Here is a 72,089-nt window from a genome sequence, read left to right as displayed (position 1 = left end):
ACCAGAGGTGTGTGACTGACGCAGGGAAACGCAGACTTCAGATATGTTATAAACAATGTAATTTATTAACACTAACAATACAAACATAAACGCAGTGCAATACTAAAACATAACACAGTGCAAACAAACCAACCAACCACCCACAGATAACAGTACATACAATGCAAGCATTGTCAGGCAGGCCGGGTCAATATCAGTCGGGCAGGTAGGTACAGGGGGGGCAAGCGGAGAATGGTCGGGGTCACAGGCCAGGTTCAGCAGGTAGCGGGCAGCGTGGTACAGAGGGTCAGGCAGAGGAGAATGGTCAGACAAGCCAGGGATCAGAGCAGGGTCAGCAGAGAATCAGACAGGAACAGGGAACAGGGAGCAGGAACAGGATACAGGGCCCAGGAGAAACACAACACCAAGGCAGAGTCTGCAGGTCTGAATGTCCCTTAAATACACCAGTATAATTAGTTCCAGGTGTTTGACTGGCTGCAAGGTTGAGTCTCTGATTGCTGGGAGCACCCGCTGGCCAGCCCTGGTACTGCAGCTCATAAGGCAGCTGAGTCCCACTATTGCTGGCCAGTCCATTCCTGACACGCGCTGTCACGTGCGTTACAATGCCATGCCCAGCTGCACCCTGCACAAAGATTTTCCAGCTAATGGACCACAATCTGTGTACCTGCAGCCTGGCAGCAATTGTTACTGGGTCAGGTTAATTACGCAATTAACCCTTCACACTGCCACCACCGCCTTTTTGTACAGAGAAAGAGGAAACTCAGCAATATTAGCAATAACACTATGATGTTTGAATAATCGTTTGTATACACAGTGTTACCATGAACAGACAGATGTATGCAGATGTTTTAAAACACACAGTAGCGCTCTTCAGAGACAGGGGTGCTTTAGTTTGCATTAAAGAGCTTTAGAAACAGTTCAACACTTTCAGAAAGTAAGGTTTATTGCTAAAAGGTCAAAAGGGTGCAATAAAAATATTTACAGAAACCGATGTAGCCAATATATATATATGTAAATATACAGAGAGCAATAACACAGCAAAGAGATAACAGAAAGAAGTTTAGAGAGATAAAGTACTTGCCAAAAGTCCTGGGTTAAGCAGATCAAGTTTCCTGAGCCAAAAGGGTGCCTTATCTCCCAATGTTGGTTACGATGTTAAAAGGGAGGATTCTTCAACTTCAACACGACCTACTCAACTTAACCTAACTCTCTGCTCCAAGCATAACAGCCTTTCTAGGAACTCAGCAGGGTGTCTCCTTGAAGCAGAGAAGCAATCGCCTGATTTGGGGAGGGTGTTGCAAGCGGAGACCCAAGCTAGAACCAAACTCCCTCCCAGTTTATATCATGATCCATAACTTACCCTCGGTGCATGTAGCAGCCTTGCCACTAGTAAATTAATATGCAGAAGCATCTGCTGAACGTCTGGATATTAAACATGACATACCTGCTTGGAACGGTTAAGGTGATATTATTTTCTGCTCTCCTGTAGATTTCAGCTAGGTGGTGTAATATATCAGCCGACTTGTATTGAAGCGACCGATTTGAATATATTCCTGGTTTCCTTGTAAGTCTTCCATATCTCCAGATATAAAATTATATGGAAAAAGGGATTTTTAAATGTGAGTCTGTTTTACAGCTAGCTGGAATGTCTTTGAAGCTCAGTGAAGGACTGGTTTATGGTTTTACGATATCTCAGCTTGAGAAGCTAACAGACACCCGGGCACCAGCTAGTGTGGGATTTATAACCATGGAGCTCTCCCACTGTGCCTGTGATCTCTGGCATCATACAGACCACATTCCTGAGGGAGGGGGGAAATTGGAGGGAAGCTGATTTGGGAGTAGAAATGATACAAGATGGAGGATCCTTAGCAAGATGGATGACCGCGTCCATCTCTGTATGCACAATTGCTACAGGATGTTCTTAAGTTGAAGTTTGACTCAATAATGTGGGTGCAAAACAATGACATTCCTTTACCTGGATATTTGGCTTTGTCAAGGAATTGGAGCACTTGAGAAGGTAGAGTGACAGAGCAGGGAATATTTTTAGCTTTAAGACAGTGGGCAATTCTGAGATAGTTGAATCTTTCATTAGGTGGTAGGGAGAATTTGCTTTGCAGAAGTTGAAAGGAGGCCAGGTCTTGGTCTATATATAGGTTGGATAAGGAAGAGATACCATTGGTTTCTCATCGAGTTATGTTAATGTGTGAGAATAGAGTGTGAAGGACATTAAGGGGTGTGGATATCATTTTGGAAGTTGGGAAATAATGCAATAAGAGGGTGGCCAAGCTTCTAAGGAGGCCCTGATACAAGGGTGTGTGAGTGGGAGGCATTGGTTGTCGATGGAGTGCAGGATGAGATAATTCTGTGGTATAGTTGCGTGGAACCGTTGGACTTCCATGTTGCTCCAAGTCTTTTCCTGGTTGGGTGACACCAGTAGTAAATCTGGTCAAGCAATGCAGCTATAAAAAAGTATGTAAGTGTGGAAGGCTTGTACACCCCTATACTACTAACTTGACAATTCAACTTTATAAGAATCCCTCTCATAAATGCTTTGTAGGTGGCCCACAAAACATTTATCAAGACATCTGGCGTGCTATTGGTTTCAAAAAAGAGAGCGTGAGCTTCCATAATAGCTTTTCTGTGAGCAGGGTCTGTCAATAGTGTAGAATTCAACCTCCAGGGTTTAGGATTGGACGGTCTGCCAGAGGAGCCTATTGACACGGTAATTGGTGCATGGTCTTACCACATTATAGTTCCTATTGTTGAGGAGGAAATGTGCTGTAATGTCCATTTATCCATGAGGAAGAGGTCTATTCTGGAGTACGGACGTTGTACTGGAGAGAAGTTTGAATAGTCTCTTTCTTGTTCAAACACTTTATTAGTTTTCAAAGGGTGGAAACATAGGCATGGGACAATCCATAGACATTTGAACAGAACAATTTGTGAAAACAGGTATGGTGTCCATATGAGGGTGGGGAGAAAATGAATAGTCTCTTTCTGATCCGTGTTGACACCTCCAGACATCGTAAACGTCATTGGCATGTTGAAATTGGTTCAGACTATGTCTCGGAGGCTGCTAGAGGATGAATCTATATTGAAGTCCCCACCTACAATCAGGTGACCCTTCCTGAGAGGGGTAAGCTTAGTGAGCAGATGTTTGCAGAATTGGATTTGATTGGAGTTCGGACAATATACATTGACAAGCGTATAGGGCAGTGGTCGGCAAGCCGCGGCTCGTGAGCCACATGCGGCTCTTTACACACATTAATGCGGCTCTTCTGTGTGCCGGGCGCCCACTCCCCTCCCTCCTCTCGGGCGGCCGCCCCCCTCCCTCCTCTCGGGCGGCCGCCCCAAAAGTCAGGACTCTGCAGCTAGCCCAGCAATGGGCAAACTACGTCCCGGCAGACCTTTTAATCCGGCCCGCGGAGCGTGGCAAACATTGGCTGTCAGGATGTAGGCGGGGCAGCGTGACAAACTCCTCTCACAGTCCGCCCTGAAGACCGGAACGGCGCGGGAACACGGCGAGAGGAACGCGCGGAGCAAAGGTAAGTGAATTAACACAATATGGGGAATGAATTACTATATGGGGGATGAATTACTATATGGGGGATGAATTACTATATGGGGGATGAATTACTATATAGGGGATGAATTATTATGGGGGATGAATTACTATGGGGGATGAATTACTATATGGGGGATGAATTACTATGGGGGATGAATTACTATATGGGGGATGAATTACTATATGGGGGATGAATTACTATATGGGGGATTAATTACTATGGGGGATGAATTACTATATGGGGGATGAATTACTATGGGGGATGAATTACTATATGGGGGATGAATTACTATATGGGGGATGAATTACTATGGGGGATGTATTACTATATGGGGGATGAATTACTATATGGGGGATGAATTACTATATGGGGAATGAATTACTATATGGGGGATGAATTACTATGGGGGATGAATTACTATATGGGGGATGAATTACTATAGGGGATGAATTACTATATGGGGGATGAATTACTATGGGGGATGAATTACTATGGGGGATGAATTACTATATGGGGGATGAATTACTATGGGGGATGAATTACTATATGGGGAATGAATTACTATGGGGGATGAATTACTATATGGGGGATGTATTACTATGGGGGATGAATTACTATATGGGGGATGAATTACTATGGGGGATGAATTACTATATGGGGGATGAATTACTATACGGGGGATGAATTACTATGGGAGATGAATTACTATATGGGGGATGAATTACTATGGGGGATGAATTACTATATGGGGGATGTATTACTATGGGGGATGAATTACTATGGGAGATGAATTACTATATGGGGGATGAATTACTATGGGAGATGAATTACTATATGGGGGATGAATTACTATGGGGGATGAATTACTATATGGGGGATGAATTACTATGGGGGATGAATTACTATATGGGGGATGAATTACTATGTGGGGGATGAATTACTATATGAGGGATGAATTACTATATGGGGGATGAATTACTATATGGGGGATGAATTACTATATGGGGGATGTATTACTATGGGGGATGAATTACTATATGGGGGATGAATTACTATGGGGGATGAATTACTATATGAGGGATGAATTACTATGGGGGATGAATTACTATGGGGGATGAATTACTATATGGGGGATGTATTTTCAGTTTTAAAAATGTCGCTCTCAAAATAAATTTCAATCGTGGTTTTGGCGAGATTTGGCTCAGTTGAAAAAAAAGGTTGCCCACCACTGGTATAGGGGATATTGTTGACAAGGCAAACTAAAATGTGAAAATGACCTTGGGGTTCAGCAAAGTCTGAGGTGAAGTAGAAGTTAACCGAGTCTTTGATTGTTGTCATGACTCCATTTGTCTTTTTGTGATGAGAAGCTAGATACTTTGTAGATAAATTCTTCAGTTGGAAGATAGGCATCTTACAAGAGGCAAAATGAGTCTCTTGGATAAAGATGATATCTGCATGGAGAGCATGGATTTCCTTGGTTAGCGATGATCTTTTATAGGGAGAGTTCAGGCCTCTGGCATTGAGTGATACTATGTTAAGCATCATTTAGGTATATAGAGTTGCGGAGAGGTTGGTACTGATTGGACTGTGGAGGGAGATTAGGATTTCTTGTCATATGCGTGGAATGTAGTATTTCAACATATTAGATGAGCAGAAGGTATAATCTGGAATAGCAGGGGAAAGCAGTGTAGAGGATGAGGTCACTTATAGGCGGGTATTGCAAAGAAGATTGCCAGACGTTTAGCATCCAGATGTGGAGTATTGTCGACTTGTAGAAACAAACCGTAACAAAGGGGAAAAACATGTAAAAAAATCTTGCGAAAAATACAAGAATCATAGGTAGCCTGGGTGGTTACTGTCATATGGGGGCAGTATAGTAACCATGACAACAGTAAGTTGTCACTATAATGAGTTGAACTGAGGTTCATTAGAGGTAGGCCAAGGCCATACAGCAACATGTATAGGTTGATTTCAGTAGGGAGACCGACTAATAATAGATCTGTAATTAGGTCCAGTCACCCTCCACTTGGTGAGGTTGGTGTGGGGTATGATGGCGGTCATCAGCAGGTAGAATATTCCATTCTTTAAGAAGCTCAATGCCATCCTCCAAATTCCTGATTGTAAAGGATTTGCTCAGGTTTTTTATAAGGAATTTGGTGGAAATTCCCCATTGATATCCTATACCAGTGGTCGGCAAGCCGCGGCTCACGAGCCACATGCGGCTCTTTACAAACTTCAATGCGGCTCTTCTGTGTGCCGGGTGCCCGCTCCCCTCCCTCCTCTCGGGCGGCCGCCCCCTCCCCTCCCCTCCCTCCCCTCCCTCCTCTTGGGCGGCTGCCCCCTCCCCTCCCTCCTCTCGGGCGGCCGCCCCAAAAGTCAGGACTCTGCAGCTGTCAGGATGTAGGCGGGGCAGCCAGGATGTAGGCGGGGCAGTGTGACGAACTCCTCTCCTCTCACAGTCCGCCCTGAAGACCAGAACGGCGCGGGAACACGGCGAGAGGAATGCGCGGAGCAAAGGTAAGTGAATTGACACAGGGGGGACTTACTATATGGGGGATGAAGTACTATAGGGGGAATGAATTACTATATGGGGGATGAATTACTATATGGGGGATGAATTACTATGGGGGATGAATTACTATATGGGGAATGAATTAATATGGGGAATGAATTACTATATGGGGGATGAATTACTATATGGGGGATGAATTACTATGGGGGATGAACTACTATATGGGGAATGAATTAATATGGGGAATGAATTACTATATGGGGGATGAATTACTATATGGGGGATGAATTACTATATGGGGATGAATTACTATAGGGGGGATGAATTACTATGGGGGATGAATTACTATGGGGGATGAATTACTATATGGGGGATGAATTACTATGGGGGATGAATTACTATATGGGGGATGAATTACTATGGGGGATGAATTACTATATGGGGGATGAATTACTATATAGGGGATGAATTACTCTATGGGGGATTAATTACTATGGGGGATGAATTACTATGGGGGATGAATTACTATATGGGGGATGAATTACTATATGGGGGATGAATTACTATATGGGGGATGAATTACTATGGGGGATGAATTACTATATGGGGGATGAATTACTATATAGGGGATGAATTACTCTATGGGGGATTAATTACTATGGGGGATGAATTACTATGGGGGATGAATTACTATATGGGGGATGAATTACTATATGGGGGATGAATTACTATGGGGGATGAATTACTATATGGGGGATGAATTACTATGGGGGATGAATTACTATATGGGGGATGAATTACTATGGGGGATAAATTACTATGGGGGATGAATTACTATATGGGAGATGTATTTTCAGTTTTAAAAATGTGGCTCTCAAAATAAATTTCAATTGTGGTTTTGGCGAGATTTGGCTCAGTTGAAAAAAAAGGTTGCCCACCACTGTCCTGTACCATTGTTTCGTAAGGCCTTGGTGGTAGAGATTCGTTTTTTTTTCCTGTTAAAGGATGTGGCCTTGGATAAGTCCACATATAGTTTGACACTTGTATGAGAAGTGGGAAAAGCTGACAGTTCCTTGCAGCTGCCATTAGCATTTCTTGATAAAAATGAACCCTCACCAGCACATCTCTGGGAACTGAAGCTGGCAAACATGAAGGTTTGTGAATTCTATGAGCTCTGTCAAGAGCTGCTTCTATTGCACTGAGTATATGTTGTAGGTGTTTGGTGTGGTCAGAGATCGCGTTTGATAATGGGGTTATCACATTAGTAATATCATTATGCAGGGTCGGCCTTAATGAGAGAAGCATATTTTTCATGGCCAATTCAGATACAGGTTGATCAGAAGCTGGGAACTCTTCAATGGCAGGTTGTAGTAGTATTGGAGTAGGGGTATAGGAGATATCTGAGGAGTGTGTAGTGGTATTTACAGGGCCTTCAATCCTGGGCCTAGATTTAGCAGGGCAGTGGGATGTAGGTGATAGTGGAAGAGAGGACTCCCCCGGATCACAATCATATAAGGGAACCAGGAGTCCGGGGTTCGGTCTGTATGTGGCCTGCTCAGCCGCAGGGATGATCGTCCGCTCTGCAAGGTGCCGACGCCTCTGGAGTCCCAGGCCGGGTAGAAGTCGGCGAGTCAATGAAGCAGCTGAAAGCCACAGGAGGGAGAGGAGGAGAAACAGCTTCCAGCTGCTTTGTTGAAAGCCATACAGGAGATCTTTGCTTGTCACCGCCACCACCGCCACCCCTCTCACACACCCCTGGCTCCAGCACTGCTTGTTGCCCCAACGCTGCATCAGTTTTCTTTCTGCCCCCCCCCCCACCGCTACTGTGTTCCCGTCACTGTGTTCTTTTCATTGCCCAGTCCCTCCCTCCATCCCTTTCTTCTACCCACCCCTTCCCTTCCCTTCCTTCCTTCCTTTCTTCCTTCCTCCCACATCTCCCTTCCTTCATTCCTTCAAAGGGGATAGGTTGGGGGGGGGGTAAAAATGCAGCTCAGCTGCAAGCTGAACCCCCCCAGAGAAAAAATATATCTACAGCCCTGATCTAGAGAATTACATTTTTGGCCATTCTTCTTTGCAGAATCGCTCAAGCTCTGTCATATTGGATGGAGGGCATCTGGGAACAGCAATTTTCAGGTCTGGCCACAGATTCTCCATTGGATTTCGGTCTGGACTGTGACTGGGCCATTCTAACACATGAAAATGCTTTGATCGGAACCATTCCAGTGTAGCTCTGGCTGGATGTTTCGGGTCGTTGTCCTACTGGAAGGGGAACCTCCACCCCGGTCTCAAGTCTTCTGCAGACTCTAACAGGTTTTCTTCTAAGATTGCCCTGTATTTGGCTCCATCCATCTTCCCATCAACTCTGACCAGCTTCCCTGTCCCTGCTGAAGAAAAGCATCCCCACCACATGATGCTGCCACCACCATGTTTCATGGTGGGGATGGTGTGTTCAGGGTGATGTGCAATATTATAGTTATTATAGTTTTCGCCACACATTGTGTTTTGCTTTTAGGCCGAAAACTTCAGTTTTGGTCTCCTCTGACCAGAGCACCTTTTTTCACATGTTGCTGTGTCCCCCACATGGCTTCTTGCAAACATGACTTCTTAGTTTAGCATGGCTTTCTGTTGACAATGGCTTTCTTGCCACTCTTCTATAAAGGCCAGATTTGTGGAGTGCACGATTGTTAGTTGCCTTGTGGACAGATTCTCCCACCTGAGCTGTGGATCTCTGCAGCTCCTCCAGAGTTCCCATGAGCCTCTTGGCTGCTTCTCTGATGAATGCTCTCCTTGCCCGGCATGTCAGTTTAGGTGGACGGCCATGTCTTGTTAGGTTTGGAGTTGTGTCATACTTTTTCCGTTTTCGGATGATGGATTGAACAGTGCCCCGTGAGATGATCAAAGCTTGGGATATTTTTTTCATAACCTAACCCTGCTTTAAACTTCTCCACAACTTTATCCCTGATCTGTCTGGTGTGTTCCTTGGCCTTCATGATGCTGTTTGTTCCCTAATGTTCTCTAACAAACCGCTGAGGGCTTCACAGAACAGCTGGATTTATAATGGGATTACATTGCACATACAGTAGGTGGACTCTCTTTACTAATTAGGTGGCTTTTGAAGGTAATTGGTTCCCCTAGATTTTAGTTAGGGGTATCAGAGTAAAGAACACAAATGCTGCCACACTTTTTACAGATTTATTCATCATAAATGTTGAAAACTCTTTCTCATTCTCCTTCCACTTCACAATTATGTGCCACTTTGTGTTGGTCTATCACATCCAATCCCAATAAAATAAATGTACGTATTTGGTTGTAACATGACAACGTGGGGAAAATTTCACAGGGGAGGAAGACTTTTTCAAGGCACTGTATGCAGCTATGCACACTGTCACAGTCCACCCCCTCCCCCCTTGCCTGCTGTCCCTCTGCTCCCTCTCCCTTTGATCAATCCCTCCCTCTCTCCCCCTTGCAGATTCCTACATCCTGCACAAGTCTACATCAAAGGCTGTGCAGAACAGCAGGAAACGCCCCCTGTGGTGCGGTTAGCAACCTCTCCTCAGGGAGGCCACCAGGGTGTCTCTGCATTCCCCCCTCATTGTCCCGGCAGGCACAGTGCAGCCCCGAGGCTTCCCATGCTCTGTGCCCGCCAGGGACAAAGGCCGCACTCCTTGAGCATGGCCCGTGTGAGGGGGCATGCCTCGTTGCCCCGGCAACCCGATGCTGGTCCAGCCATTGCCGGGGCAACCGGGAAGCATCCTGCTCTGGCTTAAGAAGGCCGGAGCAGGACCCATCCCGCTGTTCATCCCCCGCTTGGGACAGGCTGATGTGTGGGGTCTGAGCTGAGGCCAGACCCCACAGCCAAGACCCTGCCGAGTCCCTGCAAACCTGTTGGTCCCCTGCACGAGAGAGAGAGAACGGCTGTGTGGGGTCTGAGCTGAGGCCAGACCCCACAGCCCAGACCCCGCTGAGTGTCCACTGATCGCTGTGTCCCTGGGGAGCTGCCTCTGCCTGCTGTGTCCCTAGAAAGCTGAGTACGGTGAGGGTCCCTGTCTGCTGATCGCTGTGTCCCTGGGCAGCTGTCCCTGTCTGCTGATCGCTGTGTCCCTAAAAGGGTGAGCACCGTGAGGGTCCCTGTCTGCTGGTCGCTGTGTCCCTGGGGAGCTGCTCCTGCCTGCTGACCGCTGTGTCCCTAGAAGGGTGAGCACTGTGAGGGTCCCTGTCTGCTGATTGCTGTGTCCCTGGGAAGCTGCCCCCTGTCTGCTGACCGCTGTGTCCCTAGAAGTGTGAGCACTGTGAGGGTCCCTGTTGTTTGTCCCTTGTAACGCTGTGAGTCTCTGCTGGGAGGTCTGTGCTGACCAGACTCCCACAGCCAGACCACGCTGAGCACTCTGCTGATCCCTGGGGCTAGGGTTACCTGCCGTCACTGCTGCCTGCTGTGTGCACCCAGGAATACTCTGTCTGTTACCCGCTGTGTGCCAAGGAGTATCGTTACCTGTTACCCGCTGTGTACCAAGGAGTACCGCTACCTGCTGCCTGCTGTGTGCACCCAGGAATACTCGTCCTGTCACCCGCTGTGTGCCAAGGAGTACCGCTACCTCCTGCCTGCTGTGTGCACCCAGGAATACTCGTCCTGTCACCCGCTGTGTGCCAAGGAGTACCGCTACCTCCTGCCTGCTGTGTGCACCCAGGAATACTCGTCCTGTCACCCGCTGTGTGGCAAGGAGTATCGTTACCTGTTACCCGCTGTGTGCCAAGGAGTATCGTTACCTGTTACCCGCTGTGTGCCAAGGAGTACCGCTACCTCCTGCCTGCTGTGTGCACCCAGGAATACTTTGCCTGTTACCCGCTGTGTGCCAAGGAGTACCGCTACCTACTGCCTGCTGTGTGTGCCAGAGCTGACTCCTGCCTAAACTGTGAGTGCCTATACCCTCTGGTCTGAACCACCCCCGTGACTCTCCCTATTTGCCCTGCCTGGACTGGCCCCACTGAATACCCCTAATTCCCTGTCCTAGTGGCCCCATGGAACACTCATACCTTTGATGCCTGGATTGCCCCTGGAACCCCCCTCCCTATTACCTTTGCTGGAACTGCCTGCTTGGATTAATACCTGCTCGGGTCATTGCTACCTAGATTGCCCTATCGTGGGCCAGATTACAATTATTTTGGGCTCCTCCCCTCTCTTCCCCTTTTTGGGTACCTGGACGCTACCTTCCTACCCTGGTTGAGTGCCTTCCATAGTTCAATAAAGCTTTGTGTGTTTATCATCCTCCGTGTGTTCTGTCCTGCCTACGCCTCTGTCACACGCACTATATTAGTAATGGCAGTGATCAGTGACTTATAGTGGGACTGTGATAGCGTGGCGGACAATCTGGAGCTAACAGACCCTTGTTGAGAGTTACACTAACTGACACTGACATTAAAAGTGACACTAATACAGTGATTATACTGTACACTGTACTAATGGCACTGGCTGGGAAGGGGTTAGCTGTGTGCCTACAATGTGTAAAGTGTGGCATATGTGTTGCTTTTAGTAAGACATCTGGTTGTCTTTCCTCCCAGCTTTGCAGGGAGAAGAAACATCCAGGTCGCTTCTCTGTGTACAGAGTGCTGTTTGTTGACACAGCTGATCAGTAGGTCTTAGCCATCAATCATTGGCTGAAACCTGCTGACAAAATCCTGCTGTGTCCAACCACAGTACAGGTCAGGGGGGGGGTGCATGCATGCGCACCCCAAACCCAGAAGAAACCCAGTAACGTATTTTTACTCTGCTGAGCCTGCAGCTACCGTTCGGTCACACTGGATGTACAGTGGATGTACAGTGGATGTATAGTGGATGTACAGTTGATGTACAGTGGATGTACAGTGGATGTACAGTGGATGTACAGTGGATGTATAGTGGATGTACAGTTGATGTACAGTGGATGTACAGTGGATGTACAGTGGATCAACAGTGGATGTACAGTGGATGTACAGTGGATCAACAGTGGATGTACAGTGGATGTACAGTTGATGTACAGTGGATGTACAGTGCATATACAGTGGATGTACAGTGGATCAACAGTGGATGTACAGTGGATGTACAGTGGATCAACAGTGCATGTACAGTGGATGTACAGTGGATGTACAGTGGATCAACAGTGCATGTACAGTGGATGTACAGTGGATGTACAGTGGATCAACAGTGACTGAGCTGCAAGGAGATAAAGAAGATGTTCTCCTAAATTTGGCTCCAAAGGTGGAAATACGTCTTAAACCTTTTTGGATTGGCTGCTATTTCTGAGGGAGAGAGCAGGCAGATCTCATCAATAAATACAGATTTAGATGGAATCTTTGCATAGATGTCATATATCAAAGATATTCCTCACATCAAATACAGTTGCAAGAAAAAGTATGTGAACCCCTTGGGATTCCGTGGAGTTTTGCATGAATTGGGCATAAAATGTGCTCTGAACGTCATCTAAGTCACAACAATAGAAGAACACAGTCTGCTGAACATAATACTACACAAACATTAGATGTTGCCATGGTTTCATTGCACATAACATGTAAACATTCACAGTGCAGGGAGGAAAAAGTATGTGAACCTTTGGACTTAATAACAGGTTGAGCCTCCTTTGGCAGCAATAACCTCAACCAAACATTTCCTGTAGTTGCAGATCAGACCTGCACAATGATCTGGAGTCATTTTGGACCACTCCTCTTCACAAAACTGTTTCAGTGTAGCAATATTCTTGGGATGTCTGGTGTGAATCGCTCTCTTAAGGTCATGCCACAGCATTTCAATGGGGTTGAGGTTAGGACTCTGACTGGGCCACTCCAGAAGGCGTATTCTGTGCTGTTGCAGCCATTGTTTTGTTGAATGACTTGTATGCTTTGGGTCATTGTCCTGTTGCATCACCCATCCTCTGCGGAGCTTCAGTTGGCGGACAGATGGTCGTACGTTTTCCTGCAAAATGTCTTGATAAACTCTGGAATTCATTTTCCCATCAATGACAACAATCCGTCCAGGCCCTGAGGCAGCAAAGCAGCCCCAAACCATGATGCTCCCTCCGCCATGTTTCACAGTGGGGATGAGGTTTTGATGTCGGTGTGCTGGGCCTTTTTTTCTCCACACATAGTGTTGTGTGTTCTTCCCAAACAACTCAATCTTGGTGTCATCTGTCTGCAGTATATTCTGCCAGTAGTGCTGTGGAACATCCAGGTGCTCTTTTGCAAACTTCAAACGTGCTGCAATCTTCTTTTTGGACAGCAATGGCTTCCTCCGTGGTGTCCTCCCATGTACTCCATTCTTGTTTAATGTTTTCCTAATTGTAGATGTGTCAAAAAAAATGTTAGCATGTGCCAGAGATTTCTGTAGGTCTTTAGCTGACACTCTGGGATTCTTCTTTACCTCATGCAGCATTCTGCGCTGTGCTCTTGCAGTCATTTTTACAGGACGACAACGCCTAGGGAGAGTAGCAACAGTGCTAAACTTTCTCCATTTGTAGACAGTCTGTCTTACCGTGGACACATGAACATCAAGGCTCAAGGAGATACTTTTGTAACCCTTTCCAGCTTCATGCAAGTCAACAATTCTTGATCATAGGTCTTCTGAGAGCTCTTTTCTGCGAGGCATGGTTCACATCAGACAGTGCTTCTTGAAACCAGTAAACCCAAAACAGGTGTCAGCAACACATCCAATATCATCACACTGATTGGAGTCAAGGTTGGCTCGCTCCTGGCTCCAATTAGGTTTGAGAGAAGTCATTAAGCTAGGGCCTCACTTTTTCCTCCCTGCACTGTGAATGTTTACATGTTATGTGCAATTAAACCATGGCAACATCTAATGTTTGTGTAGTATTATGTTCAGCAGACTGTGTTCTTCTATTGTTGTGACTTAGATGATGTTCAGAGCACATTTTATGCCCAATTCATGCAAAACTCCACATAATCCCAAGGGGTTCACATACTTTTTCTTGCAACTGTATGTATATATATATATATTCCAGTATATACTGTAAATGTATAAACATTATAATTAAGTTTTTTCTTTTTTTTATTGGTAGATCACAGGATCCCTGTTATCAGCTGCATAATGGGCTTAGAGAGGTGGGGGTGGAGACTCCTTGTAATGATGGTGGGACGTGGTAAATGCAGCTGGAATGGAGCACAGGGGCCCAGTGCAGGGTAAGATGCAGAGACAGAAATACATTGTGATGAGCTGGGCAGAGGGGGGGGGGGGGGTGTCAGCAGGAGTGTCAAGGTCCTACCTTTTCCCTGAGGTTATGTTACTCCATGTGCTGGCGTCCATCTTGGATTCTGCTGTGCATGATGGGAATCCTTTTATGCCTTCAGGTCTCTGTGGTCCATCCCCCAGAGGGGTGTGGCTGATGACATATAAGCCTGTGGCCCGCACATGCTCTTTGCACTTGTGTCTTGTGTCTTTGTGTTGCTATTACTCTGTTCTGACTCTCGTGACTCTCCTGGTATCTGATTCGGCTTGTGACTCGACTATTCTTTGTATTCCCCTTTGATCTGACCCTCTGTTGCTGAACCCGGCTCGTGACCTGTGATTCTCGTCTGCTGTCCTGTACTGTTTTGTCCTGTTGGTGTTGACCCGGCTTGTCTGACTACTCTTTTGTCTCTTCCACCAGCTACACGCCATTGGCGGCGGCCATTACCGCAGCTAAGGTGTCTCGGGGGCCGCGACCTGGTTCCTGGCTGCGTCAAGTCCATCCCCACCATCAGGGGCCCTGGTGAAGGGCAGCCTGGGACTTAGACTCCGCGCCCTGAGGGACTTCAGTCTGTGGGTAGAGGTTGTTGTCAGCCAGTGCGATACATTGTTAGGCCTGCCTGTCCGTTCCTCGGCCCCTGCCCTGACAAGGAGGCAGAGGAAAGGAAGTACACTGATTTCTATAATGAAGAGCTGGGCAGAGGGGGGTGTCAGTAGGAGGCAGAGAGACAGCAGGAACCTGATGTTCATAGTGAAAGGCTTGGCGGGAAGGGGGGGGGGGTCAGCACAAGTTTGACCACTGGAATAAAGGAAAGTTGTGCTCCCAAGTACAATGCAAAGAAGAAAACTGCACCCCCCTTCCCCTGAGTGGTCAGTTTGAAATAGGAAAGCAAGGGAACTGGTGGGATCCCCAGATATTTCACATAATGGAAGTGATGCAAAGAGAACAGGATACTGTGTAATATAAGTACATTGTAACAAAGACACAAATCAGGAATGAAATGTCGGGGTAACAGGGGAGACCATTTGGAAGGCAATGAGTTGGGATATTTCCGCCATAATTATTAAATGAAAAGGTTTACAAAAGTATTTGTTTGTATGCATGTATTGTATGTATGCATTGCATGTATGTATGTATGTTTTTTTTATCTGAACAGAATCCCGCCCTTTATGAGGTGAGGATGTTGTGGATTCAGAGAGAAGGCATTTTTCCAGAAAGAATTACTAAGTGAATTATTTTCCCAGAGTAAACATGGCACACTATTGAGGCACAGAATCGTATCCTGTTTAATAGGAGGCAATTTGCGAGGCAGGGAGAAGGCATTTACCAGGCAGAAATATGAAATGAAAGTATGATATAAAAACTGAACAGATTTGCTGCCTGAAATGACATCTTTTTTAATCCCAGGAAATGTGAGAAGCACGGAGAAGTGGATTGTCAGCCAGAAGTAAGTAATGAGACCGGTTTATACCAAAGACACTCATTTCTAATGGTACTGATGTGCTATACTTAATCTCTTTTTTAATAGGAAGGAATATTCCTAACATCACCATGACAATAAAATGACACTTATTTATTTCAAGAGTATAAAAAGTAAATAAAATAAACTCTACACTCATGTAAATACCCAAGAAAAGCAGCACTCACAACATCGGAGTACAAGATGAACAAAATAGTAAATGAAATGAGGTCTTCTTTCATCTCTGTAATGCCTATACAGCAATGGTGACTAATAAACAATAGTGAATAATAAAACCATATATTTGACAAAATTGTTTGTTGCAAACTAATCAGCGCCCAATTATGAAACAGTCCAGTGTAGCAACTAATAGTCCATTCCTTATAATGTGATGTGAAAAAATCCACTTCAGTCAAATGACCTCTTCAGGGGTCCTGCACCACCAAGTGCACCGGCTTCTTACCAAAAGAAATGAGCTCTCAGTTATAGGAGGTCTTCAGTACATATGGTAGTACATGTCTCCGCCCCCCAGTATAATGCGAATGCACCATTCCAAAGGAAAGCACGCAATGGACCACAAATCCTGCCACAATGAAACCAGCATGTAGAGGGAAACACACAGGCTACCATGTGTAATACGGCCAGATAAACCCGCCATTTATTAGTAAAACAGGAACTACAATGGAATCTTAGGAAACAGACATAATAGCATTGCTGAATTTGCACTGGTGGGCATGATGACGTCACTGCTAGGCTCCACTCAATGAGTTTCATCACAAGTGGATGTTGTCAGGGGACGGAATCTCATAAAAAACTATTTTGCTGGGATGGGGGATTTTGGGGGGTAGACAATCTATGCTGGGAGAAGGAATCTGGGGGGGGGGGGGGAAGATTTGTGCTGGGCAAGTGATTTGGGCTATAAAGAGAAATTTGGGGTGGGGGACACATTTTGTGCTGGGTAGGAGGTTAGGTGGAGAGCTTTTCTGCTTGGAGGGTTTTGGGGGGCTTAAGGGATTTGTGCTGGTAGGAGAGCTTTGGGTGGAAAAATTGTGCTGGGATGAGGGATTCCATGAGGGAGAGGATTTGTGGTGCCAGGAGGATTGGTTGAAGGAAGAGGATTTGAGCTGAGGGGGGGGGGGGGGGTTTAGGGAAATTTGTGTTTGGGGAAGATTGTAGTGGGAAGAGGATTTGTGCTGGGAGGAGAGATTTGGGTGGGTAACAAAGATCGGTGCCTAAAGGGGGGATTTAGGGGGAACACGTTTTATGCTCGGTTGGGTAAGATAGATTTCTTGGAGGAGTTGATATGTGAGTGGATGAGGGATTTGAGTGACAGAAAAATATTTTTTTCTGGAAGGGGGGGTTGGTAGAGGAGTAAAATTGTGCTGGGAGGGAGTTTAGGGATGAGGCTATTTGTGCTGGGAGGGGATTTTTGAGAGATCTGATTTGTTCTTTGAGGGGAGATTTGGGGAAGAGGGGATTTGTGTTGAGAGGTGGGATTTTGGGAGAGGATGAATTTGTACTGATAGGTTGGATTTGGGGGGTTGCAGGAAGGGGAGATTTGTGCTGGGAGGAAATATTTAGGTGAGGGATAAAGATTTTTGCTGGAAGGGGGATTAGGCTTGGGGAGAGGATTTGTTTTGGAATTGGGATTTAGACAACGGATATAATTTGGGGCCGGGAGGGGAGATTTGTTTTTGAAGTAGAATAGGATTTGTGTTGGCAGGGAGGGATTTGGGAAGAAGGGGATTTATGTTTGAAGGGGGGGTTTGGGTGGGGAACAAGATCTGTGCTGACGGGGATTTGAGATCCCTAGGAGAGATATTTTTACTTGGAGGGGGAGAAGGAGTTCTCCTTGTAAATATATGTGTGATGAGTAGTATACATGTCTGTCATATTCTGGCTGATGGCTCAGCAATAAAGTATCAGTTCTGGGTCCCAGGAGACTCAGCATTTATGTAACGATGTCCCTGTATCCTCTCCCATTGGGAACACAATCTGTATACAACCCCTGGTGGCTGTGTCACATTTTTACTTCCCCAGTTATTTTACACCCCCAGGGGCGGACTGACAACTCATGGGGCCCCCGGGCAGTAGAGGATCATGGGGCCCCTGTGTCCTTGCCCAAGCTCAAAAAAGCCTATGAAAAAGGTATCAGGGGCATCTCATGGGGCCCCCTACTGACCCAGGCCCTCGGGCAGTGCCTGAGTTTCCAAATGGTCAGTCCGCCCCTGAACACCCCTGGATGCAGAGCATGCAATGAGAGGAATGGAAGGAGTCCTCACTTCCCCTGTGTCACCTGCTGGGGGCGCTCTGCTCGGGGCTTGTTACCATCCACCCTTCACCAGAGGGTGTCACTGAAGCTCCAACTCCCTTCGTCATTCTCCTCCTGCATTGCTTGTTTGCTGTGCATTGTTTTGTCACATTCCCCTCAGTAGCTGACCTTTCTTTCAGGGAGTGTCTGTCCTGTATAACCGGTCCTCTGTCTCCTGAAGGGTTCCCACCGACACCGAGAGACACAGAGGGTGAAAATTCCTTCAATATACAACACAATCACATCATCAAGTCGTGTTTTTTCTACCTTTCCATGTAACAGGCAGCAGTGTGCTCTCCTCTAGTCTGCGTCTCCTCTAAGCCCCTCCTACGTGTTTCACCTGGAAGGACTTTTACCAGTTATTGATGGAAATGGACACAAATTTCACTCCTCACACTGATATTTATAAAACGTTTCCCTTTGTAGGTAAATGATCAACCGTCACGTGTTTCCTCATCCCACCTGTCATGATCCAGCCAAGAGTGAGAAGGTCTGGATCATATTTCCATAAAGACTTCTAACATCACAGCACAGGTCGGTCAGGACGGAGCGAGTTCACAATATACAGGACATCTTACCACTACAGGATCAAAGGGAGGCCAAATGTCTCCTCCATCTACCTTCCCAGTGGGGGTGGACTGGACCCTGAGAGTGTTCTCACCAGATACCCGTCTATACGTCTGTATCCAATCTGCACAGTCTGGGTGTAATGTTCTCACCTGATCTCTGAGTATTCCAATCCTTGAAGATTCTGGAACGTGTAATAACTCATAACTCCCATCCTGTACACTGCACAGCTATAAAATGTTCTGCAAAAGCCTGGCTGTACGAGATGGAATATTAGACTCCAGATGGTCATAGTAGAATATGGGGGAGTTATTCATAATGGGGGTCTTCTTATGGTGGTACCAGGGGCGGACTGACAACTCATGGGGCCTCCGGGCAATAGAGGATCATGGGGCCCCCGTGTCCTCGCCCACACCCAAAAAAGCCTATGAAAAAGCCAATGAAAGGTACCAGGGGCATCTCATGGGGCCTCCTACTGACCCCAGGCCCTCGGGCAGTGCCCGAGTGCTCGAATGCTCAGTCCACCCCTGGGTGGTACTGATTGGTTGTGCTCGGTGTAAATCATCCAGGTTTGGTCTCAGGGAATAGCAGAACAACAGCCGAGACCATTCCTCTTACTTCCAGATTCATCATTTATAACGAGATACAGTTGTGTCTATTATCTGAGGGCGGGGACTGATGTGAATGTATAATAAATATGTAAAGCACTGCATAAATAGATGGTGCTATATAAGGACCTGTAATAAACATTTAACTGATTAATTAATGTATTAAATTAATATAACATATTTCTTTCCCATGGCGTAGACAAACTTACAATTACACCCCAAAACACATTCTGCTATACCTCTTGAGTATGAGGATACCCCATGTGTGAGATTTTTTCACAACCTAGATGCACAGTGAGGCCCATAATCCAAGGAGCACCTTCAGGCATTCTAGGAGTTTAAATTACATATCTAATTTCCTGACTACCTGCAACATTTTTGGAGGCCCTGTAGCACCGGGACATTGGAATTACCCACAAAATGCCCACATTTTGGAAAGGCATAGTGAATCTTTGGAAAATGTCATTTGTCATTTTTTTGCCACACATTTTTTGGAAAATGTGCAAAGAAAATGAATAATGTGTTTTTTACACAAAATCGGCAATCTAATAAGATATTTCTTAAACACAGAATGGGTATACTTAGAATTGCACCCCAAAACACATTCTGCTATTCCTCCTGAGTATAGGGATACCATGTATGTGAGAATGTTTTGTAGTCTAGCTGCATAGAGAAGCCCAAAAACCAAGGAGCACCTACAGGCCTTCAAGGGGCAAACAGACATCTAAATGAAGTGGATTCAGAACCCCCCCTGCAAGCCATTGTATACTGACAATGGGGACTCTGTACTGTCAGTATACACTGATCAGTGCTGCAGCTGATTGGCTGCAGGCCACTGATGGAACAAGGCTTTCCTTCCGTCTAATGTTTAGCTGATGGCTAACAGGGAGGGTGACACAGAGATGAAAATTCAGCCGCTGCTGGCGAAACTAAATTTCAGTCTGTGTGTAGCCAGTTTTTCCTTCTTTGCTTCAGCAGGCTCCCTCCAGTGCTGTGACTGCTTCCCCACAGCTTCTGTGTGCGATATGACTGGCTACGCTCACACTAGCGCCTCCTCATTGTACCGCACAGGGTTCACGTATGGGGTGTCATGATGCTGAGGTTTTAGGTGGAGGAATAGAGCTGGCTGGAGCTGGCTGGGGCATAGAACCATGGAAGTGAAAGAGGCAAAGAGGCTATTCCCCCCCCCCCCCCCGGCACTACAAGGGTCAACTTAACTGCTTTCCTGGAGTTGGGCTGTATTAGGGCAAAACATCACTTGCTGTTTATGCTGAAATTCTGGAATATGTTTGGCGGGGGCGGGACAAGGGGTGGGCAGGAGGGGCGACTGCCCTGGGCAAAGTAGTTTAATGCAGAGTTGGGGGATGGGCATTGTTGTATTTAGGTTTTGTGCTGCCCTAGGCAACACAAAAATCTTCTGCCCCCATGAACACTGACCAACACCAGCCCCCCCCCCCTTCCCCCTCTGTGGAGAGAGCCTGACATTGACCAACAACACCCCTGTCCCCCACCTGGGAGAGCCTTCCAATACCCCTCCCAACCCCAGCGATAGAGAGAAAGATACTCATCTTCATCTCCGGACACCCCCAGGAATGAGAGTCGGGCTCTACATACACCATCAAGCAGCCCGCAGATTCTCTCGGATCCCACCTGGTTCCCATAGAGCACGTATCCCTTCTTTCATTCCTTCTTCTGGGGGGAGTTCTGCCCCCCTGAAAAATGCCGCCCTAGGCAAGTGCCTTGTTTGCCTTGTAGTAAATATACCCCTGGGGATGTGTAGCCCCTAAGCGGTTACCCTAATCTCCCACATCATGACCTGGGGGGAGGGGCAGTATAGCATCTTTGCCCTGGGCACTGGATGACCTTGTCCCGGCACTGATGGGAGGAATTAGTGGGACTTTTCACCCTCCTATCCTCACTCCACCTCTCTCATCCTCTCTCTTTCTTTCACCCCACTCCTCACCCTTTCTCTCTCACCCCCTCTTTTTCACCCCCCCACTTTAACCCCTCACTCTCTCATCCCCTCTCTTTTTCACTCCTTCTCTCTCTCTCACCCCCCTCACATCCCACCTCCTCTCTCTCACCCCTTCTATTTCACCCCTCTATCCCCCTCTCTCACCTCCTTGCTATCTCACCTTCCACCCCCACCCTCTCTCTCTCCCTCCCCTTTCACCTCCTCTCATTTCTCCTTTTCTCTCTCTCCTCCTCTCACTCTTCACCCTCTCCCCCCACACCCTCTCTCTCTCTCCTCCCCAGCCCCCCTTCTCTTACTCCCTTTGTTTCACCCCCACTCCCACACACCCCTCCCTCTCAAACCCCTTTTCTTCTCCTCTTTCCCCATCTCTCCCACCCCTCTCTCACCCCCTTCTCTCATTTCTCCCTTTCTCTCTCTCCTCCTCTCCCTCTTCACCCTCCCCCCCACACCCTTTATTGCTCTTATCCCTCTTTTTCTCACCCCCTTCTCTCACCTCCCCTTTCTCTCATGCCCCCCTCTCTTTCACCCCCCCTTTTTTTCACTTCCCCCTTTTTCACCACTTTCTCTCATACCCCCCACTTTATCTCTCCCCCTCTCTCGCCCCCCTTCTCCCCTCTCCTCTCTCTCACCCCCCTTCTCTCTCTCCCTCTGCCCCCCCTCAACCTCTCTCTCTCCCCTCCTTCTCTCCCCTTCGTCCTTCTTACCCCTACTTGCTCATCCCCCATCTTTCTCTCTACCTTCTATTCCTGTCTCTCCTCCCCCCTCCCCCATCTCTATCCTCCCACCCCCTCTTACCCTCTTAGTTTCTAATAGGAGTCTCTGTCACATTTTAGCTTCTCAGTAAATAAATGTTCTCTGTCCTTAGACTTTCCAACATTTTCTCAGTGTTAAAAAAAAAAAAAAAATTTGTGGGGTTGGCAGCGCTGTCAGGAGGAGCTGAGTGGGAGCCGAATGGCCCACAAGGCAATCCAACTCTCAGTCATGGAGAATCTTTCCTGTACTATGTAACCAGCAGGCGTTACCTACAGCCCTCAAAAAACACACCCAAGTGTTGCCTTCTCTCCCCATCATTGGGGCCTAAATTATGATCCTGGACACAGGCCCACTGCTTTCATAAAATGCTCCTTGTTGCGTCACAAAGATGGCTGCCACGTAGTGGCCATATTTAACCTCTTGCCTACCGGGGACTTCTACCCCCTTCCTGCCTACCGGGCACTTCTACCCCCTTCCTGCCTACAGGACACTTCTACCCCCTTCCTGCCTACCGGGCACTTCTACCCCCTTCCTGCCTACCGAGGACTTCTACCCCCTTCCTGCCTACCAGACACTTCTACCCCCTTCCTGCCTACAGGGCACTTCTACCCCCTTCCTGCCTACAGGACACTTCTACCCCCTTCCTGCCTACCAGACACTTCTACCCCCTTCCTGCCTACAGGGCACTTCTACCCCCTTCCTGCCTACCGGGCACTTCTACCCCCTTCCTGCCTACCAGACACTTCTACCCCTTCCTGCCTACCGGGCACTTCTACCCCCTTCCTGCCTACCGGGCACTTCTACCCCCTTCCTGCCTACAGGACACTTCTACCCCCTTCCTGCCTACAGGACACTTCTACCCCCTTCCTTCCTACCGGGGACTTCTACCCCCTTCCTGCCCACAGGGCACTTCTACCCCCTTCCTGCCTACAGGGCACTTCTACCCCCTTCCTGGCTACCAGACACTTCTACCCCTTCCTGCCTACCGGGCACTTCTACCCCCTTCCTGCCTACCGGGCACTTCTACCCCCTTCCTGCCTACAGGACACTTCTACCCCCTTCCTGCCTACAGGACACTTCTACCCCCTTCCTGCCTACAGGACACTTCTACCCCCTTCCTTCCTACCGAGGACTTCTACCCCCTTCCTGCCTACAGGACACTTCTACCCCCTTCCTGCCTACAGGGCACTTCTACCCCCTTCCTTCCTACCGGGGACTTCTACCCCCTTCCTGCCCAGGCCAATTTTCAGCTTTCAGCACTGTCACACTTTGAATGAAAATTGCGCAGTCATGCATCACTGTACCCATAAGACATTTTTATCATTTTTTTCACACAAATAGAGCTTTCTTTTGGTGGTATTTAATCATTGCTGGGTGTGATGCGGCTGCACTGATAGGCAGCACTGCTGGGCACTGATAGGCAGCACAGATGGGCACTGACAAGGTGGCACGGATGAGCTGGCACTGATGATGCTGCACTGATAGGCAGCACTGATGGGCATCACTGATGGTCACTGATGGGTGGCACTGCTGGGCAGCACTGATAGGTGGCACTGCTGGGCAGCACTAATGGGTGGCACTGCTGGGCACAGGTGAGTGGCACTGCAGGGCACTGCTGGGTGGCACTGATGGGCACAGATGGGCAGCACTGATGGGCACTGATCATGATGGTCAGTGCCCTGATGATCAGTGCCGTTCACTCCTGTGACAATTGCTGGGTATCCTCAGTACTTTCCTGATGCTGTGACAGCGTGAGGAAAGTGCAGCCGGGAACCCACAACTGTATTTACCCGGTGATCTGTTCTGTCATTGGACACAGCTGATCATGTAGTAAAAGACCACTGTGATTGGTCATTTACTGTATCATGTGATCAGCTGCATCATTAGGACACAGCGATCACCAGCAGCGCCAGAACTAGACAACTGTGCTGTAGCTGTCTTTGGGCTATAGCGTGGTCGGGAACTAGTTAAACCTGGAAGTGACCAGCAGCTTCTAAAGAGGTCAGGAACTTCCATACAGACTATGTTGGGGTAGATATATAAATGCCCCCTCCTTTCAGCTGAGCTGCAATAACCGAATGATCAGGTCCACGGAGGATCCTGGAGGCATGGTTGGGAACACGTCAGGCACCTGACAGGTCATGAGATGTCATGCATGCCACCTTTGTGTTCGCTGGCTTCCCAGCAATGCCAGGGGGAATCTCCATGAGCCTGAGCTGCAGACATGACTTGGGCATTGGTTTGCTGATGGGCACTTCTGTGCAGCTGTGCTGCAATATGTGGAGGATGGCGGCCATGGACACCTGTAATGTGGGCAGTGCAATGTGTAGGTGGGGCTTTGTGTGGGTGTGGTTTGAGTGTGGGCGGGGACACAGGGACCCTATGATCTCTTATTGCACGGGGGCCCCATGAATTATCAGTCCTCCCCCATTCCTAAAATATTCCGGAATTTCACTTTCACTATAGCGGAGAGGTGCCGGGCAGGATTCCAGCTGAGCTGTGTGCAGTGTGGGAGGCAGAAGAGTCGGGACGGACATGTGAACAATGCAGTCTGCCATCCATCTTCTGACTTCATCCTTCTGACTTCATCCTTCTGACTTCATCCTTCTGCCGTGGGGAGAGCTCCGGTGATTGGACACAGGGATTGGGGGTGTCATCTAATGTTGTCATGATGGCTCCGCCCACTCTGCTGGGAGGCTTCAGTGGCAAAAGAGGTCAGGCATGGAATGGGGGATAGATTCTTCTGCAGCCAGGAGCCCCTCCCACACTGCGCCCAGGGCAGCTGCCCCTCCCCCCTTACCCCTCACTCACTGACACCCCAAAATTCCCACACTGATTCATGAACACAGACACCTGCACCCCTCACTCACTGACACCCCAAAATTCCCACACTGATTCATGAACACAGACACCTGCACCCCTCATTCACTAACACCCCAAAATTCCCACACTGACTCATGAACACAGACACCTGCACCCCTCATTCACGGACACCCCAAAATTCCCACACTGACTCATGAACACAGACACCTGCACCCCTCATTCACTGACACCCCAAAATTCCCACACTGACTCATGAACACAGACACCTGCACAACTGATTCACTAACACCCCAAAATTACCTTACTAATCCATCAACACAGAAACCTGCACCCCACATTCACTGACACCCCAAAATTCCCACACTGATTCATGAATCCAGACACCTGCACCTCTCACTCACTGAAATCCTCACACTGTTCCTCCAGCACAGACAAATCACACCCAACCTCACTGACACCCAACCCCCATCCCCCCCGCACCACCACAGATTGACATTCACATGTACAATAGAGGAAACTCTTTATTTTCGGATTCCTCATCCATCACCAGGACACATCTAGTGATTATAAGATACAACACCCCAATGATACATTCTATTAGGATCTATGAGGAAAGTCACCCAATAGAATTCGATGGCTGATCCCTTCTATGGGGACACATTATATTGGGGTACATTCCAGGTCTATTCATCAGACATTATTACAGTCACATCATTATATTGGGGATAAATACCATTTTTTTGGTCACTAGTAAATCTCGGTATCCAGTACCCCTCTATCTGTACTCCCCATACTGGGTCCCCTCGGCAGCCACGCCCCTAATATGACATCACAGCTCGAAAACAGACAATAAGTCGTGTTACTCTCTGCACTCTGTCTCAGGTCCGGAACGCTATACAATTCTTCACCGTCCCATCTCACCATACACAGCGCTCATGTAGTGGGAGGAGCCACATTAAATAATGCCCCACCCCCTCTGTAGGTGACATAAGAGCTGTAGACACACCCACTTATACCTTCCTTTCTTGTTGCTCCATCAAGACCCTCCATAGGCCCCCACTCTCTGTGATCTTCTCCCAACATACAGTGTTCAGGCCTGAGCAGCCAATCAGCAGGATTCCATATGGTCACATGATGGAGGGGTGACATCATCAATCCTGAGATAACCCGACATGGGTTAGGACTCGGACAGAGGAACGGAGTGATGGCGGAGCGATGAGAGTGGATAGAAGTGGGTCGGGGGACGATTACTACCTTGAATTAGCCAATGACAGGAACTCTTTAAAGTCATTTGGGCCCCAAAACAACCTGATACTTATAGGGTCCTTACATAATGGGACATACTTGGGGCCCCCAGGTAGTGCTGAGACAAGGCAAAAAATCAAACATGTGCTCCCCATGATCTGTGAGCTACCTGAGCACCATAGGGTGCAGGCCCTGCCCTTTTCTGTGCTCCGCCTCCTGCTGAACCACCCAAGGTGACCATCTCCTAACCAAACCTTTTGCTTTGCCCCACCCCCAGACCGTACAATATATGTGGGGACCCCCAATGTTATATTACCCAGATACCTGGCAATGGGACCAATTTGTTGGCCCCAGACAATCTCACATAATTTGGGGCCCCCAACCATGTGAAAGATTTGGCCCCTGGCTTCCCTCAGATTCTTCCAGAAAGAGAAAGTGACAGATTAACCCCATGCTCTCCTCTCTCCCATCTGATTGGGGGCAGCAGTGCAGAGTGTGAGAGCCTGAGCAACCAATCAGAGGGGGGAGTGCAGGCAGCACTGTGATGTCTATTACTGATCAGCATGTTCCCCGCTCTCACCCTCTTCATCTTCCCATCTATTCTACATATTAGCAGCCTGATGTATGACGGCTCTCTGTAGAATATCGTCTTCTCTGGTGGGGAAGATGAGGAGGGTGAGAGCGGAGAACACGCTGCACAGCAACATCCATCTCAGTGCTGCTTCCACTGACACCGACACCCACACTGCTCCAATTCTAGGAAGGAGATGTTCTATTACAGTCCATGCCAAGACAAAGACTTGATTTCTAGTTGTGGATGGTGTGGGGAAGGAGGAGAACCCCGGCTGGCTTTTCCTACTATAGGGGGCTCTGGGACAAGGAGTGAGGGCCAATCTGTACCAGGGACACAGACATAGAAAGATCTGACAGGGGCCCCAAACCTTCCCCTTCTTTACTCCACTAAACATAGGATTCTTATTTCACTCTGTGTTTCTGTTGAAGAGTTCCCCTCATTTCCTGTCTAGGAAAATGTCACCGGGACAGGAAGTGAGGAGAAATCTCTCTAACGGAGCCCCAGATAGGAAACACCTGACCGGGGATCTAATCCTGACCCACTCGGCCTACAAACTAAGTCTTCAGTCCCATTGGATCCCACTTTGTAATCTGGAAACGTCACTTGAAGTCACTCGATTCCAAAGTGGGATGTCAGTGCGACTTCAGGTGCGACTTGCAGGACATCTGTGTGACTTTATATACAAGTCTATGCAAGTCGCAGCTGAACTTGGAAAAAGTACAGCAGGAAGAACTTTCATAATCGGTGCGACTCGGATGGAGGGGGATTTGTACCGGTATGACCGCTTCCATTGTGGACAATAGAGTGCGACTTGTCATGTGATGAGAAACTATCAACTCACATGACGAGTCGCACCGCTGTGACCGGGGACTAAGAAACACAGTCTGGGCTCTCTGGTACATCAGATTATTTCTTTCAGTAGTAAATCTGTAGAAGACGTCTTCATATATTTCCTCTCAGATTGTTACATTTATTTCCATCTCTTTGTAGTATAAATTGTATGAAGGAGGGGGAGGGGCAGAGAGGAGGGGGAGGGGCAGAGAGGACAGGTGACCCCATCCTATCCCATCACATTGACCGCATCCCACCCTCTATGTCTGATCATGGTGCCACCCCATACAGAGGAAACACATGGGGGGAGGACAATAGAGTAAGAGGTAAGAGGAGGGGAGGGGCAGAGGGGAGAGGTGACCACATCCTATCCCATCCCAGTGACCATCCCAGTGACCGCATCCCACCCTCTATGTCTGATCATGGTGCCACCCCACACAGAGGGACCGCATGGGGGGAGGACAATAGAGTAAGAGGTAAGAGGAGGGGAGGGGCAGAGGGGAGAGGTGACCACATCCTATCCCATCCCAGTGACCATCCCAGTGACCACACCCCACCCTCTATGTCTGATCATGGTGCCACCCCATACAGAGGGACCACATGGGAGGAGGGGCAAGAGGAGATGATTTATATAAAATTTATATTGTGTAAGATTATTATGGGATGGATGGATAGATCGATCACATCATCATCATCACTGACCATTAGGACGAATGTTATTGTGACTCCAGTAATTGGACAGAAATTCCACCCAATCACAGAGATTGAAAGCCCCGCCCACCTCTATATACTATTGGATGAATAAGAAATGAATTCCAATTCTACGTCTGACATCACCAGAGTGTGGGCGGAGTTCTCACATCTCCCCCCTCCCCCCACATATCTTTATACAACCTCCCCCTACATGTACCCCACCATGGAGGGGCTCAGTGAAGGTGGTGGTGAAGGTGTGGAGGTGTCGGATCGGGTCACACAGATCATAGAAGGAGATCCGCCCGGCCTCATAATCCAGATATATCCTGACCCTGTTACTGGAGGGATTGGTGGGTAATGGGATCCGATGTCTGTCATGTATCACCGAATACTCATGATCATCATCATCCCTGTCCAAACCCCAGGACTTGTTATTCCTTCCAATCAATGACTCCACTCCTCCTCTCCTGTCTATACTGGGGTAACACATCCCGACTACCCAGCTCTCTGACCCCCCGACATCCACATCCCAGTAATGTCTCCCTGAGGAGAAGCTCTGACTGCTCATCACCTGAGGATTATACTGGAATCTCTTTGGTGTTTCTAGATGATTCTGGTCTATATCTGTCCCGGACACAGTTTTCCCGCCATCTGATATCTCTAGATAATTACTAGCTGTGTTTCCATCCAGTAATATGTCTGCAGCCCCCTGTATATAGAAGGATACATTTACCTCTCTTATTATATCAGATAAACCTGTGTGTAAGACCCCCACCACATCCAGCCCCCCTCCATCATGGAGGAGTTCCTCATGTCTCTCTCTGTCCTCATCATCTCCATCCTCAGTATCACACAAGTCACCAGTGTCTGATTCCTGTAGGACAGTCAGTGGATCCGTCATGTTACACATCTCCTCAATGTCACGCATCTTCCTGGACAGCTCCTCCTTCTTTATTTCCAGATCCCGGATGAAGATGGAGACCCGCTCTGTCCTCCCGGAGATGTCCCTCAGGACTCTCTTCTCCAGGTCTTCCAGACGTCTCCTGAGGTCTATAAACAGGGCAATGACTCTCTCGGTGTCACCAGCTTCTTCTTCTTCTACTTTCCTCCTGTGTTCCTGCAGACTCTGGACTCTTTCCTCCATCTCCTCTCTCTTTGTCAGAAGTTTCTGCAGAACATTCCTCAGTGTCTCCTTCTTCTTCTCAGAATCCCCATCCAGTGACACCATCTTATGTCCTGTGTGTTCTCCAATCATACAACAAGAAATACAGATACAGGTCTCATCCTCAGTGCAGTAATACTCCAGGATCTTCTTATGGACGGAGCATTTCCTGCTCTCCATGGACAAGGTGGGGTCACATAAGATGTGTTCTGGGGACTTTTTGTGGACTTTCAGGTGTTTATCACACAGAGAAACCTCACAGTGTAGACAGGATCTAACAGCAGGTACAGGAGAGTCCACACAGTGAGTACAGAAGACCCCGGAGTCCTCCTGACCTGGCTGAGCAGACAGGAAATTCTCTGCTATGTTACATAGTTTCATGTTCTTCTGCAGTGGAGGACGACCCGGAAACTTCTCTCTGCATTCAGGACAGGAATATCCTCCAGACCCCTCCTGTGTATCCAGCACACGACCAATACAGACCCGGCAGAAGTTGTGTCCACATTTCAGGGTCACAGGATCGGTATAAATGTTCAGACAGACGGAACATTCCAGCTCAGCTCTCAGAGCAGAAGACGCCATCGCTGACAGCAGAAGAGAATGAAACTGAAAGTCTCTGACAATGGAGAGGAATGCAGTGGGGGAGGGGTGACACCCTCCTACACAGGGTGAGGCTGGGCTGGGTGAGTATTATAGGACACAGAGATCAGAGTACAGAAGGAGGAGTTTGTTTGTTTCTGCCGTAGTAAGAATTATTATTATTATTATTATACAGTATTTATAAAGCGCCAATAGTTGGCTCAGCGCTGTACATTACAGAGGGGGACAGAACATGTGACAGAACAATACCAATACAATGTGATACATGAGGGGATCGAGGGCCCTGATCCTTGGAGCTTACAATCTAGGATAATCACACCTCCCAACATTAGAAGACAGAGAACGAGGGAAAGACGGATGTGAGGGAGAAGGAGGAGGACTAAGTGCATTGAGATGGGAAGTGGAGGTGACCAGGCCAGGACTAGCCATAGGGCACACCGGGCATTTGCGCAGTAAGCTGGGGCCACTGGTCAGCATGCAGAGTGGCAGCGGGGTGCCGAGTGCTGGAAGTGATCTCTGCCCTCCTGCACCCAGCAGAAGAAACCACACTCTACTGTCACTCAGGGCCAACGGGGGAAGGGGAGCTCCGGCCTTCTGCTCTTCAGTGTGACATCTAAATTAGTGGCAGTTTTTATTATCCCCTTTATGTTACATTAGTGGCAGTGTTTATTACCCCTTTATGTTACATTAGTGGCAGTGTTTATTACCCCTTTATGTTACATTAGTGGCAGTGTTTATTACCCCTTTATGTTACATTAGTGGCAGTGTTTATTATCCCCTTTATGTTGCATTAGTGGCAGTGTTTATTATCCCCTTTATGTTACATTAGTGGCAGTGTTTATTATCCCCTTTATGTTACATTAGTGGCAGTGTTTATTACCCCTTTATGTTACATTAGTGGCAGTGTTTATTACCCCCTTTATGTTACATTAGTGGCAGTGTTTATTATCCCCTTTATGTTACATTAGTGGCAGTGTTTATTACCCCTTTATGTTACATTAGTGGCAGTGTTTATTACCCCTTTATGTTACATTAGTGGCAGTGTTTATTATCCCCTTTATGTTGCATTAGTGGCAGTGTTTATTATCCCCTTTATGTTACATTAGTGGCAGTGTTTATTACCCCTTTATGTTACATTAGTGGCAGTGTTTATTACCCCTTTATGTTACATTAGTATCAGTGTTTATTATCCCCTTTATGTTACATTAGTGGCAGTGTTTATTATCCCCTTTATCCTGCATTAGTGGCAGTGTTTATTATCCCCTTTATATTACATTAGTGGCAGTGTTTATTACCCCCTTTATGCTGCATTAGTGGCAGTGTTTATTATCCTCTTTATGTTACATTAGTGGCAGTGTTTATTATCCCCTTTATCCTGCATTAGTGGCAGTGTTTATTATCCCCTTTATGTTACATTAGTGGCAGTGTTTATTATCCCCTTTATCCTGCATTAGTGGCAGTGTTTATTATCCCCTTTATGTTACATTAGTGGCAGTGTTTATTATCCCCTTTATGTTACATTAGTGGCAGTGTTTATTATCCCCTTTATGTTACATTAGTGGCAGTGTTTATTATCCCCTTTATGTTACATTAGTGGCAGTGTTTATTATCCCCTTTATGTTACATTAGTGGCAGTAACGGTCGGGGTCTAATGCTACGTGTGGTTAGGGGTGCCAGGGAGTCTAAGGCAGCTGACAGCGAGTCGTTATACGCAGTAGTGGCCAGGTCAGGGCATGACAGTGGAAGGATACTGTCGTACAGACGGTCAGCTGCAGAGTGGAGAGGGGCCGGGTTCAGGTTGCGGAGGTTATGGCTGGTGATGGTTTGATGTTTGGGGGGATAGGTGTAAGAGGACGGGGAGACGGAGAAGGTAATGAGGTTGTGGTCAGAGAGAGGAAAAGGTGTGTTAGTGAGGTTGTGGAGGGTGCGGAGATGGGAGAAAATGAGGTCTAGGGTGTTCCCGTCGATGTGGGTGGAGGACTGTGTGCACTGTGTGAGTGCGAAAGAAGAGGTTAAGTGGAGGAGTTGGGATGTAGCCGGGTTGTTGACATTGAGGGGGATATTGAAGTCTCCAAGGATGATGGTGGGTAGCTCAGAGGAGAGGAAGAAGGGCAGCCAAGCGGAAAAGTCATCAAGGAAGCAGGATACGGGTCCAGGGGGCCGATAAATCACTGCAATCCTCATGGGGGCGGGGGAGAAGAGTCAGATGCAGTGGGCCTCGAAGGAGGAGAAGGATAGAGAGGGGGGGTTTGGGTGGACCTGGAAGTTGCTCAGCGGTGACAGGAGCATGCTGACCCCACCACCTCTGCGACCGCTTGGTCTGGGTGAATGGGACCAGACGAGACCTCCATAGGAGAGTGTTGCAGGGGACGTGGAGTCAGTGGCTTGGATCCAGGTTTCAGTGACCGCTAGGAGGTTGAGGGAGCGGGAGATAAAGAGAACATGGATGGCGGTGAGCTTGTTGCACACTGAACAGGCATTCAGGAGTGGGGGGTGGGTGCGGAGAGGAGGGGGACAGGTATAAGGTTGAGGGGGTTGCGGCGGTTTGTGTGAGTAGGAGGGTGCCAAGTGGGTGAGTGAGGTGGTGAGGGGCCAGGTTTTGGGGAGATATCCCGGCATTGAGGAGGAGAAGGAGGGTGAGAAAGGTGGCATGAGAGTGGGATGTGCAGGACCGTGTGGGTCTGTTAGTGGTGGCTGTAGCAAACTTGATCATCAGAGTTGGACGCGGAGTTCCCCTTCTCCTTTTTCTTTTCTTTTTATTTGAGGTATTCCTCGATCATTCACTCCCTACCCCCTCCGTTCCTGAGTGACAGATGGTGGGGGGTCAACACAGGTGAAGGCATCCCTAGTTTGGTGCCGAGCAGTCTGCGAAAGTGTAACCTTTCTCACCCATCATAAAACAGATAAGACCTTCTCCCCGGACTTGAAAGAAGTTGGAACCTCATAAAACTGACCAGCAGTTAATTGAACATTCCTCAGGTCAGCTGTCACCTATGTTTCATATCATGGAGTATGAAGCTGTTAGTTTTAATTGAGAGCCCACTGACATCCTGCCCAAAATATTGTATTGGGCAGACTCAGAGCCACCCCCCCCCCCCCTGCAGGGGAATTTTAAAAAGGACAGGCTGGAGGTAAGCTAAGAAGAAAAGCACATCTCCTGAGTTTAACATGGTAACAGAGGAGATCAAAGACCCTTCCTGCTCTGCACTTGGATCTGCTTACAAACCAAGACATATTGGCAAGTAACTTAACCCTGTAACTTCCTTCCTATTATCTCTTTGCTGTACCTTTATATGCATATATATATTGTGGGAACTCGCTTCAAAGTGGTAGAGCTTTTCATTTAAATCACACAGCGACTCGCTTCTTTAAGGACCTTTTTGCCCAATTTTATTTAAACAAATGTCTCATAACATAAAGCTTCCCACGCAGGGGTATCCACCATCAAACAAAACAATGATTCAGCCTCCTGGCTTATACTCAGCTTGATGTCTGTCTCCCGCAGACTTCTTCAAGAATTATGGCTCTTGCACACCGCTGGCCTCTAGCACACAGCTAGTCTCTAGCAGCCCCTTGCTGCTTTTGGCTTCCACCTCTCCTAGGTGGAGCCCTCCTGACTCCTATCTGCCGGGGTGGAGCCTAGAACTCTGGTCCTGACTCTCTCTAAAGGCCCGCACACACCTGTGCAATCAGTCTCCTGGCCTATTCCAACACCTGGTCCCAGGATTGGAGATTTCATCCCTCCCTTCGAAATCTCCAGGCTCCAGCTCCCAAAATGGACCTTATAAACAAAGGAGGAAAGTGAAAAGCCACTTTCCTCCATATCAAACCTTTACCCTGGAGCCCCTCAACCTGCCTTGTTGAGAATCCAGGGTGACAGATCGCCACACTGTCACAATATATATAGCTACATTTTCTTTGTAAATATTTTATTGCACCTGTTTGACTCTTTTAGTAATAAATCTTTCTTTCTGAAAGTGTTAAACTGTTTCTAAGCGCTTACTTGCAATTCACGAATTCCTGCCTTTGAAGAGAGGCTACTGTGTTTGTTTAATCCTCTGCCCAATCAGTGACCGTATTGGACAGGTGACTTTTCAATCATTATAGTGTATATTTGATAACGGGAGTTTCCCAGTCTCCGACAAAAGTGGTGGTGGCAGTAGAGGGTTAGTTGTGTAATTAACCCGACCCAGTAACAAGCACATTCAGGCTGCAGGCACCAATTGTAGCCCATTAGCTGGACAATCGCTGTGCAGGGTGCAGCTGGGTGGGGCCTTGTTACGCGCGTCACACCGTGGTTTTAGATCGGCCGGCCCTTCGGTCACGAGTTGGTGAGAAGGTCTGGAGTCTGACGCCGCGGGCGTGACATATTACTGTTAGTCGCGGTCGTGCGATTGTCACATGTTGGTGGCGGCGACCATGCCATAGTGACAGTGGCGTGTTGGTCGGTGGGAGAGTGGAGTATCAGGAGGAGGTGGTGAGAACCGTAGTGGGGAGAAGGAAGTAGTAAGGGTCCGATGTACAGTTTTTTAGGGGGGGGTAGGGGGGTAGAGGGAGGAGATTTTGTGAATGGAGGAGAGGAGTACGAGGAGGAGGAGTACAGGTGGCATATTAAAAGTGTGAGCAGAGTGCTGGTCAATTGAGGGAGGTGAAGAGTTTCACAACAGGGCATGGAGTAAGGAGAGTCTATCGCGTAGTGGTGGAGGAGTTGATCTGTGAGAGGGGAGGGAAGGTGGTGGGCAGCTGGGTCTGCTGCTGGCTAGTCACGGCAGACTGTGGATGCTGTAGGCCAGCAGCTGGAGGTGCTGTAGGGTGCGGCGTCCGGAGGTGCTGTGGGGCACAGCGTCTGGAGGTGCTGTAGGGCACGGCGTCTGGAGGTGCTGTAGGGCACAGCGTCTAGAGGTGCTGTAGTGCATGGCGTCTGGAGGTGCTGTAGGGTACGGCATCTGGAGGTGCTGTAGTGCATGGTGTCTGGAGGTGCTGTAGGGTACAGTGTCTGGAGGTGCTGTGGGGTACAGAGTCTGGAGGTGCTGTAGGGCACGGCGTCTGTGGGTGCTGTAGGGCACGGCGTCTGGAGGTGCTGTAGTGCATGGCATCTGGAGGTGCTGTAGGGTACGGCATCTGGAGGTGCTGTAGTGCATGGCGTCTGGAGGTGCTGTAGTGCATGGCGTCTGGAGGTGCTGTAGTGCATGGCGTCTGGAGGTGCTGTAGTGCATGGCGTCTGGAGGTGCTGTAGGGTATGGCGTCTGGAGGTGCTGTAGGGTATGGTGTCTGGAGGTGCTGTAGGGTACGGTGTCTGGAGGTGCTGTGGGGTACGGAGTCTGGAGGTGCTGTAAGGGCACGGCATCAGCAGGTGCTGTAAGGGCACGGCGTCTGTGGGTGCTGTGGTGCACAGTGTCTGGAGGTGCTGAAGGGCTCGGCGTCTGGAGGTGCTGTAGGGCACGGCGTCTGGTGGTGCTGTAGGGCACGGCGTCTGGTGGTGCTGTAGGGCACTCCGTCTGGAGGTGCTGTAGGGCACGGCGTCTGGAGGTGCTGTAGGGCACGGCGTCTGGTGGTGCTGTAGGGCACGGCGTCTGGTGGTGCTGTAGGGCACAGCGTCTGGAGGTGCTGTAAGAGCACGGCGTCTGGAGGTGCTGTAGGGCACGGCGTCTGGTGGTGCTGTAGGGCACGGCGTCTGGTGGTGCTGTAGGGCACGGCGTCTGGAGGTGCTGTAGGGCACGGCGTCTGGAGGTGACACGGCATCTGGACATCTCTCTCCTCCGGCCTCTACAATATCCCCGTGAATCAGTTATTGGATAATATGACTTTAGACCATGAGAAGCAAAGGATTGGGTAAATATTAGTTGCCTATTCAATGGCTCGTAGTTTCTTCATTGTATCACACCACAGTCCTGAGTATTGCGGAATGATAAGCTGAGGTCGCAGTCCAGTCCTGAGTATTGCGGAATGATAAGCTGAGGTCGCAGTCCAGTCCTGAGTATTGCGGAATGATAACCTGAGGTCACAGTCCAGCAGTCCAGTCCTGAGTATTGCGGAATGATAAGCTGAGGTCGCAGTCCAGTCCTGAGTATTGCGGAATGATAACCTGAGGTCACAGTCCAGTCCTGAGTATTGCGGAATGATAACCTGAGGTCACAGTCCAGTCCTGAGTATTGCGGAATGATAAGCTGAGGTCACAGTCCAGTCCTGAGTATTGCGGAATGATAACCTGAGGTCACAGTCCAGTCCTGAGTATTGCGGAATGATAACCTGAGGTCACAGTCCAGTCCTGAGTATTGCGGAATGATAAGCTGAGGTCGCAGTCCAGTCCTGAGTATTGCGGAATGATAAGCTGAGGTCACAGTCCAGTCCTGAGTATTGCGGAATGATAAGCTGAGGTCACAGTCCAGTCCTGAGTATTGTGGAATGATAAGCTGAGGTCGCAGTCCAGTCCTGAGTATTGTGGAATGATAAGCTGAGGTCGCAGTCCAGTCCTGAGTATTGCGGAATGATAAGCTGAGGTCACGGTCCAGTCCTGAGTATTGCGGAATGATAAGCTGAGGTCACAGTCCAGTCCTGAGTATTGCAGAATGATAAGCTGAGGTCACAGTCCAGTCCTGAGTATTGCGGAATGATAAGCTGAGGTCGCAGTCCAGTCCTGAGTATTGCGGAATGATAACCTGAGGTCACAGTCCAGTCCTGAGTATTGCGGAATGATAACCTGAGGTCACAGTCCAGTCCTGAGTATTGCGGAATGATAAGCTGAGGTCGCAGTCCAGTCCTGAGTATTGCGGAATGATAAGCTGAGGTCGCAGTCCAGTCCTGAGTATTGCGGAATGATAACCTGAGGTCACAGTCCAGTCCTGAGTATTGCGGAATGATAAGCTGAGGTCGCAGTCCAGTCCTGAGTATTGCGGAATGATAAGCTGAGGTCACAGTCCAGTCCTGAGTATTGTGGAATGATAAGCTGAGGTCACAGTCCAGTCCTGAGTATTGTGGAATGATAAGCTGAGGTCACAGTCCAGTCCTGAGTATTGCGGAATGATAAGCTGAGGTCACAGTCCAGTCCTGAGTATTGCGGATTGATAAGCTGAGGTCACAGTCCAGTCCTGAGTATTGAGGAATGATAAGCTGAGGTCACAGTCCAGTCCTGAGTATTGAGGAATGATAAGCTGAGGTCACAGTCCAGTCCTGAGTATTGAGGAATGATAAGCTGACCTCACAGTCCAGTCCTGAGTATTGCGGAATGATAAGCTGAGGTCACAGTCCAGTCCTGAGTTTGACTTTAGTACACAAATCATCTTTCGCCATCTTACTGGAAGTAATTCCTCCAATCCACATACAGTGGGGCAAAAAAGTATTTAGTCCCCACCAATGGTGCAAGTTCTCCCACTTACAAAGATGAGAGAGGCCTGTAATTGGCATCATAGGGAGACCTCAACTATGAGAGACAAAATGAGAAAACAAATCCAGACAATCTCATTGGCTGATCTGGAAAGAATTTATTTGCAAATTATGGTGGAAAATAAGTATTTGGTCTCCTACAAACAAGCAAGATTTCTGGCTCTCACAGACCTGGACCTTCTTCTCTAAGAGGCTCCTCCTCCTGCACTCATTACCTGTATCAATGGCACCTGTTTGAACTTGTTATCAGTATAAAAGACACCTGTCCACAACCTCAAACAGTCACACTCCAAACTCCACTATGGTGAAGACCACAGAGCTGTCGAAGGACACCAGAAACAAAATTGAAGACCTGCACCAGGCTGGGAAGACTGAATCTGCAATAGGCAAGCAGCTTGGTGTGAACAAATCAACTGTGGGAGCAATAATTAGAAAATGGAAGACATACAAGACCACCGATAATCTCCCTCCATCTGGGGCTCCTCGCAAGATCTCACCCCGTGGGGTCAAAATGATCACAAGAACGGTGAGCAAAAATCCCAAGACCACACGGGGGGACCTAGTGAATGACCTGCAGAGAGCTGGGACCAACATAACAAAGGCTACCATCAGTAACACACTACGCCGCCAGGGACTCAGATCCTGCAGTGCCAGACGTGTCCCCCTGCTTAAGCCAGTACATGTCCGGGGCCCTTCTGAAGTTTGCTAGAGAGCATTTGGATGATCCAGAAGAGGATTGGGAGAATGTCATATGGTCAGATGAAACCAAAATAGAACTGTTTGGTAGAAACACAACTCATCGTGTTTGGAGGAGAGAGAATGCTGAGTTGCATCCAAAGAACACCATACCTACTGTGAAGCATGGGGGTGGCAACATCATGCTTTGGGGCTGTTTCTCCGCAAAGGGACCAGGATGACTGATGCATGTACAGGACAGAATGAATGGGGCCATGTATTGTGAGATTGTGAGTGCAAACCTCCTTCCATCAGCAAGGGCATTGAGGATGAAACGTGGCTGGGTCTTCCAACATGACAATGATCCCAAACATACCGCCCGGGCAACGAAGGAGTGGCTTCGTAAGAAGCATTTCAAGGTCCTGGAGTGGCCTAGCCAGTTTCCAGATCTCAACCCCATAGAAAACCTTTGGAGGGAGTTGAAAGTCCGTGTTGCCCAGTGACAGCCCCAAAACATCACTGCTCTAGAGGAGATCTGCATGGAGGAGGAGATCTGCATGGAGGATGGGCCAACATACCAGCAACAGTGTGTGCCAACCTTGTGAAGACTTCCAGGAAACGTCTGACCTCTGTCATTGCCAACAAAGGATATATAACAAAGTATTGACATGAACTTTTGATATTCACCAAATACTTATTTTCCACCATAATTTGCCAATGTGATTGTCTGGATTTGTTTCCTCATTTTGTCTCTCATAGTTGAGGTCTCCCTATGATGCCAATTACAGGCCTCTCTCATCTTTGTAAGTGGGAGAACTTGCACAATTGGTGGCGGACTAAATACTTTTTTGCCCCACTGTACATCCAGGATTGTCTCCATTCAAGGCTCAGGGGTTTTCATTTTTAAATATGAATTGATCAGTTGTAGCAATCTTCATCACCAATCCAAAATTAACCTTCCGCCAGCAGTGATTGGCTTTTGCCATTTTGATGTAGGCCGACCCCACATTGTCTTCAATAGAGCGGTTACTGCAATCATTCAGTATAGAATTCCCATGAACAGAATCCGAAGATGGTTTAGTATCATCCTGACATTAGTGCTTCTCAGTCCAGACAAAGCAGCTGAATAAATTCTTGCCAGTATAAAGTAGAACGTTCTTTCCATCCATTTATCTCATAGACTTCAGAATACTATACACAATGGATTCAATAACATTCAAATTCTGCCTGCAGTGATGACTTTCACTCACCCCGCTTATAAATGTAAACAAAGCCACCCAAAGTATTATATTAGTTAAAAAAGGAAGAGAAAATACAAATGGACTTTAAGGGCACAGAAACTACATACATGTTATAAGATCAGTATTATTTTATTTCACAATGAGTCACATAAACATCATTGAACTAAAAACTCATAGTACAGGGTCCCCGCAGTCAATGTCCCAAAGCCCACCGTATGTAAAGGAGCAAAACCACTGATAAGAAATACAAATGACCACCAAGATGATCCTATGGGGGGGGTGAAGGACATTCTAGTGCTGGAAAATCCCCAGATTTCATGCCTGGGGAGGGGCTCTGACGTCAAGACGTCACAACGTCACGATGCTTAAAGCAGCTTACAGTAAGTATTCAGTAATATTGGAAAACTTTACTGTGGATTCAAATTTCAACATTTAATGCGTTTTTAACTCGCAACACATGTGAGTGCACTATTTTATTTAATAAATTATGTTTTAAAGAGGATAAGGCACTATATTATTTTATTATATTCCATGGCCATTACACCTATGGAGAAAAATCCCTAAGGAAGCAAGGAGATCCCATAGTGGGAAGAGGGATATTCCTGTCCATCCATCTGGTTCCAGGAAAATCCATAAGGAAATGAGGAGACCCCCTAGTGGGAAGAGGGATATTCCCCTCCATCCATCCGGTTCCAGGAAGATCCATACGGAAGTGAGGAGACCCTCTAGTGGGAAGAGGGATATTCCCCTCCATCCATCCGGTTCCAGGAAAATCCATAAGGAAATGAGGAGACCCTCTAGTGGGAAGAGGGATATTCCCCTCCATGCATCTGGTTCCAGGAAAATTCATAAGGAAACGAGGAGACCCCCTAGTGGGAAGAGGGATATTCCCGTCCATCCATCCGGTTCCAGGAAAATCCATAAGGAAACAAGGAGACCCCCTAGTGGGAAGAGGGATATTCCCATATACAGGTGAAACTTGAAAAATTAGAATATGGTGCAAAAGTTAATTTATTTCAATGCAGCAACTTAAAAGGTGAAACTAATATATGAGATAGACTCATTACATGCAAAGCAAGATAGTTCAAGCCGTGATTTGTCATCATTGTGATGATTGTGGCTTACAGCTCATGAAAACCCCAAATCTACAATCTCAGAAAATGAGAATATTGTGAAAAGGTGGTATATTCTCGGCTCAAAGTGTCCCACTCTAATCAGCTCATTCAGCCATGACACCTGCAAAGGGTTCCTGAGCCTTTAATTGGTCTCTCAGTCTGGTTTAGTAGGAATCACAATCATGGGAAAGACTGCTGACCTGACACCATCACTGACACCCTCCATAAGGAGGGAAAGCCTCAAAAGGTAATTGCAGAAGAAGTTGGATGTTCCCAAAGTGCTGTATCAAAGCACATTAATAGAAAGTTATGTGGAAGGGAAAAGTGTGGAAGAAAAAGGTGCACAAGCAGCAGGGATGACCGCAGCCTGGAGAGGATTGTCAGGAAAAGGCCATTCAAAAGTGTTGGGGACTTTCACAAGGAGTGGACTGAGGCTGGAGTCAGCGCATCAAGAGCCACCACACACAGACGGATCCTGGACATGGGCCTAAAATGACGTATTCCTCTTGTCAAGTCACTCCGGAACAACAAACAACATCAGAAGCGTCTTACCTGGGCTAAAGAAAAGCAGACCTGGTCTGTTGCTCAGCGGTCCAAAGTCCTCTTTTCTGATGAGTGCAACTTTTGCATCTCATTTGGAAACCAAGAACCCCGTGTATGGAGGAAGAATGGAGAGGCCCAAGGACCCCGAGTATGGAGGAAGAATGGAGAGGCCCAAGGACCCCGAGTATGGAGGAAGAATGGAGAGGCACAAGGACCCCGAGTATGGAGGAAGAATGGAGAGGCCCAAGGACCCTGAGTATGGAGGAAGAATGGAGAGGCCCAAGGACCCCGAGTATGGAGGAAGAATGGAGAGGCCCAAGGACCCCGAGTATGGGGGAAGAATGGAGAGGCACAAGGACCCCAAGTATGGAGGAAGAATGGAGAGGCCCAAGGACCCCGAGTATGGAGGAAGAATGGAGAGGCCCAAGGACCCCGAGTATGGAGGAAGAGTGGAGAGGCCCAAGGACCCCGAGTATGGAGGAAGAATGGAGAGGCCCAAGGACCCCAAGTATGGAGGAAGAGTGGAGAGGCCCAAGGACCCCGAGTATGGAGGAAGAATGGAGAGGCCCAAGGACCCCAAGTATGGATGAAGAATGGAGAGGCCCAAGGACCCCGAGTATGGAGGAAGAATGGAGAGGCCCAAGGACCCCAAGTATGGATGAAGAATGGAGAGGCACACACTGCAAGATGCTTGAAGTCCAGTGTGAAGTTTCCACAGTCTGTGTTGGTTTGGGGAGCCATGTCATCTGCTGGTGTTGGCCCACTGTGCTTCATTAAGTCCAGGGTCACCGCAGGCGTCTACCAGGAGATTTTGGAGCACTTCATGCTTCCTTCCGCAGACGAGCTTTATGGGGATGCTGACTTCATTTTCCAGCAGGACTTAGCACCGCCCACACTGCCAAAAGCACCAAAACCTGGTTCAATGACCGTGGGATTACTGTGCTTGATTGGCCAGCAAACTCGCCTGACCTGAACCCCATAGAGAATCTATGGGGCATTGCCAAGAGAAAGATGAGAGACATGAGACCGAACAATGCAGAAGAGCTGAAGGCCGCTATTGAAGCATCCTGGTCTTCCATAACACCTCAGCAGTGCCACAGGCTGATAGCTTCCATGCCACGCCGCATTGAGGCAGTAATTGCTGCAAAAGGGGCCCCAACCAAGTACTGAGTACATATGCAGCTTCTACTTTTCAGAGGTGCGATATTGTTCTATGAACAATCCGTGTTTTATTGATTGCATGGAATATTCTCATTTTCTGAGATTGTGGATTTGGGGTTTTCATGAGCTGTAAGCCATAATCATCACAATGATGACAAATCACGGCTGGAACTATCTTGCTTTGCATGGAATGAGTCTCATATATTAGTGTCACCTTTTATGCTGCTGCACTGAAATCAATGAACTTTTGCACCATATTCTCATTTTTTTCGAGTTTCACCTGTATGTACCACTAAGTCCAATTAGAAGGACAAAAGCCTTTTATGACCTCACTTAACGGTTTGATCATATACACCAGGTGAGAGCACAGCCGGTGAAGGAGTATCATATACTATTGATGATTGGTGGACTGCACGGTCATTATTTCGTATCACAGCACTAGAAGAAGTGTCAAGGTCACGGACTTAATAAGGAAAACTTTGCAGCAGTAATTTAATTGCAGAGATATCGATATGTATTCCTTGGATGCTGGACTATTATTTATTTATTTAATATTTATTTATTCACATCTTGCAATTGTTAGTGGAGCGCGACACCATTTCTGATGTTATTCTCTATGACACAATGGTGTGAGTATGTGTACAGTGTAAGCAAACCACTATTTTTCACAGTTTTTATACACATTTTTATTTTGCACCATTGCATTGACTTTACCACAATTGTATTATTATTTATAATATTTAATTATTCAAATATTGATCAGCACTTGGCATACACCATAGTAGCTCACAAGACCCCTCACTTTAGTATTCATATAATCACAAAATGTCCTTCTCTTAAGAGATGTCTGGGTTGGAAATGGGTCTGGGTTAGCTGTAGTTTTGTTGTTGTTGTTACTGTTCTGCTGTTACAATTGTACTGTTTTATTGTTACTGTTTTATTGTTAACCATTGCTGTTTTCTTTGCAGGAAGACCATTCAGCTGCAGCACTGACCTGTTTATTCTGACAGTAATAGAAATTCTCAGAATATACATAAGTCAGTGTGGGCAGCGCTTTTGGATGAGATTTTTCATCTGCAGCAAAAAAAGAGCATATATGCCGAAGCATGGGGGCCTGGGGTGGCCAGTGGGTGGACGGCCCCTATGCTTCAGCATATATATTTTATATTTTTTCTGGCAGAGATTTCTTCTCTTTTTTTCCATTCAGCCCACAGGCTGCATACAATTAAAAGAACATAGCATATATACCCAACAAGGACCAGCGACATACTGGTACATCCCTGGACTTTGAGTGGTTATAACAGGATGATGCCTATAGCTGCAGGCATTATCCTGGTATCGTTTTTTTCAGCCGGAGATGGGTTTTCATGTAAAAGCAATCCTAGTGGCTAATTAGCTGCAGGATTGCTTTTACAAGCAGCGGGAAAAGATGCCCCCCCTCCCCCGCTGCCTTCCAAGGCCTTCTTGGGCAGTTCAGTGCCATCGGGGGAACATGAGAATGCAGTGTTTCTGCCAGCTGACCATAGAGCTGATTGGAGACCAGAATGGTGCCAATCATCTCTATAGTCTAAGAAATCGGAAGCTATGAGCATTTCATCACTTCAGTTTTGCAGGATATAAACAGCGCCATTTGTAAATTGGGAAAGCATCTGATCACACCGATCTTGGTGAGATGAGATGATGGAAGGGCAGAGGAGAGATCCAGAGTCTGATAGACCCCAGATTTCTCAAAAAAGAATATCTGACTATGCCCATTGAAGTTATAGGAGATAGTTGCATTCCCTGTGATAGCATTAAAAGTGATAAAAAAAAATGAAAGGGACAGTGTAAAAATAATTAAAAATCAAAATAACTTAAAAAAAAAAAGTACCTTCACCCCTCACGTGCGTGCACACTGGCGTGCTCAAGAGTTGACCCCGTGTCAGTATGTAAATAGCGGATACACCATGCATGTGAGGTATCGCCACAAACATCAGATGAAGGGCAGTAATTCTAACACCAGACCTCCTCTGTAAATCTAAAATGGTAGCTTGAAAAGACTTTTAAAGCGTTGCCTATGGATATTAAAAATGTTTGCAGTTTGTCGCCATTGCATGGGGCATGCGCAGTTTTAAAGCATGTCATGTTTGGTATCTATTTACTCGGCATACCAACATCTTTTATGAGTTACCAAATAATGTGCCAATATATTGTGTTTTTGTGCATTAAAATTAAAAAAAGTGTATTTTTTTCAAAACATTTGAGTTTTAAAAATCGCTGCGCGAGTACTATGTGACATAAAAAATTGCAGCACCCACCATTTTATTCACTAGGATGTCTGCTTTAAAAAATATATAATGTTTGGGGGTTCAAAGTAATTTCCTAGCAAAAATACAGATTTTCTTCACTTGAACAAAAAGTGTCAGAAAAGGCTTGGTCTTCAGGTGGTTAGAAGAGTGAGTGATGTGTGGCATAAACTTCTAATACTGGGTATAGAATGCCCCCACCCCCCAAAATGACCCCTTTTTGGAAAGTAGACACCCCAAACTATTTGCTGAGAGGCATGTTGAGTCAATAGAAGAATTTGTTTTTTTACCAAAAGTCTTTGGAAAATGACACAAAATTGTCACCTAAATGTATTGCTCACACATGTCATGGGTATATGTGGAATTACACCCCAAAATACATTCTGCTACTTCTCCTGAGTATGGGGGTACCACATGTGAGAGAGGTTTTTGGAGCGTAGCCACATACAGGAGCCTAACATCCAATGACCACTTTGAAAGCCTGAAGGTGCGTAACTTCCTCATTTCACTTCTTCACTACCGATCACAATTTCGGAGGCCCTCAACTATCAGGATAGCATCACCCCCCCCAAAAAAGACCCCTTTTTGGAAAGTAGACACCCCAAGGAATTTGATAAGAAGCATGGTGAGTATTTTGCAGATCTCATTTGTTGCCACAAGTTTTTGGAAAATGAAGAAAGAGAATAAAAACATTTTTTCTTTTCTTTTTTTAATATTACGAAACCTTGTGAGAAAAAATGAGATCTGCAGAATACTCACCACGCCTCTTTTAAAATTCCTTGGGGTGTCTACTTTCCAAAAAGGGATCACTTTAGCGGGTTTGGTGATATCCTGGCATTTCAGGGCCTCCAAAACTGTGATAGGTAGTGAGGAAGTGGGGGCGCTCTGCTCGGGGCTCGTTACCATCCACCCTTCACCAGAGGGTGTCACTGAAGCTCCAACTCCCCTCGTCATTCTCCTCCTGCATTGCTTGTTTGCTGTGCATTGTTTTGTCACATTCCCCTCAGTAGCTCACCTTTCTTTCAGGGAGTGTCTGTCCTGTATAACCGGTCCTCTGTCTCCTGAAGGGTTCCCACCGACACCGAGAGACACAGAGGGTGAAAATTCCTTCAATATACAACACAATCACATCATCAAGTCGTGTTTTTTCTACCTTTCCATGTAACAGGCAGCAGTGTGCTCTCCTCTAGTCTGCGTCTCCTCTAAGCCCCTCCTACGTGTTTCACCTGGAAGGACTTTTACCAGTTATTGATGGAAAATGGACACAAATTTCACTCCTCACACTGATATTTATAAAACGTTCCCCTTTGTAGGTAAATGATCAACCGACCGTCGCGTGTTTCCTCATCCCACCTGTCATGATCCAGCCAAGAGTGAGAAGGTCTGGAACATATTTCCATAAAGACTTCTAACATCACAGCACAGGTCGGTCAGGACGGAGCGAGTTCACAATATACAGGACATCTTACCACTACAGGATCAAAGGGAGGCCAAATGTCTCCTCCATCTACCTTCCCAGTGGGGGTGGACTGGACCCTGAGAGTGTTCTCCCCAGATACCCGTCTGTACATCTGTATCCAATCTGCACAGTCTGGGTGTAATGTTCTCACCTGATCTCTGAGTATTCCAATCCTTGAAGATTCTGGAACGTGTAATAACTCATAACTCCCATCCTGTACACTGCACAGTTATAAAATGTTCTGCAAAAGCCTGGCTGTACGAGATGGAATATTAGACTCCAGATGGTCCAGCTTCATGGTAGAATATGGGGGAGTTATTCATAATGGGGGTCTTCTTATGGTGGGACTGACTGGTTGTGCTCGGTGTAAATCATCCAGGTAAGTATAAAAGTTAATAAAATGCAGTGTGGATGAGGACTGACCGTCCACCAAGTAAGATGGCCGCTGGACCTTCAGGAGGCTCCAGCGGCGTGACGTCACAGCGTATTGGCTATCTGTTTTACCACGTGGATTACTAATAAACCTTTTAATACAATACTACACTATGGGCAACTCTTTGGCTCTACACTGAGTTGATTCATTCACAGAGTCTATCTTGAAAGATATCTGCAGTATTACATAGGATCCAGAGGAGGGAGATTCCACTTCAGGCTGTAACACCCATCCCACCTTAAGGGGACCTCTGGCAGGAATACACCTTTATATATTCGGAAGACACCCACAGGGCTACGTATTATCCAGAGGAAGGAGATTCTGTAACCGGTTTGCTTCATCCATTCCACCTTAAGGGGACCTCTGGCAGGAATACACCTTTATATATTCAGAAGACACCCACAGGGCTACGTATTATCCAGAGGAAGGAGATTCTGTAACCAGTTTGCTTCATCCGTTCCACCTTCAAGGGGACCTCTGGCAGGAATACACCTTTATATATTTGGAAGACACCCGCAGGGCTACGTATTATCCAGAGGAAGGAGATTCTGTAACCGGTTTGCTTCATCCATTCCACCTTAAGGGGACCTCTGGCAGGAATACACCTTTATATATTCGGAAGACACCCACAGGGCTACGTATTATCCAGAGGAAGGAGATTCTGTATCCGGTTTGCTTCATCCATTCCACCTTCAAGGGGACCTCTGGCAGGAATACACCTTTATATATTCGGAAGACACCCGCAGGGCTACGTATTATCCAGAGGAAGGAGATTCTGTATCCAGTTTGCTTCATCCATTCCACCTTAAGGGGACCTGTGGCTCTATAACTTATATGCGTATGTTTGCCACACCTTTTGGCACGTCACTGAATAATCTATCAGCATATTATATAAGATTGATGATCACCTTCATACGGACTGTCACATTTATGGAATATTATTTATAATTTTCGTTTTATTTACTTTGATCATTGGCACTATAGCACTTTGCAATCACTCATTTATCTACTTTGATAGATTTTTAGTGCTGCACTTTTACTTATATAACTCTCAGTCATGGAGAATCTTTCCTGTACTATGTAACCAGCAGGCGTTACCTACAGCCCCCAAAACCCACACCTAAGTGTTGCCTTCTCTCCCTGCCATTGGGACCTAAATTATGATCCTGGACACAGGTCCACTGCTTTCATAAAACGCTCCTTGTTGTGTCACAAAGATGGCCGCCACGTAGTGGCCATCTTTAAACCTGGAAGTGGCCAGCAGCTTCTAAAGAGGTCAGGAACTTCCATACAGGCTATGCTGGGGTAGATATATAAATGCCCCCTCTTTTCAGCTGAGCTGCAATAACCGAATGATCAGGTCCACGGAGGATCCTGGAGGCATGGTTGGGAACACGTCAGGCACCTGACAGGTCATGAGATGTCATGCATGCCACCTTTGTGTTCGCTGGCTTCCCAGCAATGCCAGGGGGAATCTCCATGAGCCTGAGCTGCAGACATGACTTGGGCATTGGTTTGCTGATGGGCCCTTCTGTGCAGCTGTGCTGCAATATGTGGAGGATGGCGGCCATGGACACCTGTAATGTGGGCAGTGCAATGTTTAGGTGGGGCTTTGTGTGGGTGTGGTTTGAGTGTGGGCGGGGACACAGGGGCCCTATGATCTCTTATTGCACGGGGGCCCCATGAATTATCAGTCCTCCCCCATTCCTAAAATATTCCGGAATTTCACTTTCACTATAGCGGAGAGGTGCCGGGCAGGATTCCAGCTGAGCTGTGTGCAGTGTGGGAGGCAGAAGAGTCGGGATGGACATGTGAACAATGCAGTCTGCCATCCATCTTCTGACTTCATCCTTCTGACTTCATCCTTCTGACTTCATCCTTTTGCCGTGGGGAGAGCTCCGGTGATTGGGTGCAGGGATTGGAGGTGTTGTCTAATAATTTCATGATGGCTCCACCCACTCTGCTGGGAGGCTTCAGTGGAAAAAGAGGTCAGACATGGAATGGGGGATAGATTCTTCTGCAGCCAGGAGCCCCTCCCACACTGCATCCATGGCAGCTGACCCTCCAACCCTCCCCCCCCCCCCCCCGTTCCAGCTCTGCCACTCATTCACTGACACTACAAAGTTCCCACACTGATTCATGAACACAGACACCCGCACCCCTCATTCACTGACACCCCAACATTCCCACACTGATTCATGAACACAGACACCTGCACCCCTCATTCACTGACACCCTGAAATTCCCACTCTGATTCATGAACACAGACACCTGCACCCCTCATTCACTGACACCCCAAAATTCCCACACTGCTTCATGAACACAGACTCCTGCACCCCTCCTTCACTGACACCCCAAAATTCCCACACTGCTTCATGAACACAGACTCCTGCACCCCTCATTCACTGACACCCCGAAATTCCCACACTGCTTCATGAACACAGACTCCTGCACCCCTCATTCACTGACACCCCAAAATTCCCACGATGATTCATGAACACAGACTCCTGCACCCCTCATTCACTGACACCCCGAAATTCCCACGATGATTCATGAACACAGACACCTGCATCCCTAATTCACTGACACCCAAAATTCTCTTACTGATCCATTAGCACAGACACCAGCACCCCTCACACACTGACACCCCAAGATCCTCACACTGTTCCATAAGCACAGACACATCACACCCTACCTCACTGACACGCAACCCCCCCAACCAGGGGCGGACTGACCATTTGGAAACTCGGGCAATGCCTGAGGGCCCGGGGTCAGTAGGGGGCCCCATGAGATGCCCCTGGTACCTTTTTCATAAGCTTTTTTGAGTTTGGGCAAGGACACAGGGGCCCCATGATCCACTATTGCCCCGGGGGCCCCATGAGTTGTCAGTCTGCCCCTGCCCCCAACACATACCAACACTTCACATGTGATCTTATGTTGGTGAAACAGGACAGAAGGTGCAAACAAGGATGAATTTGCACAGACATACCATCAAGAACATAAAGAAGATGACCTCTGCACACCTGGGGGGACACCATTTCACACAACCGGACCACACAATGGGAGACCTCAATGTTTTGGTTCTGAAAGGAAAATTCAAATCCATTCAGGAAAGAAAAACATTTGAACTAAGAATGATAATTCTATTTGAAACAAAAGAGAACGGCCTTAACTTGGACCTGGGATTCCTCACTCATATCCAACAGTTTTATGACTATCTATTAGCTAGCTTGACCCCCTCTGTGTGAGTGTAGTATCCCCCCCTCCCCCCCTCGCTTTTGATGTATCTTATCTGTAGCCTTTTTTTTTGTTTTGTTTTGTTTTGTTTTTTTCCTCAATCCCTTCTAACATTCTGCCTAAACTTTGTGATTTGTAATAGTACTGTTTGGACTTTGAAGAAGGGGACATTCCCTGAAAGCTTGTCCTCAAAATTGTATGTTAGTGCAAATAAAAAAAGTATCACGTCAGTACTCAATTGTTTCTGTGTAAGTGCACTAATACGGCTACAATCACCTCGTTCAATAGAGGAAACTCTTTATTTCCGGATTCCTCGTCCATCTCCAGGACACATCTAGTGATTATAAGATACAACACCCCAATGATACATTCTATTAGGATCTATGAGGAAAGTCACCCAATAGAATTCGATGGCTGATCCCTTCTATGGGGACACATTATATTGGGGTACATTCCAGGTCTATTCATCAGACATTATTACAGTCACATCATTATATTGGGGATAAATACCATGTTTTGGTCACTAGTAAATCTCGGGATCATTTCTTCCTACATTTCCTCAGAGATTTTTCCATCGATTTCCATCTCTTTCTATCTATTTGTAGATCAATTATTCATTTCTATATCTTTACACAATAAAATATTCCATACAACAAACTCCTTGTAAGTGTATGAATAATAAGGAATGAGAGCGATTGCCAATTATAATCCGATAGATAGATAGATAGATAGATAGATAGATAGATAGATAGATAATAGATAGATAGATAGATAGATAGATAGATAATAGATAGATAGATAGATAGATAATAGATAATAGATAGATAGATAATAGATAATAGATAGATAGATAGATAGATAGATAGATAGATAGATAATAGATAGATAGATAGATAGATAGATAGATAGATAGATAGATAGATAGATAGATAATAGATAATAGATAGATAGATAGATAGATAGATAGATAATAGATAGATAATAGATAATAGATAGATAGATAGATAGATAGATAGATAGATAGATAGATAGATAGATAGATAGATAGATAGATAGATAATAGATGATAGATGATAGATGATAGATGATAGATAGATAGATAGATAGATAGATAGATAGATGATAGATAGATAGATAGATAGATAGATAGATAGATAGATAGATAGATAGATAATAGATAGATAGATGATAGATAGATAGATAGATAGATAGATAGATAGATAGATAGATAGATAATAGATAGATAGATAGATAGATAGATAGATAGATAGATAATAGATAGATAGATAGATAGATAGATAGATAGATAATAGATAGATAGATAATAGATAGATAGATAATAGATAGATAGATAGATAGATAATAGATAGATAGATAGATAGATAGATAGATAGATAGATAGATAATAGATAGATAGATAGATAGATAGATAGATAGATAGATAGATAGATAATAGATAGATAATAGATAGATAGATAATAGATAGATAGATAATAGATAGATAGATAGATAGATAGATAGATAGATAGATAGATAATAGATAGATAATAGATAGATAGATAGATAGATAGATAGATAGATAGATAGATAGATAGATAGATAATAGATAGATAATAGATAGATAATAGATAGATAGATAATAGATAGATAGATAGATAGATAGATAGATAGATAATAGATAGATAGATAATAGATAGATAGATAGATAGATAGATAGATAGATAGATAGATAGATAGATAGATAATAGATAGATAGATAATAGATAGATAGATAGATAGATAGATAGATAGATAGATAGATAGATAGATGTGTTCTTAAAGGGCCAGTACCCCTCTATCTGTACTGCCCACACTGGGTCCCCTCAGAAGCCACGCCCCTAATATGACATCACAGCTCGAACACAGACAATAAGTCATGTTACTCTATACAATTCTTCACCATCCCATCTCGCCATACACAGTACTCATGTAGTGGGAGGAGCCTCAGGAAATAATGCCCTGCCCCCTCTTTAGGCGACATAAGAGCCGTACACCCCCACTTATACTTTCCTTTGTTGTTGCTCCATCAAGACCCTCCATAGACCCCCAGTCTCTGTGATCTTCTCCCAGCATACAGTGTTCAGGCCTGAGCAGCCAATTAGCAGGCTTCCATACGGTCACATGATGGAGGGGTGACATCATCAATCCTGAGATTACCCACCATGTATCTTACATGGGTTAGGACTCGGACAGAGGAACCGAGTGATGGGGGAGCGATGAGAGTGGATAGAAGTGGGTTGGGGGCGGTTATTGCCTTGCATGCGCCAATGACAGGGGCTCTTTAAGGTCATTTGGGCCCCAAAAGAACCTGACACTTATAGGGACCTTACATAATGGGACATATTTGGGGCCCCCAGGCGGTGCTGAGACAATGCTAAAAATACAACATGTTCCCCCCATGATCTGTGAGCTACTTCAGCACCATAGGTTACAGGCCCTGCCCTTTTCTGTGCCCCACCTCTTGATGGACCACCCAAGGTGGCCATCTCATAACCAAACTTTTTGACCTTACAAAATATATGGGGGCCACCAATGTTCTATTACCCAGATTCCTGGAAATGGGACCTATTTGTGGGCCCCAGACAATGTCACATACTTTAGGCCCCCCGGGCCATGTGACAGATTAACCCCGTGTTCTCCTCTCTCCCATCTGATTGGGGCAGCAGTGCAGAGTGTGAGAGCCGGAGCAAACAATCAGAGAGGGGAGTGCAGGCAGCACTGTGATGTCTATTACTGATCAGCATGTTCCCCGCTCTCACCCTCTTCATCTTCCCGTCTATTCTACATATTAGCAGCCTGATGTATGACGGCTCTCTGTAGAATATCGTCTTCTCTGGGGGGGAAGATGAGGAGGGTGAGAGCGGAGAACACGCTGCACAGCAACATCCATCTCAGTGCTGCTTCCACTGACACCGACACCCACACTGCTCCAATTCTAGGAAGGAGACGTTCTATTACAGTCCATGCCAAGACAAAGACTTGATTTCTAGTTGTGGATGGTGTGGGGAAGGAGGAGAACCCCGGCTGGCTTTTCCTACTATAGGGGGCTCTGGGACAAGGAGTGAGGGCCAATCTGTACCAGGGACACAGACATAGAAAGATCTGACAGGGGCCCCAAACCTTCCCCTTCTTTACTCCACTAAACATAGGATTCTTATTTCACTCTGTGTTTCTGTTGAAGAGTTCCCCTCATTTCCTGTCTAGGAAAATGTCACCGAGACAGGAAGTGAGGAGAAACCTCTCTAATGGAGCCCCAGATAGGAAACACCTGACCGGGGATCTAATCCTGACCCACTCGGCCTACAAACTAAGTCTTCAGTCCCACTGGATCCCACTTTGTAATCTGGAAACGTCACTTGAAGTCGCTCGATTCCAAAGTCGGATGTCAGTGTGACTTCAGGTGCGACTTGCAGGACATCTGTGTGACTTTATATACAAGTCTATGCAAGTCGCAGCTGAACTTGGAAAAAGTAGTGCAGGAAGAACTTTCATAATCGGTGCGACTCGGATGGAGGGGGATTTGTACCGGTATGACCGCTTCCATTGTGGACAATAGAGTGCGACTTGTCATGTGATGAGAAACTATCAACTCACATGACGAGTCGCACCGCTGTGACCGGGGACTAAGAAACACAGTCTGGGCTCTCTGGTACATCAGATTATTTCTTTCAGTAGTAAATCTGTAGAAGACGTCTTCATATATTTCCTCTCAGATTGTTACATTTATTTCCATCTCTATGTAGTATAGATTGTATGGAGGAGGGGGAGGGGCAGAGAGGAGGGGGAGGGGCAGAGAGAAGAGGGAGGGGAAGAGTGGAGAGGAGGCCCCATGCTATCCCATCACAGTGATAGTACCCCACCCTCTATTTCTGATCATGATGCCACCCCACACAGAGGGACCACTTGGAGGGAGTGGAAGGGAGAAGGGGGAAGGGCAGAGAGGAGAGGTGACCCTATCCTATCCCATCACAGTGACCACACCCCACCCTTAAGTTTGATCATGGTGCCACCCCACAGAGAGGGACCACTTGGGGGGAGGGGAAGGGAGGAGAGGGAGGGGCAGAGAGAAGGCAAGAGGAGATGACTGATGTTGCACACTGTGATGACGTTCCACCTAAAATTTATAATGCATTATGTAAGATTGTTATGGGATAGATAGATAGATGGATGGATGGATAGATTGATCGCATCATCATCATCACTGACCATTAGGACCAATGTTATTGTGACTCCAGTAATTGGACAGAAATTCTACCCAATCACAGAGATCGATGACAGAGGAGAAATCTCATATTTATATATAGTACAAAAAGTTGCAGGAAGCCCCGCCCACCTCTATATACTTTTGGATGAATATTAAATTAATTTCAATTGTTCATCTGACATCACCAGGCTGTGGGCAGAGTTCTCACATCTCCCCCCTCCCCCCACCTATCTTTATACAACCTCTCCATACATATACCCCAGCATGGAGGGGCTCAGTGAAGGTGGTGGTGAAGGTGTGGAGGTGTCGGATCGGGTCACACAGGTCATAGAAGGAGATCCGCCCGGCCTCATAATCCAGATATATCCTGACTCTGTTACTGGAGGGATTGGGGGGTAATGGGATCCTATCACCATCATGCGTCACTGAATACTGATCACCAGACCTGCCCAAACCCCAGGACTTGTTATTCCATCCAATGGCTGACTCCCCTCCTCTCCGGTCTATACTGGGGTAACACATCCCGACTCTCCAGCTCTCTGACCCCCCGACTTCCACTTCCCAGTAATGTCTCCCTGAGGAGAACCTCTGACTGCTCATCACCTGAGACCAAATCTGGAATCTCTCTGGTGTTTCTGGGCGATTCTGGTTCCTATCTGACCTGGACACAGTTTTCCCGCCATCTGATATCTGTAGATCATTATTAGCTGTGTTTTCATCCAGTAATATGTCTGCAGCCCCCTGTATATAGAAGGATACATTTACCCCTGTTATTATATCAGATAAACCTGTGTGTAAGACCCCCACCACATCCAGCCTCCCTCCATCATGGAGGAGTTCCTCATGTCTCTCTCTGTCCTCATTATCTCCATCCTCAGTATCACACAAGTCACCTGTGTCTGATTCCTCATTATCTCCATCCTCAGTATCACACAAGTCACCTGTGTCTGATTCCTGTAGGACAGTCAGTGGATCCGTCATGTTACACATCTCCTCAATGTCACGCATCTTCCTGGACAGCTCCTCCTTCTTTATTTCCAGATCCCGGATGAAGATGGAGACCCGCTCTGCCCTCCCGGAGATGTCCCTCAGGACTCTCTTCTCCAGGTCTTCCAGACGTCTCCTGAGGTCTCTAAACAGGGCATTGGCTCTTTCGGTGTCACCAGCTGCTTCTTCTTCTACTTTCCTCCTGTGTTCCTGCAGACTCTGGACTCTTTCCTCCATCTCCTCTCTCTTTGTCAGAAGTTTCTGAAGAACATTCCTCAGTGTCTCCTTCTTCTTCTCAGAAGCCTCGTCCAGTGACATCATCTCATGTCCTTTATGTCCTCCAATCACATAACAAGACATACAGGCAAAGGTCCTATCCTCAGTGCAGAAATACTTCAAGACTTCCAAATGGACAGAGCATTTCCTGCTCTCCATGGACAAGGTGGGGTCACATAAGATGTGTTCTGGGGACTTTTTGTGGACTTTCAGGTGTTTATCACACAGAGAAACCTCACAGTGTAGACAGGATCTAACAGCAGGTACAGAAGAGTCCACACAGTAAGTACAGAAGACCCCGGAGTCCTCCTGACCTGGCTGAGCAGATGAGAAATTCTCCACTATGTTACGTAGTTTCATGTTCTTCTGCAGTGTAGGACGACCCGGAAACGTCTCTCTGCAGTCAGGACAGGAATATCCTCCAGACCCTCCATGTACATCAATCACACGATCAATACAGACCCGGCAGAAGCAGTGTCCACATTTCAGGGTCACAGGATCGGTATAAATGTTCAGACAGAGGGAACATTCCAGCTCAGCTCGCAGAGCAGAAGACGCCATCGCTGACAGCAGAAGAGAAATGAAACTGGAAGTCCCTGACAATGGAGAATAATACAGTGAGGGAGGGGTGACACCTTCCTACACAGGGTGAGGCTGGGCTGGGTGAGTATTATAGGACACGGAGATCAGAGTACAGAAAGAGGAGTTTGTTTGTTTGCAGCAATAACAGTAATCAAACCCCCCAACATTAGAAGACAGAGAACGAGGGAAAGACTGGTGTAGAGGAGAAATGTGCGGCACGAAGTGTATTGATGTGGAAGATAGATGAGGTTGCATCACCCTGATAAAGGATGTTCCTCTCCAGCATCTGACCTACTTCCACTGTACCCTGAGCATTCATGCTGCAGCCATTGCACCCCCAAAATCTGCCTTCACTATTAGATCACTCTGACACTCCCAGAATTAGGATGGACATCTTTAGATTGGGCTTAATTGACCTTTGAAATATTATTGGATACTATCCAAAATCCATATTTAGAAGCCTCAAATTGTGTTTTTTTTATTTACATATGATATTTGTAGCCGGGTTCAGGCTATATCGTTCGGCAATTCAGGGACATTTACTGCACAGACTGAGATTCCCTTTCTTCCCCTCTAGTGGGCAGTGCAGAGTAAACACATCATTTCCTGCTGGCAGAGAGGGAGGTGTGTCTGAAAAGCAGAGAATCTTGGGACTAGTAGTCACACAGTCTAGATACACTGTGTTCCTCAGAATTATCTGGACTACAAATATCAGAAGGTAGGGAACCAAAGAGGATTCTGGGTGGGAGATATATTCCCTTACTGCAGCCATGAGGGTAGTGTGACTTTTCCCCTGAAGGACTGGGCCTCCGCTTCCCGGGAATCGGGTCGGCACACACCGGGCATCTTGCAGACATCATTATCCATGGTCTGATGACTGGTCAGGAGGCAATCCTGTACCATTCTGCTGTGCCAGGAGCCTGATCTTCCACAGTGGATTTCGGTTGTGACATCTCCCATGGGTCTGCTGAGCGGGTGCAAGCCCACCAATCCATTCTGTTACAGTATAGACACTGCATGCCAACGTTTTTTCTCTTCTTTACCTAATTGAAGGTTTCTATTAGGAATACCATCTGATATACACACCTCAAATTCCTCATGCAGACCCCCTGCCAGGTGGCCTTAATGACTCTCTCCACCAGGTACCTATCCCACCCTTGGAAACAAAAGAAATGTTAATGAGCAACTCACACCTCAGACCTCTCCCACCCTTGGAAACAAAAGATATGTTAATGACAATTCGCACCTCAAATTCCTCATGAAGACCCCCTGCCAGGTGACCTTAATGACTCCCTCCACCAGGCACCTTTCCCACCCTTGGAAACAAAAGAAATGTTAATGAGCAACTCACACCTCAGCTAATCTCCACACATACTGCTGTCTCTGCTTCTACTCTCTGTATTTCTCTGAAACTGTCTGAAATAGTTAACAATTTACCACTTTTCAGTGCATTCTGGGCATTTGGGAGGTTCTCCTGTGCTTATCTTTAAAAAAAAGCTTCTAAACGCAACCCACATAAAAACACATAAATGCGTTATGCAAACGAGGCTAAACAGATGTTTTTTAACCTACGTTTTCCAGCAGTCAGTTTACTCTCATATTTAATAATGTATTCCAAAAAGGAAAGAGCCATCAAACTTCAACTGTGCATTTTGGGCGCAGTGCCCATAGATGCCAGGATTTATAGAATTTATGATATGAAAAGTGGGAGAAGGTGAATTTTCTCTCCATGTCACACTGGAAATTAAGATTGGTGACCACTTTTGTTAGGGATGGGGATTCTGTGGTTTTCCATAGGCCCTTTATGTTGTTTTATGGCTGCATAAAGGAGGTGCATTATGATATTACGATGTTCTGGGGAGAATCTGTCTATACCTATATGAAGGATCTCTAGATCCGGGCTAGGGAGTATTACAGACCCCGAGATTTCTGAGAATAGATTGAACAAACTATTCCAGAATGATCTGATAGATTTACATGACCACAGGATATGAAAAAGGGATCCTGTTTCTCCACATTGTCGCCAGCATTGTGAGGAGGTTGTAAATTCTGGATAATTTATTTGGGGTTAGGTACCATTGGTGAAGTAGTTTGATGTAGGATTCCCAATGTGTGGCACAGCGGGAGGCTTTATAAGTGATGGTAAGTGATCTGCCATGAATGGTCTGAGAGCTTTTGGGAAAAGAGGGTTTCCCAGCTAATGATGTTGTTCTGAAGCTGTTTAGCATCTCGGGTAAGTGAGGATATACCTTTACCAGGATATTTGGATCTATTTAAAAACTGAAATGCTGAGGCAGGGAGTGTAGTAGAATACGGGTGATTGTTGGATTTCAAACAATGTGATATTTGGAGAAATGTATATTTGTCTTTGGATGATAATGGAAATTTCCATTGCAGGTGGTGAAAGGAGACCAAAGTTTGGTGATCATAAAGATCTGAAATGAGGGAGACATCTAGCTGTTCCCAAGAAGTTAAGGCAACGCCTGGGATTAGAGTGGTGAGAGCCTTGAGGGGAATATAAATCTTGTTGGATTTGGGAAGGGGGAGGGATAATAGGTTTAACCAAGCATCAATCAAGGCCTTGATACAGGGATGTGTACTTGTTGGAGGCTTTTATCTGTGGATGAGAGAAGAAGGCATGATTGCGGTGTACTAGGGAAAAATATAAGAGTTTCTAGAAGAGACCAGTTTTTTTGTGCAGATGGATGCCACCAGAAGTAAGTTTGATTGAGTAGAGTAGCTAGGTAATGTGTGTAGGTGAGGGAGGTTTGTACCTCCTTTGGAGCATGGACAAATGAGTAGGTTATTGGAGCACCTAGGTCTTTTAAATTCCCATAGGATTTGGATTCTCATTGGGAAAAACATCTCTGTGTTACGTGAAAGAATTTCATAGGTATGGATATGGGAAGGGTTCTTAATATATACAGGATTTTGGAGAGAATAATAATTTTTTGGGCCATTTTGGACAAGCCAAACGTTCGAAGGGAGGATATCTCTTTGCGGAGGTTTTGTAGGAATGTTTTGTGATTGTAATCATATAGCTGGGAGGGAGATGGGGTCAAATGAATTCCGAGGTATGGTATTGGTATGGTATGGTATGGTATGGTATGGTATTGATTGCTTCGCCCATATTTAAGGAAAGTCTTGTGATAAATGGAGTTGGATCTTTTTAGGGGTATATAAGTTGAGAATTAGGGATTTGGCTTCGTTGAGCTTGTAATACGAGATGTTGGCATATTGAGTGAGGAGATCTCTTATTTTATATAAGGAATCGGCAGGATTTGTGACCATTAAGATGATATCACCAGCAAATAGGCTTATATTGGATTCATATTCATGGAGTTTTATGCCTGTAACTGAGGGGTCTTATTTTTGCAGCAAGAGGTTCTACTAAGAGTGCAAATATTAGAGGGGATAAGGGGCACCCCTGTCTGGTTCCATTAGAAATATCAAATGGACGCGATAGTATATCATCTGTCAGAACTCTAGCTGATGGGGAAGAATAGACACATTATTGCTGATTGTAACCATCCTGTAATACCATATTTTTGTAGAACTGTTTGCTTGAATCCCCAGTGGTCCCGATCAAATGCCTTCTCTGCGTCTAAAGAAAAGAGCAGAGAAGGCACTTGATGGTTTTGCAAGTTATGTAGTAGTGAGATTAGGCTCCTGGTGGCGTCTGGGGCTTGTCGTCCCGATAAAAACCTACCTGGTCTGGATGGATAAGAGTGGTTAACATGAGGAGTAGTCTGTGAGCTAAGAGTTTGGTGAACAATTTAACATCTGTATTCATGAGGGATATGGGTCTGTCATTTTGAACTGTTTGTGGATCTGTTCCCGGTTTGGGTATGGTCGTAATATTGGATTGTAGCATCTCTTTGGGTAAATAACTCTTGGATGATGCATCATTAAATAGAGGGGCTAAATGTGGTGATAGGGTGTTAGCAAATTGTTTACAAAATTAATTTGTGTAGCCGTTGCTACCTGGAGATTTGTGGAGAGGTAGGGAGTGAATTACCAATTCGATCTCCGAGGTGGAAAACGGCTCGCAGATGTCTTGTAGTTGTTTTGTAGACAAAGTTGGGATGTTCATTGATTTCAGAAAAGTTAATATACCTTCCTGGGAAGGTTGGGGGGTGCTCTGATCATTTTTGAGGTTATAGAGGGACTCATAATAGTCTTCAAAGGCATTTGCTATATCTAATGGGTTGGAGAGAGGTTTATTGGATCTGGGGTGCTGGAGTGACCTAATCTTTGTTTTGGTTCTTTGGTGGTTAACTGTCTTTGCTAAGAGTGAGGTCTCCTTGTTGTTTAATGAATAATACATAGCTTTTACCTTTTTTAGATTTAAGTCATACCTATATAGGAGGAAGGTAAGAGTCTTTTCTCTCTTTCTCTACGGATGTCTTCTGAGTTTTGTTGTGAAGGGTTGCATTTGTTTGTCTTCTTTCATTTTTAGAGTTTAAGAGTTCTCCGATCTGGCGTCGTCTTTGGGTAGACACTTGTGATGATATTTTGATGATTACTCCTCACATAAAGGCTTTATATGTGGCCCATAGTGTGCTAATAGGGACTTCAGGAGTGGTATTTGTCTCGAAGAAGAGATCATGAGCGTCTGTTATAGTTTTCTTATGGTTAGGATCTGTCAGGAGCATGGAGTTGAGTCTCCACGGTTTGGGAGATGTCATTCTATTATGGGTGTGTACAGTAATGTTGACTGGCGTATGGTCTGACCAGATTATGTTGCCAATTGTGGAAGATGAGATGCGTTGTAGAGTCCACTTGTCCGTAATTAAAAAATCTATCCTGGAGTAAGATAGATGAGATGGAGAGTAGTAGGAGTAGTCCCTCTCATTGCCATGTTGTACAGGTCATGTTCGTGTAGAAATTGGTTGAGACTTTGTTTTGAGGGTCTTTTGCTAGAGGTGGTGTCTAATTGTATATTTCCCACAATATTGAAGTCTCCTGCTATTAGCAGTAGACCTTGTTTCATAGAATCGACTTTGGACATTAGTGTTTTATAGTGTTGGTCTGTGTTAGGGCCATATACATTGTATATAACCAATGTGAGAGGCATATCTTCAATCATGCCTACTAAGATATGGAATTGCCCACTTGGGTCTGCATATTCCGTGGTTAGTAAGAATTTGAGTGAGTCCTTGATGGCGGTCATGACCCCATTTGTTTTTTTATTATGAGAGGCAAGGAATTTGGTTGAGAAATTTCTGAGATTACACATTGGAGTTTTGGAGATTGCAAAGTGAGTCTCTTGTACGAAGATGACGTCAAGGCGATAGGTTGTAATTTCTTTGTTTAATAGCGATCTTTTGAAGGGGGAATTAAGCCTCCTGGCATTAATCGATAGAATATTGTGGAGGAAAGCGTTGATGTAAGTGGGAGAAGACTTGTACTTGCAAAGGTGTTTTGAGGCATTGCTGTGAGATTTTGCATATGGTATCCTGGTTTCGAGACGGGATGGGAACTGGTAGGACTGTAGGATATAGAAAGTCCTTGAAAGCCACTGGTAAATTGGAATCTCGAGGATTTTTGCATGGGGTAGATAGTCATATCATGGATTATTGTTGACTGGTTGTTATAGAAAAGTTCAATATAGGAACGGGCAGTTAAAAAACTCTTGCAGAAAAGGCAAGAAACATGGGTAGTTTGAAAAACTACTCTCAAACTGGGGCGGTGAAAAACAGATAGGAACCAAGGGGTAATAGCGGGTAGCAGCCATATGAATATGGCTGACATGTTCAAGGTGTGGAGAGCAAATGATATAGAGCCAAACTCTGCAGGCGTTGGTATGTAAAGAGTGAGTCTGATTTTCGACTGTAGAAAACATATGTTCAAGTCCAGTCACTCTCCATGTGATGGGGTTGATGTTGAGCGGGGTTGGGTCAGCGGTCTTCCACTGGGAGTATATGCCACTCCCTTAGTAGATTTATACCGTCATCTAGATTTCTGATAATGAAGGATCTTGCTGATGTGTGATGAGGAGCTTAGTAGGGAATCCTCAATGGTAGGCTATCCTGTGGTCTCTCAAGGCCTTAGTAATAGATATCATTTTTTTCCGGGTGAGAAGGGTTTCTTTAGATAGGTCAGCAAAAAGCTTGATACCTGTGTAAGATGTAGGGAGTGCTGAGGAGTTTCTGGTGGCCACCATGAGCTTTTCTTTGATTTGGTAAACGTGGACCCTAATTAGGACATCTCTTGGAGTGGAAGCTGGCAAAAAATGATGATTTTTGGATTCTGTGCGCTCTATCGATAGCTGCTTCCATGGGTGTAATGGTCAGTAGCTTTGTGAGTTGTTGTATGTACGGTAGAGGGAATCATTAGTCACCGTTTCAGGGATCCCTCAGATTTTTACATTATTTCGTCTTAAGCGGTCTTCTAGATCTGCTATTTTACTTTTCAGCATAACAAGCTCAGATTCGTGATCAGTGTGGGTGTCCACTACCGTGTTGTGCGCTGAGAACATGACTGACATCTGATTTTCAATATGGTGTATACGTTTGGCATGATCAACAATGGTGGTGGAGATAGCGGACACTATATTTGTTATATCTCCATGTAGAGTTTGTCGCAGTGGTAATAGCATATTTCTCATTGCCAATTCAGAGAGCGGGTGGTCAAAGGCTGGGAATTCCTCTATAGCGGATTGGATTTGTAGTATAGGATTAGTTAGGTCTTCAGATGTGTGAGGGTCATTCTGTGTGGAATCTTCTTTTCTAGGTTTTGGATTTAGCAGGGCTTCTATATGTAGGTGACAGTGGAGGAGAAGACTCACCAGGGTCCCCATCGTATAGTGATGCTCGCAGCCTGGGGTCAGGAGTGTAAGAGCAGAATTCTCTGTCATGGACGGAGCTGCTTTGCAGGAATGTGCCGGCGCCATCTTGGCATTGTGTGTCCCTGGCAGGGAAGAGGTCTGGGAGCCGCTGGAGGATTGCCAGGGACTTTTGTCTCCTCGGTATAGCTCCTGAGGTTGCTAGGGTGACAGTCCCCTTATTGTGAGGGTTTGAGTCCCGTGTGTCGGGTTGACAGTCGCTCGGAGTGCAGAGTGGCAGCAGTGCTCAGTTAAGGAGCGGCCATCTTCGGACCCAGCCACACATGCACCTCGTCACTCGGTTATTTAAGGGGGAACTCCTACCCAGATTTAACATTTTTTGTCGTTATTTTTGCCTGTGGCATCAGGGCTTAATGGGAGCTGACTGACCAAGACTCTCCTCTTCCCTGGGACCATAGACCTTCTCGAGGTTTGTTGGCTCTACAATCAGGTTCACTGCTCTTGCCGTTTATTGCTATAACTCTGTTCAATGCTAAGCCTTGCAACGTGGCAGTTTACAATTTGTCATCTCTTCTGACCTAACAATCTCCAGTAAAGTATTGTCTTGTAGTCGGGACGTACTGAACTGCATATTGGGACGATGGGATGATGGGATTCTTGGCTGCAATGCTCATCACTCTCATTAGGGGGCAGTATATTTTTACACACATATATGATAATGATTTTGTTGTTCCTCAGAATATGTTGCTTTTCTGCACTGCTGGATACTATGTTACAGGTAGTAGTGACCGATGTTTAACTCTTCACTTACTGGTATATGTGCAGCTGCAGAATGGCACCATAATAAATTATACAGAAATAATGGAAACATTACTCCATATATTCATAGGAATAGATTTACTGAGTTCATACAGTACATGTATGTGTAAAGCATTACATTTAGAACTGTTTTATCAGGAACACGGAAAATGAAGAATTAAAAAATGAAGATTAAAAGATACAAACGCCGAGGGAAAAATGAATAAATTTCCCATAACAATGTGGTTAATATTGATCTGTATGGGGATTAGGGGTGGAATATCATGGAATATCATGGCTACACACCCCATACATATACATTTCACCTTTTTGCATACAAATATGGGTAAAATGACTTTTATATATGGGGATTATGGGGGAATATCATGGTAACTCTTAACCTATTTCAGATAAGAAAATGCATATAATTATTTTTCTGCATGGGGGTTATGGGTGGATGATTGCAGATACACATGCCAAGGACCACATTGGACCTGTTTCTCCTAACAATATGAGAATAGTTATTTTTCTGTGTGAGAATTATGGGTGGAATATTATAGTTACACATGCCTAGCAACACATTTGACCTCTTTCTGATAAGAATATGAGAATAGTTATTTTTCTGTATGAGAATTACGGGTGGAATATCATGGTTACACATGCCTAGCAACACATTTGACCTCTTTCTGATAAGAATAGTTATTTTTCTACATAGGAATTATGGGTGGATCATTGCAGATATGCATGGTAAGGACCAAATTTACCTGTTTCTCCTAAGAATATGTGTATAATAATTTTTCTGTATGGGGAGTATGGGTGGAATGTCATGGATAAACATGCCTAGGAACACATTTGAATTGTTTGTGATATGAATATGAGAATACTGTTGCTATTTTTCTACATGGGGATTATGGGTTTATTATGGTGGGCTCACATGCCAGGGATCATATTTGACCTATTTCTGAAATTATTATGGGTATTGTTATTTCTATACATGGGGATTATAGGTGGACTATAATAGTTAAACATACCTGGGAATACATTTGATTTTTTTCTGACAAGAATATGAGAATAGCTATTTTTCTACATGGGGATTATGGGTGGAATTTTGTGGATACACATGCCAAGGATCAGATTAGACCTGTTTCTGATAACAATATGCGTATAGTTGTTTTTTTTTTACATGGGGATTACGGGTGGATTATCATGGTTACACATGCCTAGGACCATATTTAACCTGTTTCTCCTAATAATATGAGAATAGTTATTTTTCTGTATGAGAATTATGGGTGGAATATCATGGTTACACATGCCTAGCAACACATTTGACCTCTTTCTGATAAGAATATGAGAATAGTTATTTTTCTACATAGGGATTATAGGTGGATCATTACAGATACACAATACACCCATAATCCCTAGGTAGAAAAATAGCTATTCTCATGTGTAACCATGATATTTCACCCATAATCCCCATACAGATCAATATTAACCACATTGTTATCGGAAATGCATACATTTTTTCCCTTGGCGTTTGTCATTTTTAGTGTACAAATAAAAAGTGCGCTAATTATTCGCAAAAAATGCAAGGATAAATAATAAAAATATAAATTAATTCATAAATATAAACATAAGTTCAGCCACCATAACAGTGATAGTCCAATATCAACTTAATGTCAATTATAAACAAACCCCCCCGTGTGCGAATCCGACACCAGATGAAGGGAATCCACTCACCAGAGCTATATGGTGATTACATTATAAACCAGCATGATGGCATGTTACTCTGGGAGCGATGATCTGCAGGATATCCCAGTAGAGGAACAGCAACCAATAGTGATCCAATCAGCACATATGGAACAGCTAAGCAGCACATATGGAACAGCTAGGCAGCACATATGGAACAGCTAGGCAGCACATATGGAACAGCTAAGCAGCACATATGGAACAGCTAAGCGGCACATATGGAACAGCTAAGCGGCACATATGGAACAGCTAGGCGGCACATATGGAACAGCTAGGCAGCACATATGGAACAGCTAAGCGGCACATATGGAACAGCTAGGCGGCACATATGGAACAGCTAGGCAGCACATATGGAACAGCTAAGCGGCACATATGGAACAGCTAGGCGGCACATATGGAACAGCTAGGCGGCACATATGGAACAGCTAGGCGGCACATATGGAACAGCTAAGCAGCACATATGGAACAGCTAGGCAGCACATATGGAACAGCTAGGCGGCACATATGGAACAGCTAGGCAGCACATATGGAACAGCTAGGCGGCACATATGGAACAGCTAGGCAGCACATATGGAACAGCTAAGCAGCACATATGGAACAGCTAGGCAGCACATATGGAACAGCTAGGCAGCACATATGGAACAGCTAAGCAGCACATATGGAACAGCTAGGCAGCACATATGGAACAGCTAGGCAGCACATATGGAACAGCTAAGCAGCACATATGGAACAGCTAGGCAGCACATATGGAACAGCTAGGCAGCACATATGGAACAGCTAAGCAGCACATATGGAACAGCTAGGCAGCACATATGGAACAGCTAGGCAGCACATATGGAACAGCTAAGCAGCACATATGGAACAGCTAAGCAGCACATATGGAACAGCTAGGCAGCACATATGGAACAGCTAAGCGGCACATATGGAACAGCTAGGCGGCACATATGGAACAGCTAAGCAGCACATATGGAACAGCTAAGCGGCACATATGGAACAGCTAGGCGGCACATATGGAACAGCTAAGCAGCACATATGGAACAGCTAAGCAGCACATATGGAACAGCTAGGCAGCACATATGGAACAGCTAGGCAGCACATATGGAACAGCTAAGCAGCACATATGGAACAGCTAGGCGGCACATATGGAACAGCTAGGCGGCACATATGGAACAGCTAGGCAGCACATATGGAACAGCTAAGCAGCACATATGGAACAGCTAAGCAGCACATATGGAACAGCTAGGCAGCACATATGGAACAGCTAAGCAGCACATATGGAACAGCTAGGCAGCAAATGATCTTCCAATAACATGGGCGAAGCTGGAGGAATCAGAAGAGATATGATGGTGCAGGACGTTTAAAACCAGTAAAATGTTATTAGGAAAGTATTGCACTCACAAAGAAGGTGTCCAGCCGACACCAGCAATGGCAGCCTCTATAATGCCACATCCACAAGGGACGAACCTCCTGCACTGCAATCACACAGCCGACAGCTGGGAGGAACGTTCCAACGTCACGTCCACTAGGCCATTTCTAACGCGTTTCGTCACTTGACGTCTTCTTTTTTTAAACATAATTTTCTGGGTTCCTGATATAACAGTTCTAAATGCAGTGCTTTACACATACATGTACTGTATGAACTTAGTAGATCTATTCCTATGAATATATGGAGTAATGTTTCCATTATTTCTGTACAATTTATTATGATGCCATTCTACAGCTGCACATATACCAGTAAGTGAAGAGTTAAACATCGGTCACTACTACCTGTAACATAGTATCCAGCAGTGCAGAAAAGCAACATATTCTGAGGAACAACACAATCATTACCATATACAGTATATATAAAGCATCTGGGGGTAAATGCTTTATGGCCACTAGGTGGTGATGATGATATAAGGATCACACATAAGAGAGAGTATGTCAATTTTCACCCTGATTGTGGGAACGTTTGTCACATCTGCCCAACCAACATCTTACACAGAGACCATTAGGGGTGTACTCACACTAGAGTATGTTTGCCCCCAAAGTGTACTTTGTTTGACTGTGATCACTCCATACTGCAACTCCCTCCTCATTGGATTACATTTACATAGGCTATCCCCCCTCCTGTCCATTATGAATACTGCTGCCAGGCTCATCTTCCTAACCAACCACTGAGCATCTGCTACTCCTCTCTGCCAATCCCTTCATTGGCTTCCATTCACCAATTAATTAAATTCAAAATACTAACAACAACCTACCAAGCCATCCACAACTCTGCCCCCCCGGCTACATCACCAACCTGGTCTCTGAATACCAACCAAATCACTTTCTTTGTTCCTCCCAAGACCTCCTGCTCTCTAGCTCCCTTGTTATGTCCTCATGCTTTCCTCCCAGACTTCTCCCGAGCCTCTCCCATCCTATGGAATTCCCTACCCCAATCTGTCTGACTATCTCCTACTCTGTCTGCTTTTAGGTTAAAACTTTCTTCTTCGGAGAAGCCTATCCTGCACCCACCTAACAACTGTACTTTTATTTTCTTCATCAGCTCATTCACCACATGTATTACCTTTTATCTCTTGACCCTCCCTGTGAGATTGTAGGATCTAACGAGCTGGGCCCTCTGATTCCTCCTGTATTGAATTGTATGGCAACTGTACTGTTTGTCCACACATCGTAAAGTGCTGCGCAAACTATTGGCACTATATACAGTATATCCTGTATAATAATAAAAAAATACTGTGCTCAGGCGCGATTCACAGCACCGTGCCCTGGCCCACATGATATACAGTTGCAAGAAAAAGTATGTGAGCCCCTTGGGATTCCGTGGAGTTTTGCATGAATTGGGCATAAAATGTGCTCTGAACGTCATCTAAGTCACAACAATAGAAGAACACAGTCTGCTGAACATAATACTACACAAACATTAGATGTTGCCATGGTTTAATGTAAACATTCACAGTGCAGGGAGGAAAAAGTATGTGAACCTTTGGACTTAATAACTGGTTGACCCTCCTTTGGCAGCAATAACCTCAACCAAACATTTCCTGTAGTTGCAGATCAGACCTGCACAACGATCTGGAGTCATTTTGGACCACTCCTCTTCACAAAACTGTTTCAGTGTAGCAATATTCTTGGGATGTCTGGTGTGAATCGCTCTCTTAGGGTCATGCCACAGCATTTCAATGGGGTTGAGGTCAGGACTCTGACTGGGCCACTCCAGAAGGCGTATTCTGTGCTGTTGCAGCCATTGTTTTGTTGAATGACTTGTATGCTTTGGGTCATTGTCCTGTTGCATCACCCATCCTCTGCGGAGCTTCAGTTGTCGGACAGATGATCATACGTTTTCCTGCAAAATGTCTTGATAAACTCTGGAATTCATTTTCCCATCAATGACAACAATCCGTCCAGCCCCTGAGGCAGCAAAGCAGCCCCAAACCATGATGCTCCCTCCGCCATGTTTCACAGTGGGGATGAGGTTTTGATGTTGGTGTGCTGGGCCTTTTTTTCTCCACACAGTGTTGTGTGTTCTTCCCAAACAACTCAATCTTGGTTTCATCTGTCCACAGTATATTTTGTCAGTAGTGCGGTGGAACATCCAGGTGCTCTTTTGCAAACTTCAAACGTGCTGCAATCTTCTTTTTGGACAGCAATGGCTTCCTCCGTGGTGTCCTCCCATGTACTCCATTCTTGTTTAATGTTTTCCTGATTGTAGATGTGTCAACAAAAATGTCAGCATGTGCCAGAGATTTCTGTATGTCTTTAGCTGACACTCTGGGATTCTTCTTTACCTCATGCAGCATTCTGCGCTGTGCTCTTGCAGTCATTTTTACAGGACGACCACGCCTAGGGAGAGTAGCAACAGTGCTAAACTTTCTCCATTTGTAGACCGTCTGTCTTACCGTGGACACATGAACATCAAGGCTCAAGGAGATACTTTTGTAACCCTTTCCAGCTTCATGCAAGTCAACAATTCTTGATGGTAGGTCTTCTGAGAGCTCTTTTCTGCGAGGCATGGTTCACATCAGACAGTGCTTCTTGAAACCAGTAAACCCAAAACAGGTGTCAGCAACACATCCAATATCATCACACTGATTGGAGTCAAGGTTGGCTCACTCCTGGCTCCAATTAGTTCTGGGAGAAGTCATTAAGCTAGGGCCTCACATACTTTTTCCTCCCTCCACTGTGAATGTTTACATGTTATGTGCAATTAAACCATGGCAACATCTAATGTTTGTGTAGTATTATGTTCAGCAGACTGTGTTCTTCTATTGTTGTGACTAAGATGACGTTCAGAGCACATTTTATGCCCAATTCATGCAAAACTCCATGTAATCCCAAGGGGGTCACATACTTTTTCTTGCAACTGTAAGTGGTCTGCAGCAAGCTTTGGACATCGTACACATCTCTGTGATCACTCTCTGTGCCTAAGCACTGAAGCAGATTGGATCCAGTTAAGTCCACTCAGGTAGTGAGAGTGCAGATGGCGACAGCATGCTTGGGCTGATCACAGTGTGAACACAAAAGGTGTTCCTGGACCCAGAATAATGAGTGTAGTAACAGCAGGGGAAGGAGGGACAATTATGTGCAGGCACAGTACAAGGCAAGTGGCTAGTGTGAGAACACCCCCAAAGTGGGACTATACCCTGTGACGATCGCAACATCAGATCCCTGCCCTTATCACCAAACTTGTGACCGAAGGACTAGCCAATCTAAAACCGCGCTGTCACGTGCGTAACAATGCCACGCCCAGCTGCACCCTGCACACAGATTTTCCAGCTAATGGACCACAACCTGTGTACTTGCAGCCTGGGAGCGATTGTTACTGGGTCAGGTTAATTACGCAATTAACCCTTCACACTGCCACCACCTCCTTTTTGTACAGAGAAAGAGGAAACTCGGCAATATCAGCAATAACGCTATGATGGTTGAAATAATCGTCTGTATAGCACGGTCACTGCAGGCAGGTTATACAGAGGGTTAAACACACATAGTGCGCTCTTCAGCGGCAGGAATTCGTAAGTTGCAGTAAAGAGCTTTAGAAACAGTTCAACACTTTCAGAAAGAAAGATTTATTACTAAAAGGTCAAAAGGGTTCAATGAAAATATTTACAGAAACAGATGTAGCCAATATATATATATATTTATATATAAATATACAGAGAACAATAGCACATCAAAGAGATAACAGAAATTTAGAGGGTTAAAGTACTTGCCGTCAGCCTCGGTTTAAGCAGTTTCAAGTCTTATGAGCCCAAAAAGGATTTCTGGTCTCTCCCTGTCAGTTTCGGTGTTAAACGGGAGACTCTTTTTTTTTCTCCACCCTAACTCAGCTCAGCTTTTCTAGTATCTCCACAGGGTGCCTCCCTGGAGCAGTACAACCAATCGTCTCCTTGGGGAGGGAGGTGTAGGTGGAGCCCTAAGTTATGACTAGAAACTCTCATAGCTGCTATTATGGTTCATAACTTTTCCTAAGTACATGTAATATTCCACCCACGGGTAGATCAATATGTACAATCATCTGCTGAAGATCTACATATGAAATATGACATACCTGCTGGGATGATTAAGGAGATTTTATTTTCTGCTCTCCGGTTGATCTCGGCTATGGAATGTAATATACCAAACTATTTGTATTAACGTGACCAATCTGACGATATGCCTGTGTTTTGTGCAAGTCCCTCATATTCCAAGATATGAAATCATTGGGGGAAAATGGATTTTGAATGTGGTGTCTAGTTTATTACTTTTCTGGAATGTCTTTGAACTCAGCGAAGGGCTTGGTTTATGCTTTTATGATATCCCAGACTGCACATCTAGCGGACAGCTAGACCCCAGCTCCATTGGGGGTTTTATAGCTTGGAGCTTCCTGCTGTGCTTTGGCTGCCTGTGACCTCTGCCATCACTCAGACCACATGTCACCCCACAGCGAGGGAGGGGGGGTGAGCAAAGAGGGGGAGAGAGATCTAAAAGATGGAGGGTTGGAGCAAAATGGTTGAACTGCATCCATCTCTGTGGGTACGATTGTCACATACCCAAAAGGGGAAGTTCCACTTTAAGTCCCCCCATATTTGGCGTGTCATTTTTTTGGGGTGGGAGCGGACACCTGGTTTTTACAGGTGTCCACTCCCCCTTCCGCTCGGATCGTCTAGTTCTCCTCTCCCCCCTCCCTCCCTCAGTCTTCTGGGACATATCGCAAATTGCAGAAGACTGTGGGGCCATTGACAAAGCACAGCACAGAATGCACATGCACAGTAGGCAGTCTGCTGTGAAGCCACAAGCAGCACAGCCACCTGCCTACAGCTAAGAGGCCAATGCCAAACCCCAAGACTAGTGAAGAACTACCCTGGGTGAGGACAGCACTGGATCCCTGGACAAGCAAGTGTTCTGTTGTTGAAAGTCAGCGGCTTTGTAGCTGCTGACTTTGATTTCTTTTTTTTAGCGTGAAGAACCTCCTGTGAGTCTCCTTGGCATCTAACAGCACCACAAGGCCTCATGCACACAGGGCGTTTTTGCAGCCACTTTTAGGGGTGTTAGGCATTTTTTTTTTACTGCTTCCAAATGGCCCTCCATGTTAACCTATGTGTCCATTCACACATAGACTTTTATAAAAAAAATGTTTATGAACCCCTGAGGTCGGCAAATAATTCACTAGCAGGTGTAGCAGAGTAATAGAAATCCAACAGACCCAACAGTCATGACATGCATGCTGCTGATTCTGTGTCATTGAATCACTCATTGAAAGGGGCGTGTTCACAATAATAGCCGTGTGGAGTTCTATTAGTGAGGTCATTCATTCTTTGAAAAACAGGTGGCAATTATTGCCCTTATTTAAGGAAGGAAGGCAGCAAATGTTGGACATGCTGGTTACAGTGCATTTCTCTCTGAAATTCTGAGGAAAATGGGTGGTTCCAGACATTGTTCAGAAGAACAGCGTACCTTGATTAAAAAGTTGATTGGAGGGGAAAACATATAAAGAAGTGCAGAAAATGATCGGCTGCTCAGCTAAAATGATCGCAAATGCTTTAAAATGGCAACCAAAACCTGAAAGACGGAAGAAAGTGAAAAACTACCATTGGAATGGATAGAAGAATAGCCAAAATGGGGCGGACTCAGCCAACAATCAGCTCCAGGAAGATGAAAGAAGGTGTGACGTTCCCTGTGAGGACTCAGCCAACAATCAGCTCCAGGAAGATGAAAGAAGGTGTGACGTTCCCTGTGAGGACTGTTACAATTAGAAGACGCCGATGTGAAGCCAAGCTATCTG

The 72,089-nt window shown here is 46.0% G+C and overlaps 2 protein-coding genes across 2 annotated transcripts; both read right to left on the bottom strand.

Annotated features, from left to right (window-relative positions):
• Positions 1 to 25,287: 25,287 nt before the first annotated feature.
• LOC149451863 (E3 ubiquitin/ISG15 ligase TRIM25-like) lies at positions 25,288 to 29,899 on the bottom strand. Its single transcript, XM_089690046.1, has one exon. The coding sequence runs from the start codon at positions 29,869 to 29,871 to the stop codon at positions 28,291 to 28,293; it is 1,581 nt and encodes a 526-aa protein (XP_089546172.1). The 5' UTR covers positions 29,872 to 29,899; the 3' UTR covers positions 25,288 to 28,290.
• Positions 29,900 to 53,728: 23,829 nt separating this feature from the next.
• LOC149451862 (E3 ubiquitin-protein ligase TRIM16-like) lies at positions 53,729 to 55,487 on the bottom strand. Its single transcript, XM_089690043.1, has one exon. It carries the CDS (start codon positions 55,285 to 55,287, stop codon positions 53,869 to 53,871), a length of 1,419 nt encoding a protein of 472 aa, XP_089546169.1. The 5' UTR covers positions 55,288 to 55,487; the 3' UTR covers positions 53,729 to 53,868.
• Between the last annotated feature and the right edge of the window lie 16,602 nt (positions 55,488 to 72,089).

Source organism: Staurois parvus, unplaced genomic scaffold, assembly GCF_062004578.1.
Source record: "Staurois parvus isolate SC_StPar_1 unplaced genomic scaffold, SC_StPar_1.0 ptg000512l, whole genome shotgun sequence".
NCBI lineage: Eukaryota > Metazoa > Chordata > Amphibia > Anura > Ranidae > Staurois > Staurois parvus.
This window is presented reverse-complemented; position numbering and strand designations above follow the sequence as displayed.

Coding starts and splice junctions, on each gene's coding strand:
- LOC149451862 (XM_089690043.1), bottom strand. CDS start 55,287: ATGAAACTACGTAACATAGTGGAGAATTTCTCATCTGCTCAGCCAGGT.
- LOC149451863 (XM_089690046.1), bottom strand. CDS start 29,871: ATGGCGTCTTCTGCTCTGAGAGCTGAGCTGGAATGTTCCGTCTGTCTG.